Source organism: Cebidichthys violaceus, unplaced genomic scaffold, assembly GCF_023349555.1.
Source record: "Cebidichthys violaceus isolate CVI_PGR_0920_01 unplaced genomic scaffold, fCebVio1.0.p SCAF_11, whole genome shotgun sequence".
Lineage (NCBI taxonomy): Eukaryota > Metazoa > Chordata > Actinopteri > Perciformes > Stichaeidae > Cebidichthys > Cebidichthys violaceus.
In genome coordinates this window covers 7,799,050-7,871,138 of record NW_027176274.1, presented here as the reverse complement: position 1 = coordinate 7,871,138, position 72,089 = coordinate 7,799,050, and the positions used below count along the sequence as shown (strand labels likewise).

Here is a 72,089-nt window from a genome sequence, read left to right as displayed (position 1 = left end):
GGAAAAAATCAAATAAATAAAATGTGATAAAATTATTATTTAACATTTATTGTTTTACAAACTTGAATTTGAACAATTCTACTATGAACCTAATGAAGGGATTTTCACATTAAAGAGTCCTATATTATATTTAGTAGAGGTTAGTTTTTGTTTCCTTCACATGTATGAACTGGACTGTACACACATGGTGCTGGATTTAGTCCTAATCCACACCACATTGTGTTGGCTATTTTTGTAAACGGTGTTGAAAGGAATCTGTCCAGATGAAAATGCAAAAACACAATTGAAGCGCTGTCAAGGCCAGTGGCCAGGTTGGGACACACAAACGCACTCATGCATTCATAACATCTATCCAATATTTGTCAAGACATTTCACTCAAAACAACAACTGTGAACCTTGAAGTGGCACTAGAGGAAAACCAATAGGATTTGTTATCTGGGAACCACAATGTCTGACTGTTGCTGTTGCCCTGACCAGTCAGAACCAGTCAACTATTTACTTGAGCATCATCTCAAGACATTTTTTTTTTTTTACAAAAGCATTTTATTGGTGCTTGTTTAGTTTTTTTCTATACAGTGTACTTTCATTACATAAATTATGTATATGGTTACGTTGTATAAACACATGCTATCATCATGCACTGTAAATTTTAACAACATACAGATCGTAAAAACATAATTTCATTATGCAAAAGGATCCGATTTTCAACAAATGAGGGGGATTAAACTTCTTCACTCTTGAACTGCATCCAAGCAAGAAGTCATTTGTGAAATGGAAATCCTTTTCCTCATCCGTTATGTTGTATAATTTCCCTTTTCTCTATACGACTCCATCTGTGGCTGTGAAAGGGCTCCCAGTCTGTTCAATTGGAGCCATTGTGCTCATGTTTCCTGGTCACATCTGCCAAACAAGCCTTGTCAGCTGCCACTCGGACCTGTCCAATTAATTTCCAATTTGAGGGTAGAGGGATAGATGGAAGGAAACACAGATGGATTGACAGTCTGGATGGATCGGAAAATGAAACGTTAGGCATAATACTTGCATGAGAATGATCAGTAGCGCAGCATTTAAATCAGACACTATATTTTACCAACAGGATAGTAATTTAAGAGGCAAGTATTGGGTAGGGGAGAGAACCTCGTTTCAAGCTTAATCGCTCCAACTCGGTGGCAGTCATGTTATCACTCTTCCCTACAGCATGCAAAAAATAGATATGCAATGACTTGCACTCAACAAACAGTACAAGAGGACTGGCGACTGACTTAGTGAGGCAAATGTTGCTCACGCTAATCATAAATCTGGGAATGAGTCTTTGGTACATGCAAGGAGGTGGTCGTTGCATGCACCCAAACCTCATCCCCAGATTTATGGAGGCCAAAGCACTCAGTCTCTGTGACGCACATTTACTTTCACAGAGTCTCGGTCATCAATCACAATGCAACACCAAGGACGTCCTGTTTTTTCTGACATCTGCTATTTGACAAACTAAAATTGACTGACACAACAGACAGGATTCTTACTTAATACTGCGTTGTGTACTCTTTGGTTTATATACTTAGGAATATTCATACAATACCATTGCATCAGGATGAATTGAATTTGTTATTGTACATTAGTGAGAGAATCCATCATAGCTTTGCATTCATAATGCTCTTCTGCGTTAGAGCGCCAAACAATCTTCTTTTTTTCGTATGAAAAGCCAAGCAGACATCCAAGACACAAATTAAGGTTTTCAAGGATGAATTTCCATCTTTAGGAAACACTGTGCTCATTTGTTTTGATGCTATTACTACGCCAACATTCTTGCTATTACGTAAGTGAATTAAACTAATGCTTCTGTCTCTTCCCTGCTGGAAGGCATTAGCCTGATCTGAATCCATATCTTTTATTGTGTGTGTATATATCTCACTGTACTGTCTGTTATACCTATTTCTCTTTTTAGTTAGATTAGCCTCTTGAAACTCATTTTAAGATTAAATCTCTTAGCAATGTAAGTAAATTAACATTTACATGTTTCTAAATGGTCACAATTTTGCTATATTGTGCATGTCCTTAGATAGTACCTTAATACAAATCCAGTTATTGGGAAGCAGATTCTATGAATAGTAAGTATTCCTCAGTGCTGCAATTTAGAGACATGAACAAAAAACAAAATTCAATAAAGTAACAAAAGAATACACAGCTGGTATAGTCTAGTTGAAGCAGTTTGTTTTTTATCAGCCAAGTTGGATTGTGTTGTCTGCCAATGATTTTCTAGCCATAAAAGGTTTGGATGAATTTATAGACTAACAGTTTTTAATGGTGAGCTCCCACAGCTCCCACAGCTAATACTGGGTTATCTGTCTCCCAACACCGATGCTTCTGATGGGCCAGGACAGCTCACGGGTGACATTTAAACAAAGGATTTATTTTATTCAAATAGATTTAAAAATGCCATTCATAAAACATTACAGTAAGTCATTTATGAATGACAGAGGGATTTTGTTGTTGTTTGGATTCACTCGTGAGAATTGGAAGAAAGAAACTAATTCTTATTTACTTTGGGGTTTTAGATGAATGATTTAGTGCCTTGGCAGAGGAAACATCTTACATAAAGTCTTTTCTAAGAACTGCTTGTGAGTTTATGCATGTTCCACTGTCTATTGAAACCTTGTGTGTGCTTGGCTCTATTGTGGCGAGACATAAAAAGACGTTGGGACATGCAGGAGTTCATCAATAACCATTATGAATCATGTTGATGCAAGACATCCTTTGAAATCATCCGCTCACCTTTGCTGTCGGTGCTGAAACATAGAGGACTTGTTGTAGTGCTGTTCTTTCAATGTGCATGTGTTTATAAAAGAGACAGCGAAAGAAATCCCAAAAAGTGCTGTCTAGACAAACAGTACAAACACATACTCATCAAGTACTGTAAATCATAAGGCATTTGAAAGAAACTTGTTCGTTTTCACCTGAACCCTTAATGTAATGAAGTGAGGGTTGTCAGATTTAACTTGAAATTTTCACAACTGTTCAAAAGTTGGAATATTGTATTTGTATTTAACAGTTTAAATTCAAACGTCAGTGTTTAAAAACAGGTTGTGCAACTTGGAGATGTTGCTGAAATGTCTGTCCGGCACATTGTTCCCTTTGTTAATGCAGAATAGAGGAAAAGTAGCAAGCTGTGCTCGCGCTTTGAGAGGCACTGTAATTTGGAGAGCATTTGGGATTTGACACTATGGATGGGAAATTGTATATGCATAAAAGACTGTTTGCTGGCTCTCTAAAAGTGTAAGGCAGCAGAGCAGTCTTGAATGAATGCAAAATGTATTCTACAATGTTGTTCATGAATAGGTTGTGTGGATTTCTTTTGAATTAGAAATTTAAATTCTGACAAATTTCCCTGTTAACTTATCTACTTAATGTGGCAACCTAAGTAGGAGGTCAACCTCATATAAAATGATTAAATGATAATTATTTTTTTAGCACAGGCGGAGCCCTCTACTTGACCATGGGCAATACTCTCCTCCTGTAGTGAGCATGCATTCCACCACTGAAAATGTGTATGAGCGCAGTTGGCCAATCATGACATACCTTTTCAAATATGTGCAGACCCCACTGTACATAAGGCAGCAGACAGTGCTGTCTGTCATCCTCCACGTTGCCTTAGAGTGACGGGGCCCTCTGTTCTATAGAACTAAGGTTACAACGTCGTTACCTCCATTCTGACTGACACAGGCTCTGTCCTCTACTGGACTCTTATGGCTACAGCTAAATCTGCAGGTACCTCATATGCAGCAGTCCCAGCGGCACCATCAGATGGGCAGTCGGCATGAACATCTGTTAACTTATTAATTAATTGGCCGCACCACAGTTTGTCAATTGCCTGCAAGAGAGTGGCTTGCAGCCTGTACGCGTTGTGCATAACGTCCAGATACTGGACCTGTTGGTGTGGCAGGCGTCGCTCATTTTCCAGTTCCTCAACTTCTTTAGGTGCAAGATCAATACAGCCATGTGGAATAGCTAATTCTTTGGATCAATGATGATGAGGTAGTAGAGATTAATGAAGACCTCATGCCATTGTCGCATAGTAGCTGCAGCGCCGTGTCCACACATCTGCTGAAGATGCAGCAGCCTGTTATACTCGTAGGGTACCCCCTGAAAGCCAAAATGCAAGCATGTTACTGTGTTTCGGAGCCTTTTGGACAAGAGAATATGTGTCTTGTATGTCGATGGTGGTGAACTAATCTCGAGGCACTCGAAGAAGGTCGGTGTGAAGATTCATCCCTGTGTTAAGGTTCTTGAAGTGGCAACTTCATCCATGGCGATGAGCAGTCAGTGGGCAAATTGCTGTTCGCTGAAGAGAAAAGGGATCGCAGACAGCCCTGTGTGCTGCCTTATATACTGCGAGGCCTTCATGTATGCTATGCTTATTCACAATTTTCAGTGGGTGAATGCTTGCTCGTGATTGTTGTAGAGTACTACCCATATAATCCAGTAGAGGGGGCGGAGCCTGTGTGGATTAGAAAAGCTGTTATATGGTCTCCTCAAAGCTACCAGACTCCACGTTGTAAAACAAACTTCATTCTAACTCCACAGAAACAAAATTAAACTGATAAAAAACATCTTTTGATTAGTTTGGAGAAGAGACTAAATACGTGACAGATATAAAAAGGAAGTAACCACTGTAACATTTTCACCATTTACTAACCCTGTTTTCCCTGCGCATTTGCGGCGTCAAACGTGATACAAGAAAAAAAAAGCTGAAAGACTTACTCATTTACTGTATGATCTAATGGGAAAGGAGTCTATTTTTTCCATGTTTGAATAACCTGAATAGATGCATTAACTTTGTTGGAAAAAGGGTATAATTGTTGAGTGTGGGTTACATTTAACTATGCTAATCTTTTGAAATGGCTGTCCGCTATCTGTAGGGCAAGACTGAGTAAAAGGCAGCAGGATGTAATTTGGATGCATGGATTTTTCTATAAGTATCAGAAATTGCCCTCAGGCAACTCATGTAAAATGCACAAAGGCCACATAATTTTCCAGGTATGACAGACATGAATAAAACATAAATAAATATGATGATTAGGAGACAAGGATGCTTTGTTCCTCTTTGGTCAAGGAAGTTCATATAAAACAGGACCTGGGTGGACCAGAGAAAGTTTGATTAGTTAGATGGGAAGTTATTTGATCTCATTCACCCTGAAAACGCTTCTCTGGAAAGCTTCACAAATTTGCCCTAAACATCCCAGCAGACAGATTTTCAGAGGTTTGGGCTCATCTCCAGAGCCCTGCTTTAAATGCCATGCCACTGGTGAGTGTGGATCTAGGCAGCCGAGTCACTCTCAAGTCTACATCAGGCTGCCTCGTATGTTTAAAAAAAGCATACGTATTTACACTTCACTGTAAGGTGCCTTTCACAATTGATGCAGTCTCTGGAGGACATTGTTGTACACAAACCTGTTCTCCGCTCTGCTAGAGCAGAATGGTATTGAAAACTGTCAAACAAATTTGAGGTGGCTAAATTTCTCTTTATATACTTTCTGTTAAGCAATCACTCACCACTATATTGCTATGCTTGTCCATGTTGGATTTGGCTGATTGCTAGGATGAAAGCTGCACATTCCATATTCTTTCTCATATAAGAAAGTGACACACCAATCCTCTGATCTTGGCAGTTGAAATTCAGACCATGATGCCTTCCCTCAGACCACAAGGGAAATTAATAAATGATTAAAGTCTAGTGGAGTCGAGGGAAAGAATGGCAAAGAGGGATAATGGTGTATTGCTGGATGATGGTATATCATTGCACTCAGGGTTATGTCTCCATCTACTAGTATGTGCATAGAGGAAGCACTGCCTGGAAGATGTTTTGTTGACAGGTGTGCTAAGTGATGTAAGGACACTTTGTGAGGAACATGATAACATTGTAAAACTCCATGAGGTCATGTTAAAAAAAGGGCATCCTGTATCACAAAGCAAGCCGAACTTTTCAGACTATTTTTGGATTACCTGGCTTCAGTCAACTAAACTTTGATGATCATAGATAACCTGGCTGATGGAGCGGGTCATCCTTCAATCAAAGGATCGGCGGTTTGATGTTGATGTGTCCTTGGGCAAGACACTTAACCCCAAATTGCTCCCGTAGGTTGTGCCTGTGGTGTATGAATGGGTATGAATGATGAAATAGTCCTGATGGGCAGGCGGCACCTTGCATGGTAGCCCATGCCATCAGTGTATGAATGGGTGTGAATGAGTGAATGAGCATTAAAGCACTTTGAGTGGTCGGAAGACTAGAAAAGCGCTATACAAGTACAAGTCCATTCACCATTACTATTTATCCAAGACAATATAAGACAAATGGCTTGGACAATCGTAGTTTACTAATTGAGTTGGGAGTACGTTTACATAAAAGAGGAAGGGTCACAATACTGGTCAACTGAATGCAACATCAGTTGATCAAATGCATGTATATGAGATATACAATAATTCAACAGTTAATCTGTGTGTGGGGAATCGAGTCATTGTGGAAGAAAGTAATGGTCAGCATGGTATAAGACAGGTATTCAATTACATTTCAACAAGGTCCATTTAGAGATAATTTTCTCTTGCAAAGGTCCAGAACATCACAGTAATGTCTAACTTGCATTATGATTTAGCCCCATATATATTAAAGTAGTCAACAGTTGTATTAATGTCTGTATGTAGTCAACAACTGACTGTCAAATCAAATAAAGAAATATATTATGAAAAATATAAAATTTCATATATATTTAAATATTCATGTCAGATTTCAAATTAAACTGAATGAATAAATGTGCTCTTGTTTCAAGTAAAATAAGGGAAGGATTTCATAATAAATTACATAAAAGAAAGCTTTTGAAAAATGTGCATCTTAAAAAAAATTATCATGTCAAACATTGGTTTTGTAATCCAAATCTTTGAGCATGCTATCGCAAAATCTTGGATAGAGATAGAGGAAGCCCCATCAGGTTTTGTTTTTTCGGTCCAAATACTGAATGGACAGAAATGCCCATCAGTGAGGTTCCTAGGATATCCTAGGATATTAGTGATCTGGCTGAAATCTAGATGAAACAAATTTCTCCAAGAAGGGCTGTCAACGATTATTCTAAATTCAAATGAATGAATGAACTGTAACGTTCTGTCAAGCTGATCGAGGAATAATTCATGAACTAATGTAATGATGGCAGAGCACTTGGCCGCAGAGAGAGTGACATAATGTAATGTAAACAAACCACGTCCAACATTAGTTATGTTAAACAGTATTAAACAATCTTAAAGAGAGACAATTTAAAGTCGGTGTAATGATTTGTTTCAAGAAAGTTGTTTTCCAGGCTCAGCTGAAAATGATGACCTGGTCTTGGTGACTGAGGGAAAATGCGATGCGACACCACAGGCGAGCTGTGCCTCACTTCAAAACAGCAGCGAGTCCTCTGGGAGGGCAGGGTTTTGATGCGATGGCCGGCACACTTCACAGCTAGAAAAGCCTTTTATCAGTCACTCGAACTGCCTTTGAGAACGGGGCATTTTGTGTTGGCTCTTAAAGGCCTGAAACACACTGGAAGTTAGCATGAAGTGCTGTGCACAAGAAGAGAACGCTCACTGTGGAGCAGACACACTAAGGCCATTCACTGAAGGCGCCATCCATGAGAGCATTTCATTTTGACCTATTTTGAAACCTTTGTAATATGAGACTTGAAGTGTTCGCTACTATTTTGATATAGTGAAACATTGTGAGTATTGATTATTTTATACAATAACAAGGACATAAGAAAAGCAAGGGCAGCTTATTATTGTTCATCAGACATCATTCAATCTAACGTGACATTCAGAGTTAGAATTATTTTCTCTTCTGTAAACACTGCATTCGTTTAAGCACTCTGCCAAGCCCAATGCACCAGTGCAGTGAAGCAGTGGTGGGTGAAAGTGTTTTCCCCCATGCCAACTGGTGCCCAAATCTCTATCCTTTTGTGCCAAACAAACTGGTCAGCTTCAACAGCTATGCCACATCATACCCCACAGCAGGTCAACCACCTTCATTCTGAAGATCTCTCTCTGAATAATAAGAGTGAACAATACAATATCTTTTTCAGAAAACAATGAAAACTGGATTATGGAATTTTAAAGAAACACTCTGCTTATGGATTTAATAACTGACAGCAGGTACCAGTGACACTGCTATAGACATGCAAGTGGCCAATCCCAGTACGTAATTCATTTTAAAAACATGAATGTATTTAATGACACTAAGGGATCATCTTTCAAGTTATTTCGACATAAAATTGAGCCAGTTCCAGTGAAAACTAGTGCATTCAAGGTGTTGTGTTCATGTCTTTGTGTAGCTGAATGCACTTTCCATTTCTGCTGAACTAACATGCATTGTCATGGAATTACCAGAACTCTGAGAATTTAACTCAAGGTTATACCTGACAGACAACAAGTTGGTTTTAAATCATTTTTCAATAAGCTAATATGCCAGGGTATGGGGTCAACACTATAAAAGTTGTGAGCTCTGATTTTCTATCTTTTTGTAATCTATCTGTAATGAAATGTAGTCGGTGTGCTTATGTAGAGTTTATTGGTAGACATATTTAATTCACAGATTTGACATTTTAGCTATAAGGTTATAAATGAAACATAATGCAGAAAATGGTTATGGCTCACCCAGACACTGACCTTGTTAAATTTGAATTGGAGAGGATTCAGGCTCTCACTGACCTGGTGATCTCTTATTCATACAGGGGTGATTCAACCAGACCTAAGCCCATCCCTCTCAATTAAAGGCAGATGATGAACTTCTTTGCCTGAAAACATTGCATTGTCATATTGGAAAGTAGAGAATTCTGGCTTTGTTGAGTCCCCATGGATTATTACTGGATGTTTAACTATGTATGGGTTGATGTAGCTGGCATGATTACGCTGATTGTGCATCTGTCAGTATTTGTTCACAGCATACATGCAAGCAGACCTGTAGTATGTGCTGTCTGTTGAGCTTGCCTACTTGTTTTCTGGCTCATCAGGTCATACATCTCTCCAGTCAAACATTTGGACATTGCATCCGTGTTGATATAACTCCCTGTGCTGCACTGAAAACTTGTGTTGATATACTGTGCAGATGGGGAGCAAATCACAGCAAGAAACGGCATAAAGTTTCGTGGTAATGTGTCATGAGCTTCCAGAACAGCTTCAATACTCCTTGGCATAGAGCCCAGCTTCGCTTGTATAGTTCGGAGAACGTGCATCTCATGAAATGTCCCTGGAACTTGGAGTTTGTCAAACAGTGATTGGGATGCCTATAAAACAGGGATGATTTGATAGACGTACAGATTGCCTGCGTGAATTCATAAAATATTCATCAACTTTTTAAAGTGAATTTAAAATTTCAAAATATAGAGATTACTAATTCCATCTAACTGCAGGGGGAACGCAGCTCGTTGACTTATTGGAGAAACTAAAATGCCCCTTCTGCAGTATAGGCACAACATAGTTTTCAAAAGTGAGATATGATGACACTCTAAAGAGACCAGTAAAAAGTTATAGTGTGATAAAACATTCCTTGGCACTGTAAAACTAAAGAAAATATGATTACCCTTGAAACCTTGATGTGCTGTAGATCTTCCTGCCTCTGCCTTGCCTCCTATTCTACCACTGGGATTTAACAGTTGGATTAATCAAATGAATGACTGATAAAGCACGAGTTTGAAACATTTCTGCATTTTTAGACAAATTTCATTGTTCTAATTCTACTAGCATTTTTTTTTTACCTGGCAGCCACACAGCAAATGATTACAAATGCACACTCTTATGAGTCCTATTTGTCAGAGCTATGTGACAAGGTGTTTCATAGGTGATTCATAGCCCTGCCGTAATGGGAATTTCACTTTAAGTAGAAGATAGTAAATTAGATTAAACAGCTTTGAACGATATCAATTTAATTATCTCAGATGGATCAAATCAGTAACTGTGAACTAAACATGATTAATTTTATGACAACAATGTAAAAGCTACTTTGTGATTACAGATGCTAAGTTATGCTTGTTGAGCTAGGTATATGGGTAGGAAGTTCGCATCTGTTCAGGTCATGCTTAGCATCTGCCTGGGCAACTGGAAAATATTTCTCTGTCCAACACCCAACGGTGCAGCTTGCACAAACAACAGACGTGAGGCCTGACACAACTACCTCATTTTTGCCAGTTTATTTGGCTGCTAGAACACGTTAACACGTGCATGCTCTGGCCTTGTGGCGAGCTTCATTCAGTCATTAGATGCCGGTGCGAGAAATACAGTATTAGGTGTAGGACAGTTTGCCTTGAATCAATGAACAAGCTGAAATGGGAAGTTCCTCACACAACTTTAGTCATCCTCAAATATATCTCAATACAGTAATTGTTGACTTAATTCAAATGGTTTTAAAAAATCATACTGTGCTTCATCACTTTTTATCAGTTTCTTCTTTTATTTGCAACTTTCATATATTAAAAAAACGACTGCTCCACATGAGACAACACTTGAGTTATAAACAAAAGACTCAAAACTGTAAAAATATATTCTTTCAAAAGGGTTGCTGAGAACTATAATTTCAAGTGTTAAAGGTTTTAAGGTGCAAATAAATACCAGACAGACAAATCTGTATTTTAGAGAAGAGAAATAAAGATTAGACTTCTTCTGCAGGATTTGCTCATCTCTTCATTTAAAAAAGCTGACAAAACAGTGGCAAAATAAACTGAGTTTGTTATGTAATGTAGTGTTATGTCATTAGAGTTCTTCCTAATTTTGGGTTTGGATGTGTCCACCTGCTCTACATTAACAACTTCACTCGCTTCCTCCACTCTCAGCTGGATTCGCGAGATTATGCAATATCACAGCATCACGAGAGAATCGCTAACATGTTATACCATGGGAATTCAGGTTTGGCAAAACTGTGAAGCCCAAATTAGACGACACACACACTGGACTCTTTATTTTCTCTATCTTACATTACATTACATTACATTACAGTCATTTAGCAGACACTTTTATCCAAAGCGACTTACAATAAGTCAATCTTCATTTCTAATCAAACATGGTTTATGTAAACACACATTTATGATGGCCACAACCATTTTTTTTTCTGTATTGTACAAACACATTTTCTGTAATTCAAATTTCTACTGCAGGGTGGACATTGAGTCAGGACCTCAGGGTGCAAGAATGATTTCAAGAGTCAACTAATACTAAACAACCAGTAACAGTTAACAGCCATCTACAAGGAATCTTGCCTAAACTAAATAACAATGACACCCATTATTCTTTTGTGATAAAAGTGGAAAGTTTGTATGCATGTTGTTACCCCTCCACGTCAGTCTGTGTATTTTTTTTATTCTATATCCGGAAAACAGTTTTGTACCAAAGTCATACTGTTTATTTAAGACAACAATCTAAAGAACAATTCAAATACAGAATTTCGCACACTGACCCACCAGAAACTCTCCGTCACTGGCACAAAAGCAGCTGTCCCTCTAATAAAACATTCAGACACAGTCACTTGATTTCTCCTGGATGTCTGTGGGGAGTTCTGGAGAAATGACTTCGCTTCATGGCCTGACATCTCTAATCGACTGCTTGCTGGATGGATCAGCACGGTCTGAATGCTCTGAAAATTCCTCAGATATGGAAACCATTCTGCGCTGCTAATGATGGCGTTGATCACTGTCAGCTTAATGACACTCCATAAGTAGACTGTATACCCACCCGAATTGACTGTGTTTCTGGGGGCTCTCTGGCATATTGTTTAAAAGAGGAAAAGCCACTGAAATGTATACTGTCATTTTAACTGCGCATTAACCGCTATATTTCACAGCAATAGAAATGCCTGTGAAGACTTTGCAGTTGATTCAGGTCCACTAAGTAGAAACAAAAGTTGTGAATGTGACAATAATGACCAAGCATATTAATCCTGCCCTCATTAGGAAGATCAATTGATTCAACTCTCACTGGGCCAAGATGATAATTCTACATACTGCATCACTTTAGCCAGATTTAGTCTACTCCATTTTCAAAGACCAAAATTACCTCTGAGTCTGCCTTCTGATCATCAAATTACTATATCAGTGTTTTAGTTTATTCATAAATCTGCACCACAGGGGGGCAAAATGCCTCAAGGCATTGCCAGGAGTGCAGTGTGTTAGTGATTTAAAAAAAATAATTTGTAAAATATAAAAGTAACTTTAGTCAGCGTAAACAACACATTGTTGGTGTACTGTATCACAAATAATCTGTTCCTTGCTATTTGGAGCCGTTTCCCATGTTTACATGGTTTCATATGTTTAATTTGAAAGTGTAAATGGTGTCAATAAACAAACTAAAACTTGAACATCATCAAGTAAAAACATATAATTTGTCCATCCGTTTATGACCAAATGCCTGCATACCTAATGACAATCCCATCAACATCAGTTGTACTTTTGGTTCATGATAACAAGCAAACGTTAGCATTTTATTTTTTATTTTTTATTTATTTATTACACTATATTTATCCCGTTGAGGGGGAAATTTTTCTCAGCATTTGACCCATCCCTGTACCAGGGAGCAGTGGGCTGCCCATGACAGGCGCCCGGGGAGCAGCTAGGGGGACAGTGTCTTGCTCAAGGACATTTTCGATTCAGCTAACGTCCCAGCCAAGGATCGAACTACCGACCCTCCGGTTCCCAGACAACCCTCTTAGCTAGTCGCCCCCTAAATGCTAACAGGCTGAACTAAGATGGTGACCATGGTAAACATCCAGCATGTTAGCATTGCCACTGTGAATATGTAATTCAAAGCATCATTGTGTCTATGTGCAACCTCACAAAGCTACTAGCATGACTGCACACTTCGTTTGTTTGTTCTTCCTTTTCGGGAAATTCAAGCCGCATCTTTTGGACATCGCACTAATAACTTAATTCATTTTCTACATCTCAATTTTTATTTTGTCGCTACATTTTAAAAAAGGTTGTCGCATACCATCATATCAACACATATCCTTCATGCACACATAGCTACTACATCTGCTTTAACAAAATGACTCTCGGTTAAGTACAGCCCACGAACACAGACTGGCCAATCATAGCGTAGCTTTGGCCAGGGTAAGTCAACTAACCAGCTCTGCTTTGAAGACTGTCAATCGTTTTCAGATTCCCTTCATTTTCAGGCAGTGGATTTCAAGCGTGATCTGTAGGCTTTAGCTTAGTTATCTTTTTAACCTGTTTTTGAATCAGTGAATCGGTTTGACACCCTGGATATTTCCTTCAAATACATATTGTAGACCCTTCTGTCTGCTTCTCTTTGAAATCCTATTTTTTTGTTTTTACAAAAATGTTATATCGATACAGGGGGTGCAGTGAGAGACATTGTGGGCTCCACGGTAGCTCTGGCAGCTCGACGGAGAAGCAGCAGGAGGCGGGGCTTAGCGAAGGGTCAATTGTTTGACAGAACTCTGATGTGCTGTCCATAGTCTCTGAGCATGCTAACGTACCAGCAGAAAAACAAAATACCCTTTGGTTCAAAGGGTGCCATTCTGGAGCATGATATTTTCGTGACCAATCCATAATACATCTGGAGGAAATAGTTTGTGGGAAATCAATGTAACATAATTTGATCTGGATGTGTGATATTGCAAAGCCACTACTAGCCTGCAGCTACTTGTTATACCAGTATGTAAGCTGGTGAGTGAGTGAATAGCAGTGTGAAGGCAGGAGGGAAGGCATGAATGAGATGGATGACTGCTCATTAGGAAGGTTAGGATTCAGTGAATGTGTTTAGACGAATTAGATGGAACAATTGATTTGTTTGAGTCAGGGTGGGTTTGAGTGAGTGACTCAGAGTGCAAGGGAGACATTAAATGAGTGGGTGGGTGAGTGCATGAGTGAATGAGTGAGGGAGGGAGACTGGGCGACAAAAAGTGCATGAGAGACAGAAGTTGAAATCTGGCTGACTCATCAACGGACTTCAATGGGTCACTGAATGACTCGAGCCTATATGTAGATCCCCCTCTCTCTTTATAAAAACAACAACATTAAGCATTCACATTTCTGCCTCACAGCTCCAGGATGAACAGAGCGTCTTTCTGTCTCATTTAAAGTCTGCTCTGGCATGTGTCTAGCTTGAGGGAGTTCGACTAATTCTGTCTGAAAATTATTCTGAGGAAGCTGAAAGTATTACAGCTCCCAAATAGGGTATAGCAGGGATTTGTGGGTAACAGCAGTGTCCAGCTGTCCAGGCATGGCAGCCAATATCATTTTAATGCAAATGGATCCACATAAATGACTGGGACAATAAAAGGCTAGGTGACAGAATACTGAAAGATGGCAAAGCATCACCAGGAGAGATGGACCTTTACTATTCTTGGCCAAGGGGGGGATTTATAAAGAGCCATTAAATGGTATTTTGGGGTTGGAGGGAAAAAGCAAGGTTTTTGTATTGATTTAAAGTGGGAGAATGGCAGTGAATGTTAAGGGACATTTCTTTCTCTGTGATGTGCTCTATATCTCTTCAACTCTTTCCCTCTGTCTCTATTTTGCTCTCGGTTCTCTATCCTTTAATGCACTCTCATTTTACATTAGCTGCTGCCGCTACATACTTTTTCAGTTCCATATATATATATACATATATATATATATATATATATATATATATATATATATATATATATATATATATATATATATATATATATATGTATATATATATATATATGTATATATATGTATATATATATATATATATATACATATATATATATATACATATATATATGATATATAGAGTTAGCATGTCAAGGGAATGCACTTCCCACTAGAAATGATATTCCATAAAGAGCAGTTTAATTAAACTTCTCAAGTGAGCGTGAATGTGCTGGAAAAACCAATAGACCATGATCTTATACCTTATCTTCTTACACAATATTATCAAATATTAGTGTTTACTGTTAGTGCAGACATAGCAAGAATGTGCCCCTGGCAGCAGATTTTTAAATAGTATAAACCTTTAGTGTGATTCAACGCAATAACATGAAATCTACACATTGTCAAGTGTTGTACAACATGACAGTTAACGTCTACGTTGACAGCAAAAAAAGTATTCAGCTTACAGACATCACAAACTCCTGCTGTGACTATCTCAACTCTTTCTCATCCAGTTGTTTTATGATACTTCAAATATTAACACCCACCCCCCCACCACCCTTCCTCCACAGTCTCCGTAGAGACCAAAAAGGAAGGTGTCAGCTAAACATTCATCATGATCAAAGTGAAACCTATGTATCCCTACAATACCCTTTCTCTGACACACGGATTCTCTCTGTTCATCTGCACCCAATCCCACACATTGTCCTGTCTTACAGAGTGCAACCTTAGAGGAGAAGCATACAAGGCAAGGATGGATGTCAAATGCAATTAACCCTAAGAGCATCCAACACTTTACTTTCTCCTTTTATCTCTCTTCACAGGGAGATTTCAACAAGGCCTCCTCATACAAGCTGTCAGCCTCCTACACCCTTCTTCGTTCTCAGTTTAGGAGGGATTTGATCACTTCTTGATTTGGTTAAGGCAGAGACGTAGCCGCCGAATAGTAATGTGCCACGTTGTACGTTGCAGGCTTTGAAAAATGAAAGGTGGTGCTCTCAAGGATGGTGCATGATTCCAAGTAGACAGGTTTGAAGAGCTATACCAAAAGGTACAACAAAAAGGACATTTAAGATACCACTGATCCCAAACAATTGACCATTTCTAACTTTGGCTTGTTTTACACAAGTTGATATGTGTTACTTCTGTCTAAGATTTAAAGAAAAGATACAAATTAAGGCCCAGTTTATAAGATAAACGTGGCTGTCCATGTATTAACTGCATGAGTAATTAGTGAGAAATAGGGTAGGAGGGGACAGAGGAAGCAAAAGGCTTCAGAATTAAGAAAGCAGCTGGGGAAACTAAATTAAATTTGGCTACATCTGTCGTGTTAGGATGAGGCTAATGAGGAGCATCTGGTTGGCTAAAAAAGGTGGATAGTTGCAAATTACGTAGAGTTTTTGGAGCTTTTACATTTTAAAATAAGTAATTCTACTTTCCCTAATTTCCGAATAAACTTGCTGGAATTTGTAGGAACCTATGTTATTATAGCTTCATGCATGATGAGATTGCCGTTTGTTTCATGCATTGCTTTGCTAGCAAATTAAAGCTCTGAAGTTGTACATAGAAAAAGCAGTGGACCATGGTCGGAGCTCAGAGGAACAATACTGACAAATTTAAAGGGCTTGTGTTGTCTTATCACATCATGATTAATGTATTTCTTTTAAATCATGTAATTACTCTCTTCCCATTCAGCTTTTGTTCTGTACTCTGCTCCGTGACTTTATACTGTACGCACTCACTCCCCTTTGAGATATTACATTTTTTTCAATCAATAGACAGGGATTTCTCTGTCAGGACAATTCACAGACAAAGGTTGCACATTTTACTTCCAAGCGCTATTCGGAACTAATATTATAATGCTATATCTTATTCCTCTGACAGGTAGCCAAATGTGGTAAATCAACTTAAACAATACACATACACTCGAGAGGGTGAGTGATTGAAAGTTCTGATGGTGTGGATTGTCTTTTGGCCCTTCTTTTTCCCAGCATGCCATCTTAACACAGAAATGTTTTCAGATTCTGATTCTGATTCATCTGCTGGGTTGATTGTCTAGTATTATTACCAACTTATATTTGACTTGACTCACTTGGTGGTGATTTATATCAGCATGATTTATCTTTGCAGAGATTATTCTTCACTAATTTGCAGCATTTGCTGTTTAAATCAAAAGTTCACACCGGGACTCTCAATTCATCTGTGCCCTCCAAGTGGAAATTGGCAGACCGTAGAATTAGTGAGAGTCCTCTTGCCTCGCTGGCATATATTGAAAGAAGAAGTGCACGGCCTTCAGATTACCCAACTGTCATATAAAAAATGGGTTTGATGGAATTATATAGAGGCAATAACTTAAATAACTGAGTTAATAAACATCTTTTTTTATGTAGCCACTCAAATAACTTGGCATTCAATCCATCCAAAGACAGACAGCATAACACTAGCATGGATACAATTTGTAAGAAGCTGGCATGTTGGGAGCTACATTACATTTAGCGGACGCTTTTATCCAAAGCTACTCAAATTGTTCACTCAGTGGACAAACACCTTTGTCCACATTGATGTACAAAGAAATAAAATCCAAGACATAGCTAGCCAAGGCTAGGTCACATAGTCAGATTTATCAACCAATTACTTACTAGTCAATAATCTAGATTATGATGGAGATGTCTCATAACATTTTTGATGAGTTTGGTAGCCTAACCATAGCATTTAATTACAGTCTATATCATAACTGTATCATAAGCTCCTCTGGGAAGCTTTCTCGCTACTCTACATTATGAAGACAATTGAAACCTGCTAAATAACAGCGGACCAGATCTATTTTTTTAGGACACACAAGGACAAGGCAGAAAAACACTTCACATACAAGCATGGACCATGAAAAAGAAAATACCAACCTGAACATAAGTATGAGAGCATGCCATTTCCTTTAAGCTTTAGGCCAACCGTGATAAAGGTTAACAAAATACAAGTGACGACATGCATGCGATCACACAATACACCCGCCACATATTCAAACACGTGCAATGACCTTTCTCGAATCCCATCCCGGACTTGTCTCTAGCCTTAATGAGACCACTGTTAAACCAGCGTTCAGGAATCGCCTGGTTTTACTTAGCAGGTAGTGTAGTCCCAATTGCTTCAACATGACAACAGAACTTCTACTTCTACACCCAATCAACTGATTTTTTTGCAGAGTTGCTTAAGCACTAATTAGTAATTACTTTTTTTTTTAAAGATGAGTAATAATGACTAATTGATTGCATTGTTCAAGAGACCCAACATTGCTGGCTAATGCCTAAATTGTCCTGGCACACACAGGTGGATACAAACTCCCCCTCATCCGTCTGCCAGACATTGCACCTGATCTGTTCTCTATTAATGTCTGTTATAGAGAATACAAAACTATTAAGGACCCTTCAGGGATATCCTTGGTGGGAGAGGCAGAACCAGCTGTACAACAATCTACTGGAAGTAGCCACAGTTAATCCTCAATGACCTTTTCCCGCTGATCTGGATTATCAAGCTGAATTGTGATCATATGCATTTTGACAGCAGCCCATAAGCACAGGATATTTGGACTACCCTGTTGGAGCAGGGATCCACAGAAGGGCCGTAAATATAGACAATGCAGGCAGTGCAGTTGCACTGATGCCTGTGATCCTGTGAGGAGAAAATACGATATGAGTTAGTCCTGATAGTTTTCTCCCGCACCTCTCTATTTTCACAATACAATAGCCCAAGTAACTCATTCGACTGTAAAATCCAAGACATTGTTGGTAAATGTATATATGTTTAAAAGTGTGTGTCTGTGTGTGTGTGTGTGTGTGTTCTTTATAACTAATAACTAGAGTGCACCAGGGCCCTTCAAAAAATGCATTATCTTTGGCCTGTTGTAACCTCCTTATACCACTGTAATACTCTCTGCCCATAATCAAGCCATGTCATTGCACTGAAGTAATTTGATCAAGATTTATGATCACAAATTTAGAAAAGGCCATTAAAAGTTTCCAGTTCTTAAGTAGTGATTGGAAGTTCAAATCTTTGTTAGCTTATGTACTGAGTCTGGACATCTGAATGAATCAAACTTTCAAATTGTTCAGGCATAGTGCATCGTTCAGGCCACAAGAGGGCAGGTCACACTAACAGGTTGCGCTGATATTGAAGGAAAGTAAAGAAATGTATCCTTCGTTATTAATCCCAAAATATTTTGTTGTGATTTATGAAATAATGAAGGGTTTTTACTTAACTTAAAAAAACCCACTTTCCACTCTTTACTCTCCTCGTCTCCTACACCTGTACTGTCTTTGGTTACAAAGTGCTTTAATTCATTGAACTGGATCACAGGTGGCATGCAAAACCAGTGCAAACCTTCAGTATGTTGTGGGTATGTTGTTATGCTGTGAGTACAGTATGTTTGTTTTTTTCCCCCTTGTAATTGTAAATTGTAAAGCACAGTCACAGTCAAAAACATAAATCATTCTTATATGGGATTTGCATCATGACAATCTGTGTTTTCATAGTAATTGGACTTAATGCGGATAGTGCATAGCATGTTGTGTGGGGTTTATAGTTGGGTTAATATTTTCTGCTATCCTGTCCATGCAGCAGATTCATTTTGAGAATACAGGAAGGAAATGAGGACTTTAATCGTTGGTGAACTTTTCTTCTATGACAAGGCCATCGAATGTTTTGCCCCTGGGGCAAATTTGCAGCCCGCAATTCTCTTTTAGCTCTCCAGATGGCTGCAGTGTCATTATTTTGTCTGTCATGTTAATCCTCTAGGATTGTAACTCTAACAAGGTGGTTAAAAGCAAGGGATATCAACATGATATAACGTGGATTAAAAAAGCACTGCAGTAAATCCTAATGTGGTAGTGCTATGGTGTGTTGTTGGGGCTGTTGACAAAGTCATCCCATCACTCGCTCTGTATGTAGTAATTTGGGTAATAGCAAATGTAGAAGTACTAAACCAAAGATCACTTCTGTTTCAGACTTCAAAGTCACATGAATTAGGTTTATAATGTATTGATGTGAAACGTAAACATGAATTTATGTCCTTGTGTTGAGGATGTTTGACTTGATAATTGTCCAGTAAAAATAAATAGACACAAGAACAGATTGCACATGGCTGTGTGTCTAAGAAATGCAGGAGGATCTTCAAAAACCACTGCTTTCCTCTGCTTTTCCAACACGGAAATACAATAAGAGTTGTTCCAACACCAATATCAGTACATCAGAAATGCCTCCGATTCAGCCTAAAGAGCTGGATCAGGTTGTTGAAGATCCTCCTGAGTTTCTTCAGAAAAGCAAACGTACCGAGGTTCCATTGGGTAACGTCATGATGCATTCAGTATTGGGCGTGGAAAATGATTACGTTTTTGTGATGTTTTCAAATGTATGTTAAGTTTTTGATGAGAAATACATACAGTTGTTTGAAGGAGATGTTTTCATATTAATATAAGATGTTAAAGAGGGAATTATGACCTGTAAATGACTAACAATAGCTCTAAGCAGCTTATTATACAAAATTACAAAACGACTAATACCAAAACATGTTTTAATCAAAGCAAATATTTAACATTTAAAATACAATGATGTTTTTTCTAATCATTTGAATTGTTTGTTTTTATGCAACTAACCAATGATATAGTAATAACAAAGTGAAATGATAACATTTAGAATTTGTGACATTTTACAGTGACCTCGGGACTTAGCAGTGGTGAAGTATATCTTCTTAACACACTGTTATCAGATTGGTATCGTAATAGGTCGATATGCAAGTTAAGGTATCGGAATCGCTACCGGGAAGCAAAAAATTGTGTTGCAACATCCATACATACAATAAGACAGAATCTTATCCACCATGAAGACCATACTTCCAAAAGCAATCAGGGCAAAACAAACAGTCCAAAGCAACAAGAAATGCATAGATACACACATGGGTTATGACACAACTACTGAACTAGCACAACAAAGGAGAAGCTTTGACAAAAGTCCTAAATAGAAATGGCAGGCACTGTTTAACCTTCAGCGGTAGGACTTCCAAATTATATTCTATGGAGAGATGTATCTAAAATAATGATGCTTGTATTGATGCTTGTATTCACTGTGTCAAAAACATTCACTGTGTCAAAAGCAAAGACACTGATAATAACTCTCCGGAACGTTTTATCGTACTCTATAGAGTCACAGAAAGCAAACTGAGAAGGCCTCTTCATCTTTATGAGGTCCTGGATAGTGCTGGTTCATCATTTTGAGTAAGCTAATGTGGCTGGTGGAAAATGCCAATTCATCCACCTCCAGATGTCTCCTTTGACCCTCGTCTACAAGCTGCAGCAATAACCTGATCCAACAGTAAAAGAGACGCTGCAGCAAGGGGTGACACATTATTTGGCAAATTAAAGGACCTACAATGCATTTATCATGGACTGAAATTTTCCCTGAGTGAAATCAGATTTGCAGTGTGTTCATCCTTGCAAGCTGATTATGACGTTGTAATATCAACAAATGTTTTCTGAGCAGTGAATCTTTGTCTTTAAAATGCAGTGAATTGGTCTCCAGTTAGTGTTGAGGCGGCCCATATCTCATGCAAAAGCAATAAACAGCCTGAGGGCAGGAATTCAGTTGCATACCCTGGCAAAAAGTTTGAACTGAGTTACTCAGTTCAAGCTTTTGATTTTATATTTGCTTCAGTGATAGCATTTGACAACTCATGCTTTGAGGATTCATATGTGTTTTCCTTTATTTATTCATGTTATAAATAAAGTCACGCTGCATTACCACAGGCGGTTGGAACACTAGCTTTTTCAGTGGCAAAAGACTTGCTGCTGTTGTTTTTTTGCTGTGCATTATTGGATCTCTTAGGGGTAAACAACTCCAGCAGCTCTGAACTCTTCAACCTGTAGATGCCAATGTGAACTATACAGTAGTGCATGTGAAGATTTGCTAAGGTTTTTCTGGTGTCAGAGGAGCTCATACACCAAAAAGCTATCTGCTAAGATAAGGCTGCTCACTCTCCAGTGTTCCACAAATGCAGAACTGTAAAGAGGGATGGAGGTGTCAACACTTTTCATTTACATTTCCAATTATAAGTTCAACCAGGGATAGGTAGCCAGATGTTTAACACAGCACCAAACATCATTAACCTAATATCAGGCATTAGCCTGAGTCATACATTTTTTCTAGCAAAAAAAAAGAAGCATAGATCAATTGAGAGGGCTAAGCCCTGGGTTGATTGGTCCAAACTTGCAAAATCTTAGTTACTTTTTTTCATTGTTTGTTCTGTCCTCGTCAATTTCATTCTTTACAATGACTCTCTTCTTTTGATATCATATTGGTATAAGCAAACAACCTTCTGCATTCTTTTTTTTTCTATGAACACATACATGGATTCTGACTGAAAGGTTACTGACAGCAAAATGCAAAAGTCAAGCTAGGTTTACGCTTGCTGTAGTGGAGCGAGGTGCGCATGCACAAAGGCTCTGCGTGCACCTCTGAATTTTTGTAACTAGACGCTCGCCGAGGGTTTGTATACAGGCAATAAAGTACTCCATGAATATGATATATGAGTTTACATTTAATTACAATTCCTCCTCTGCATTGTGGAGGTTGGTTTATGGTGTTCTACCAATAACACTTGTTGTCTCCTTGCTTTTTGACAGTAGGCTACATCTTGTTTGTACGCCCTCTGGCGTTTTGGAGAATAATTTAACGAACAGTGTGTTAAGCAGCAACACATTCTGTGTGTGCTTGTAGCTAACGCATCATCTGTGGAGGCTCACGCCACGGTGCCAGGCACAGGTATAAACAAAGCGATGAGGTGATATTATCAAACAAAATTTTGGACGTATAAAATAAAAATGACACAGTAAATATCTCACCCAGAATGTGGAGGCAATGTTGTTGACAGAAGACAAACTTACTTCTCTGTAAAATTTGGAACCTCTCAGTGCTTGCTGTCAATTTGTTTTTCTCGGTGAAGTTCTCTGTACACTCTCCACACGTTGGATATTTCTCCCACCTGTTGTGAGGTCATTGACTCTGAGATGCTGGACCAATTTTGCCCCCTACTGATACATTTAAAAGATGCTCCTGTCGTGCACTTACTTTGTATTTTATCAGCCACAACCCCCTGCCTTTAAAGACAAAATCAATATTGCTTCTTCATCTTAAATTCCGATTTTTTTTTATTTTTTGGCTTGGCTTATAGCTAGAATGCTTGCTACCGTAGTCAATATATTAAGTGTCTTAGAGTGTTTAGGGTAATTTGGTGTGCCACCAGTTTTAATGACTTTGAGCTAAAGGGACAAACAAGGGCAGAGTCTTAAAGTTCAGCCAAAACCACAATCTATGAGCTATTTTCACTTTTAACCCTCTGAATTACAAGCAGTTTCGGGGCATTATTTGCTCCTGTCACATTTAACTTTCTCTGGTCTCGTTTTTCACAGAAAAAAAAGCAAGCAATTTCTTTGAGAATTTTCTTTTTAATTGGAAAATAATGAAATTTACATTATCCAACATTTTTCAGTGTTACCGACATTGGAAATATAATTAGGCTCCACGTGTTATATATATATATTGAACTATTAACATTTTTACAACCTCTACTGTCCTCTCTGCTCTGGAAATTTTAAAACATGTAAGAGAAAAGTGTTTTTGATGAAATATCACAATTTGAAGCTTCCATTTGGTTGCTGTTTCTGATGGAGACGTTCATCACACATGGTGTGTTAAAGAAATGTCAGAAAGAATGACGGTGGGTTTTGGGGTTTCGAGGGTGGTTACGGTAAAGTACAGCAGTTTATCTATATCGTATTGACCTTTTGCTGTTCACAAGTATTGCACATGAACTGCCATTGTCTCTTCTCCAGAGTGTGCTGGTATGTAACTGAGACAGGCGGCAACAGCTTATTAATGACAGTGGCCTGAATGGTGTTCATGATTTAGCCATGATGACACACGTCGCACCAGAACCAGGAAGAGCACGATAACAGCGATAAATCATGTGCTAACAACAACTACAGAGAAGATGGCTCTTCCATGACCTAGTCTTAACAATGATCCGTCTTTCTAGTAGCTTTGACAAGAGCCATGATTGAGGAGTAAAAAAAAGTATTCATGGGGCCCGCAGGCATAGGCTGCACCTGGGAGAACAAGGGAGGAGTGACTGAAGCAACGGATCCTTCACTGAGCTGTAAGAACAATGGTTCGGGTTAGACTTATGTAATGACTTGCTGATTGAGTCAATATTTTTTTTTATTATAATGGGGCCCACAGTGTCACCCACTAAATAAAGTATAGGAACTATCATAGTACAAGTGTCTCAGAGGCTTTTATTGGCCTGCAAGAATAAAATCCCGGAGAAAATACAAAGTATTTAATGTAGAAATATAAGCTGAAATGTATCAGTATTAGTCACACCCATAATAATGACTTTATCTGCAGATTCGAGGTAAACTACCTATACACGCCATTGGTCTAAATAATATATCCACAATTTGTCACTTTGAGAACTTTCTTTCAAAAGCTTTCTAAATAAAATGTCACCCAGATTTTGATAATTATGTAGCTCATTTACATATGAGCAAAGTAGTCCAAAATATTCTGTGTAATATCCAGAACTTGATCAATGCCAGCATGTAGAGAAACAAGCTTGGCAATAGTGACTGTTTTCTTTTTTAGTGATAATAGCCTCTGCAGTGGATGGTTTATATGTGGTGCAGAAATCCGTTGTTTTGGGGGTCTCATTGGCAATAACAAGGGCTTGACTCTACCATGCTTAACAAAAATGTGAGTGACTTGATATAGACTTATTGTTTAAACAAATGGAAGCATGCCAATACATACGACTGCAGCTGCAGGCATGTTTCTTGGCACATAGCTATACCACAGACCTTGACTGCAAGGACAACTAGGAGGAGATAGACAAGGAAACTGCAAATACAAATCTGCTTGCCAAGTTAGAATTTTTTTTTACCAAATGCAAATTGTGAAGGATTATGTTTAACCCCTGATGCCATGCATACTGTACAAAACATAGCATAGTGTGTGGAAACAAGGTTGTTGAAACCAAAGAGGGACGGTTTTACGACGAGTTTTCCACATGTATCATTCAAATTGTACAAAAAGCACTACCTGAATGAAAGACCACTTGAAGGACTTTTATTTTTACTTGTGGATTATGAAATGACACATAGGTCTGAAAGAGAAGAAGCTGTTAAAAACCAGACTTACAAAAAGTACTAGCTTATCATCTTGAGCCTTTCACAACCCAGTGTGCAGGCTAGAAATCTGAAGGTCCTGTAAAATGTGCACGCTGTGCTGAGGTGGTGGTAATAATAGGAATTTTCAAGAAAGTTTGTCCAGTGAACGATAATAGGTACTGTGGAAGATAATAGGGATTTTCTTCCTTACATGCTGATACAATAGTCCTTATTAGATCTTTTTTTTTGCTTTCAGGGGTCGGTGCCAGTGGTTTTTCTAATTGACCCTTCCACTCTGCCTAGCTCTGCCATCAATAACTTCTCCCCATCGGTCCCTCCATCATCCTCATCTACTCATCGGCCCCCTTTAGCTGTCAGGCTGAGATAAGAGTTGACTCTCACCCCTCTCTCCTCAAGATTGACAGGCTGACACACCATCTCTAAGGTCAGCCAGGCTAATTGGTTTTTGCAAGTCTTAGATGGACCATTAGGCCTGACAACTACTGAACTAAAAACATTGCTCTCTCGCTTTCTCTCTCTCTCTCTCTCTCTCTCTCTCTCTCTCTTCTCTCTCTCTCTCTCTCTCGCTCTCTCTCTCTCTCTCTCTCTCTCTCTCTCTCTCTCTCTCTCTCCCTCTCTCTCCCTCTCCCTCTCTCTCCCTCTCTCCCTCCCTCTCCCTCTCTCTCTCTCTCTCTCTCTCTCTCGCTCTCTCTCTCTCTCTCTCTCTCTCTCTCTCTCTCTCTCTCCCTCTCTCTCCCTCTCCCTCTCTCTCCCTCTCTCCCTCCCTCTCCCTCTCTCTCTCTCTCTCTCTCTCTCTCTCTCTTTCTCAGTATTGTTCTGTCATTTAAAAAATAAAAAAACTGGCTGAGTAAAACATACTATATAGCCTACCTAGACTTATATGGAGTTATATCCAGGTAACATCTATGTTGCCATACCAAAGCTATTGCTGTGCAGTGTTACCTTTCTTTGATTTACTGTGATAGAGTGCTGTGATGTCCGTAGTTTTAGCCATCATCCAAGTACTGACATCTGGGAGCAACATGGCTAAAAAAGATGTACAAACAACTCTCAGGTAAGTAAAATATTGAAGAAAAAATGAGGTGAATGGTTAAAGTTAATACCTAAATTGATCCATCAGAGTTTACATATTAACAGTAGTTTGGTATGAGCACTCTTCTTCTGGGTATTTATGGATTATTACTCAGATACTGAATATGCTCATTCTTGATCTGTCTGATCATCTGACCCCTTTTTTCTGCCCTGTTGAACATTTTTGTAATTATGTTGACATTTTCCTAGATCTCAGCGATTACTTTGGCGTGTACAATGTTATCAAAATCGACATACACAATAGCCTACAAACTACAAAAAGAAGTTGTAATAACCATTGAATTTTCAGTGCGTTTTAGGCTGAGGAGCAGGAGTTGCCATTAGTGAGACACTCTCGTACAAAATATAAAGGCCACTGCTCAGGCATTCCCTCTGGTAAACTCCGCTATCCCGGTGAGGGTTATTATCTTTGACAGGCTGCCACTGACCAATGGTGCCCTATCATCGGCTGTTTGAGTAGTGCCTGGTGGCCATGAAGACACACCTCTCTCTGTGTGGTGTAGGCTTAAGCGTGAACAAAACTTCAACCTAATCTGTTGCCTTACACAGCAGACAAATTGAGCAGGACAGATACTGTTGCTGCCTTCATGTTCAGCTTGTACAACAGTGAGCCAGCTAATTGATTAAACTGAAATGTCAACAATGTATCCTGGGTGTAACAGTTAGATTCTGCATATCCTCAGATCTTAGTCAATAATGTGGCATCCCCTATTTCTGAAGTTAAAAGTTGTACGGGGGTATGGCCACTGATGGAGTGCCTGTGTATGTCCAACTCATTCTGAGTAACACATCTATTTATTTATATAGCAAAATTCATACATGTCGGCAATTCAAAGTTATTTATAAGTGAGCAGATACAAAAATCATCAAAGAATACAATAAAACAACAAAAAAGGAAAAATGTTTTAGATTAGATAAAAGTATCAGTAAGCAAAAAGCATTTAAGACCAGTTGTTATTTATTCTAGATTTAAAGGTGGCTATGGTTTGTGCTCCTTTTATAATCAGGAAGTTGGTTCCAGAGCTGAGCAGCATAGCAGCTAAATGCTGCTTTACCATGTTTAGTTCCGGCATCAAGTATTACCAATAGATTTCTCTACAGTGATCTGAGAGGTCTTCCAGGTCCTGCTCCATTAATGATTTATAAACAGGCAGCAGTGCTTTCCAAGTCAATTCTGTGACCCACCAGAAGCCAGTGTAGCTACTTAATGTGGTTGGTTCTTTTAGTTTTCGTAAGATCTCTCGAGGCTGCAAGTTGCATGAAGGCCTGTGAAAAGATCATTTGAAGTTAAGAAAGAGGTTAGTTAATTAAAAATTACTTTTTCAATTTTATTATCTTTCTATATATTATTTTGACAACAAATGGTGGATTGGATATAGGCCAATAGTTGTTCATTATAAAAGCATCAACATTATTCTTTTTGAGTTGACTTTATAACAGCTGTTTTCAGGGATTTGGGAAATGTGCCAGAAAGCAGCAATATGTTTACAATTTTAAGTATGTCTGCTGCCAGAAGATGAAAAATAGATTTGAAAAAGTTGGTTGTAATTTAGTTGATATTTAAGCAGAACGTGGAATAGATTAAGACATTAGTTTGAGATTCCCCTTCCTTTGTGCCAGCCTCCCAATGATGAGTTGTTAGAAATATAGCCTATACAGGATATAGAGATATTGTCTAATTTCATAAACTTTACCACTGGAAAATATGCAGAAAAAAGAGAAAAAAGTTGCATATTTCAGTGTAATAAGTGTTAAGCACCATTTTCTTTGAGTCCTCCTACACTCTCTTTTCAGGACTTTAATAGTTGGATTTTCTTTCAATGGTACTTTCTGTTGGTTGGTGACTGTCTTTACTTTTATTGGAGCAATATCATCCATAATATTTAATGAATTTGAATAAAAATGATTCATCAAATCATCTACAGAGTCTGACAGTTGGCTTGAGGTCCTTGAAAGTGCTTTCTCAAAGAGAGCACCCATTTGTTCATTTTTTACTCTCCTTTTTACTGTTATGGATCTTTTCTGAGTATGTGGAAGCGCAGACACATCAAAGAACTCATAGTATTGTCAGACAAGGCCAAGTCCTTGACGGTTGTAGACATGTTGAGACCCTTAGTGATAAAGAGGTCCAGGATATGACCAAGAATATGGATTGGTCCCTGTACATGCTGTGATGGGCAAAAGGTATCAAGTAGTGCATTCAAGGAGGAGCGTTTACTTGATGCAACCATGTTTCAGTTAAATAAAAAAAAATCTAGTTTTTGTGTGCAAGACTAATCCAAGACTAATAATACTACACTCCATCACCCACCTGCGCTTCCCCCCTAGCCATCCACCTTAGCCCGTCAGAGAGCAACAGCCTGTAATTGGGTGTGGAGCCTGAGAGGCCATGTAGTGGACGGCTCAGCGGAGACTGCAAGAGTCAATTACCAGAGCTGACAGTGCCGTGGAGAGAAAGGTACACCAGACACACTGTAGTGATCTCTCTGAGCAGGATAAAGGAGACAGGGGGTGTGTGCTAATGTGAGACCAACATGCTACATTTATCACCTCACAGTAACAGAGACAGCTGTGGCATATTTCTTACTCATGCTCGGGGGTTAGACACAAGGCACAAAAAAAAAAGAAAAGCCAGTAAAATATGGCCATTTCTGTCAGTGAATCCAATTAGTCCTTACTGTTGACTAACACACTGATGTCAAATTGTTCATTCTGGCTTTGCAAATGTTTTTCGTTGTGTTTCACAGGAGACAACAGCTAAATATTTCATAGAGTTTAAAGCCATGTCTTAGTCCTTGTGCTCACTTGGCTTCACAATGAATTAGGGTGTTGATGATTTAACAGTGGAAATCTTTTAATCAAAGATGATCCCAGGAGCCCCTGGTTCCTTACGCTCCCATCAAGTCTGACAGAATTTGATTAATTCGTTCTTCATTCTCCATGTTCTCAAAGAGGAACGTGAATGTCAAACTTGGCATTTGCTGGTCACTCTGACATCTTCTTCTCCCTCTTGAATTTACTTCCTTTCAGGGTCTGTCTTGCAATCTATCTGCAAGCAATCATCTGAGTATCTTAAAATCATTTATTTTTTCACTTATTGTTATTCTCATGTGGTCAATATGCTTGAATATATTTGTGTACAGTATGTGCATCATACATTGATTTACTGTGAAGACAATATAGAACAATTCATGAGCCTTTATCAAACAATGCAGATCTTGCAATTCCAGCAAATGTTCAATGGAGATCCAAGCATTTATCTAGATCCTAAATATAAAAATGTCACTTTGTGCGTTGACATGTTATGTTGCATCATGCAACGCATGGCCCCCATCAGATACGCAGATTTGACACATCTTCAAATATGACAATAGATTAACAAATTGCACGCATTTTCTCGCTTAGCTGCAGCGCTAGAGGAAATGTATATCTTGGCATTCGTAACAATGTTTGATTAGAAGACTTGGGCAGGAAACAACACTGAGGTCCTCACAAACAATGACTAAGTGATCAGACCCCCTCAACATCTACAGTACCCTAATGATATTTCACAATATGCTGACACTGATACTGCACAGGTCATGCTTGTAAATAAAGCTATTTTTATTCTATAGCTAAAATGTCTTTCAGAACAGAACAAGTTGGATCAGATTAGCATGCTGCAGTGCAAGAATTATCTCACCAGGATTAAGATTAGTGTAATGTAATGAAAAGATTACCTAAGAACCTGGATTTTTGAAACCATTAATGAGATTATCCTGTTAAAAATCATTATTTCTTTACTAATCCGTCAGAGCCCAGCAGCCAGGTGCAGCACAGCACAGAATATCCATCTTGTAAAGCTGCACACAGCAAAATGTATCATCATTATATCGATATCCTTTGGTGTTAAGCCCTTAACAGACTGTGTGGCATTACATGTTACCATTTATATATTTAGCTGTTTCATTACCTGTTAAATGACAGTTTCAGTGGAATGATTTGCTTTGACAGTTGTTTATAGGATAATATAATATATAATATAATATACAAGTGTCAGAGGTCAATTGTTAAACAGCCTGGCTAGAATTGTGAATTTCCTTTTTATTTATTTAGTTGAAATTGTGTAGTGGTATTTTCTTTGCACACGGTTACCACTTTCCCCTTTTCATTAGAACTACAGCTGAGGGATAATATACATTTTGAAAAACAATATGAATATACTTCTGTTGCTCTCTCCGAAACACTACCCCCCACAACCCTACATACACACACACACACACACACACACACTCTCTCTCTCTCTCTCTCTCTCTCTCTCTCTCTCTCTCTATAGTGCCTGCAGACCTGTTGTACTGTTTCTGCAAGATTTTAAGATAGATTTGTTATTCTGCAAACCCATTGTGGGTATGCAGGGGGAGACAAGAGAACGTCAGAAGGTACTGTATGGGAAATGGTGGTCCACAGATTGTAAACACCCCCGCCTGGCAAAGTTTCCAGCATGGTTTGTGTGGTTATTGAATGCGTTAGTGTAAGTGTGATATCTCTAAACACAGACATGTACACGCTATCGACTTATCAAAACCTGAGCCTAACCACTCTTATTTGTGACGCCTACTCAGAGCAAAGTTGAGACTGTGTAGAACAAGACACATGACACCTCGGAGAAGATTATTTCAAGTTATTTCCCACTAGTTTTATAAAAGAATGGGTAGGATGAATGTAACAATTTTTGATTCATTAGCTCCTACGATATTACTTCAAGAAGGTTCAATTAGGACAGAACAGATAAACTCACATATATTTTCTTTAGAGAGTAGTTTTCAGAGTTTTATGCGAAACCGTAGATAATATGTATTACTTTTTTATTCACCTTACTAATTGCCGCTATGTGTATGATGTTTGAAACAACTTTCAACTGTCTGCATCATCTTCTGCCATATTGAGATCAGAAATCCTCTCTTTATACATAGCAATATGCAATATCTCCTCAGTGACTTCTGTTGATGCTTTTTAAAAGTCAGTTACTGATGATTGCGTATTAGTTGAGAGCCCAAATAAACGTATTTAGATATTTTGTTGAACTTGAATACACTATGCTGAACATATGACCTACTAAGTATCTGCATTTTAAAATTGTCACTTTGAGCTAACGTTAGCCTTTAGCTCAAAGCACCTGGGCATCTAAATATAGCCTCACAGATCCGTTAGCATGGCTATGGACTTTTAAGCTGCCCACGGATGATACCACATTTCCTCTTCGCTCACTGCGAGGTAAAGTGCATAGCGTAGTGCAGACACTTCCAGAGGCAAAACATAGAGCAGCTACATGTCATCCATAAATGCACAAGGATATGAATGAATAACATGCCTACTCACAAGCCTGCAGCCCCATCTGACTGCTGACATGTCGCCATGCATTACTTCTACTGTTGAGATTGTATGTTTTTAATGTTGTTTCATAGAATTTGGGGAATTCTGAAGCACAAATGATGAGTCTTTCTTCAATCAATCTCTTCCTCACCTGCTTGCATGTGTTGCGTTTGTCATATCCAGCCGTTAGTTGTGCTTTTACCGGTCAAGAGTACCGCTTTTCATAACCTCTGTGAAGACATTGGGAAATAATAATAGATTGAATAATAAGTTTGGAAACTGTCAAGGAATTATTTGTTAACCATGGTTCATAAACATAGTTGAGCTCCTAATTGGAGGTAAATCAAGTGCTGGCTTGTCAATTCCTCCAAGAAAATGTGTTGCGTGCCAGCCACCACTTTTAGATCAATTTCATGTTTCATGGTGTAAGGATCACAACTGAGCATGATGTATCCCCTTTACTGTATTCTAAAGGCCCAATCTTTGTTTATTTTAACCTCTTTTTATGCAATAAGCACGTAAATAAGCATTTTTGTTTTTCCCTACATGTAACTGATTATAAATAGTATTACTTTATTTTCTATCTAAAGAATCTGGCAGATGCACTGTCCATAATATTCCATACAACTTTTACGTTTCAGTAGTATGTTATCCCCTTGGTAATTCCCTCATTAAAGAATTCATTGATCTCATTTAGCCCCACTACAAACCACGGAGCACTCTGAGGTCGTTTTGCCACATATGAAGTGTGACCAATCAGATTCACAATGCTAGTGTAATGACATCGCTCATCCCTTGCCCTTGAGCGACTGCAGCTGACTTGTGCGTGCAAAATGAGATTTTCCTCAAACCTTTCGAAATACATTTCCCCTTCACTGTGACCCAAATCTGATAACATTGTTGAAGCAGAATTGTGACAAACACTGGAACAAAGTAAATATGTATTTTCATCGACATGTTGGATATCTGTTGTTTATCCGTCTATAATGGAGTAAAGGTCCGTTGTGCAATTCAAATACAATCTTTTAAAGCATTTTTTTGGTATAACACAAAATTGTAAATTTACAAGCTGTAGCACTTAATTGGTCACAAGCCAAAGTCTTCTCCCATTATTGTGACAGAGTTTGCAGCACTCTGTCTTAAACTACTGCAGAACTCTGACACAGTGGAAGGTTATAGTGCTGCTAGAGGGCCATTACAGCCCATGCTCTGTGAGGTGGAAAAGCAGTGATCAACAGAAATGAAATGACTATACTGTCATCTGAGAGTGCAGATCAATCCAGGACAAAGTACTACGCACTGCTAGAGCTGCCTGACAGAAAGGTGATGGGATACTCTGCAATGGCTGGACTCCAAGGCCCCGGCAACAAACAAAGAAACTACTTTGAAAGTTGCATTGACAAGGTGTGGTCATTAAAAAAAACCTTGGCCACAATGAAGTGTTTGCCTTGGTAATTCAGTTTGTTTAACATCTAAGCCTCTCGCTGGATCTGCTGAGCCCTTGTAGGGCACTGAAGTCATGATTATAAATCCCAGGTAAACATTGAGCTTCAAAATGCCATAACAAATCCCGGGAATTATTAGGGCGGTACTACGAGGCCATGTGTGATTGGAGTCTGATGTAGTACAGAGTCAGGTGATATGTCATGCCTTGAAAACCCCTTTGTCTAATCTGTAAAGCCTTTTTCCACAAGGTCAAGGATGACTGACTGAATGTCTGTGCATGAGTGAGTGCATGGAAGGACCCCTTGTACAAAACTGACGCCCACACACCAAACACAAGTTCACACATTTTGGTGCACACACATGCACAACACAAAACTGTATAAATAAAGGGGGCAAGAGTGGTGCGGGGTATGCTCTGCAGGCAGATGTGCTCTCTGAAGTCTCTGTATTGCCTTGATTGCTGTTCTGCAATTTCACAGCTCAGGGTGTACAGACACGGTGAGAATAAATTAAACAGTCTATTGACCTTACTTTGTCTGCATCCAACTTTAGAATGAATTGCACTCAATGAAAAATAAATCAGAGCGCACAAAATAAACGTCAAAAAAGGACCCGATTTGTATTGCAGGCTGTGGACAGGTGCAGTACAAAGTGTATAAATAATTTTAGAACTGTCCTTCTTCCCCCTCTTATTAGGTCACAGGCTCATGTTTTGTCTAATGGTTCAAAAATGGTGTGCATATATTACATTACATTTTTAATTCAACATATTTTTGCATAAAGTTGCATGAAAATAATAAAGGTTATTTATGCAGAGCAAAAGACAGTGTAGCAAGTTACTTGCTAAGTTTTGGGACATCCCCACCACCTTTCATACACTCTCAATGAGGGCCTATTTATCAACTCAATGTATGTGTTCTACCACATACACAAATGGACAGTATTAGAAATAGCTATCCTGCGTGTCTGTGAACAGTAAAATACTTTTATATATTTTATTCATATCAATCAAATTGACAATTGGGGTTGCTTCCATTGGCATCGTGCGTGCAGGGGGGAAATGAATGCATTCATAGAGAGATTGAAAAACCTGATCTGGGTATCGGATTCCAGTTGAAACAGATGCAATAAAAACATATATCACAATCAGCGTCTTGTATACAGTGTGTCGTGTGTAGCTAACAGATTTAGCTGAGTTGTTATTGTACTGCAGCGGTCTGTTGAGCACTCTACTGTATATCGACCTCCTATTTTCAGTTAATAGATTCAGTAAAAACCCTGCCGGGGCTTTGGGAGGTGTTTGTGTTATATGGGGTTGAGTGGCTGTCGGTGACTGGGAACAGTTAGTCAGTCACCCATGCAGGTGTTACTTGCAGAGAACCCAGTGATTGGCTGTGGCTAACAGCAACGTCTCCTTGCCCTGCATGCCCTGATCCTTATGTCCAAGCATTTATCATTATGGAGTATATATACGCACAACATACATTGAGTGTACATTGAGCGTTTGCCATCACTGCTAGCATGAGAAATGCACCAGCTGTTGTTTCTGCTGTTGCAAATATGCTGCATAGTTTGTTGTTTGCTTCTACAATGTAAATACACAGTTAACAGCGCATAGTGTTTATCTGTACTGTGACACTCTGCACAGAGATAGGTATCAAAAGAGTCGATGGCGGAGATAAAAACACCCTGTTGCCAAGATCCTGCTTTTGCTCAAACTAAAGTCTATTTCAAAAATGGAGGGAGCACTCAGAGGTAACATTAAAGGACAGCTTATGATATAGTAAAGGTGCTACAGTATCACATGGATTGCAGATGGTAGACAGCAAACTGGATACATTTTAGAGGACGAGAGCAGGACAGTAAAATTAGCTGAGGCTGGAAGATAAGAACGTCCAAAGTTAAAATAGCCTTTTTGCCGTCCTCTGCAACATAATGTACAACCATAAGTTATGTAGCTCCCTGGGGGCGATCAGAACAGTGAGGAGCTAATCATTTTGGTGCAACAACACCCGGTATTTTATGATCAGACACTGAAATCCTATCGAGATATTACAAGAAGCGGCATGCATTACTAGAATAATTGTATCAAATAATGACACAAAATATATTTTTATTTGTAGCCATGCTAGTGGCATGGCTCTAGGAATGGCAATGTCAGTCAGACACTTTGGTATAACATCTCAAGAACTATGGGTTGCTTTAGAAGAGGTATTTAAGATGCCAGAGAATGAATTCCAAAGACTTTGGTGATCTCCTGACTTTTCCTCTAGCGCCATTTTTCTTGTTTCTGCACTGTACTTTGGCTCTGAGTTATGCTCTGCTTCATGCTCTTAGATGCTTGTTTGGAAAAGGAAATGTACTTATGACTTCTGGTGACTAGTAGTTCTTTTGATTACCAATGTTGAATGCACTTATTGTAAGTCGCTTTGGATAAAAGCGTCTGCTAAATGACTGTAATGTAATGTAAATGTAATGTATTAAAGTATCCATTCCTGCACCACTGCAGCACAGACTGCCTCAGGTGAGTAGTGGGAGGTGGCCTCGTAAAGGAGGTATTAGTTAAGGCTAGCATGGCTGACATATAAAGTTTCATTTATGTATGAAATGACAAAAAGCTAGACAAGGAGCAAGTAGTGCTGACTGCTAAATAACCACCATTAATGTGTGCATTGTGCATTACGTTAACTGCAACATGGGTTGCTTACCTGTCAAAATGTTATGCCTACTCCGCATCAATACAATTTACATTTTTAATGTGCCTAAAGCTCTCTTCTCCTTTGAAATGCGGCACCAATATTCCTGCAAAACTATGTACACAGCAGGCAGTTCACGGGGCCTGGGTGGTTAGAGCAATCACAACAAAAACAGATCTGGACTGGCGTTGCCTGTTTAGAAAGTCTCAGCAGTCATTGAGTAAACAGAGGGTTGCCCGCCTTCATCAGCAACTATATCACTGTTTGGATTGGTAAATACCGGAATAACATATTGTGTGTAGGCGGCTTAAATAGCCACCTACACTCCGCCTGTACACAGATAAAAAACAAGCACAAACACGCCCCTTTCCACGATTACCACTCCCACGCCCACACAAGCATGTCCTTTTAAGATAAGATCAATGTTGATTCCTTTTTAATGATTTGATTTGTAGCACATACACACAAATATGCTGGGTGCTTTCCCATTTAAAACGATAATCTGTTTGGGATACGAGGCTTTGAACTAAGGTCAGTATTATGTTCCTTAAACAAGCTTCCGATGTTGGCACATTATCCTCTCCATCAGGGCCTTGACAGGACGCATAAAGTGAACATTAGCTGTTAGTGTTTAAATCCTGCTCCACTAGTACTGCAGATCTAACTCTTTAAATAGCTGCTTTCAGCAGTCTATATTCCACAATCAACAAAGAAGGCGTAATGTGCTTGCACTTCTGCTTCAATGCTTTATACTGTATTGCAAGTTCTTTAGTGTACATATGAGCTGTTAATACAGCAGTCCTGTACAATTAAATGGCCTTTTGTGTAGAATATTTGATGGACCACTAGTGCCCTCTGTCAGCCTCAACCAGGATATTACACATTCAATGTTTTCCTTCTGTAGGTTCATTTTACTTTTTTGTGTTTTATTCTTTATGGGAGTTGCATATTATTTTAAATTTGACTGCAGCATTGCTGAGTTTCATCATATGAGTGAAACTTTTCTTTTTTTTCTTTTTGTTCTGCTTTGACTGTTATTTTTCTCTGGCTGTACATTTGTTTAATATATGTCTTACCTTAAATCAATATTATAATGATATATGGTACTGTATGTTATTGACTAATGCAGTAAAATGACCAACAATTGTCCTGGTTTGATGATTAATGTTAAATTATTTGAATGTACAATACAAACAAAGCATTCCACAACCCTAATTAGTACATAGTGTTGAATGTATGCTGTGTGTGAAACTACATTGTCAATTAAAGTCATTATGTCTCTCAGTATACTGTTCTACTGTTAGCCTTTGGTTGGCATCACTGACACCACACTTAACCGAATCCCTCTGATCTGTTAATATATGTATGATTCTCTTTTTCAATCTAGAATTTGGACAAATTCAGCCCTTTTTCCAAATGTCATGCCATGTTGCAGGACTATGCCAATTACAATAACATAAATATTTCTAGTAGCAGACTTTGCAGTTATAAGTATGAGGATATGACAATTAACCATGAGTCATGCAGCAACCAAACCCGTGGGTGTAAAGGCAGTGGGCTCAATTTGAGGTGAAAGGATCCTGAGGCAGCTATTAAGTGTTTCTTTGTGTGTGTGAAACTGAAAATGTATTGTGGGAAAAGAACATTGCTTTAGACATTGTAATATATTTATCTACTCTAGACCACATTTTCCAGTCTGTTTATGTACCCTCATGCAATTTGCATCTTTGAACTCCTGAATGAAATAAAAAAAAGTCTACATGGAGCTAACTCCACGCTGCAAATAAAATGAGTTTAAAGCTACTAAATTCCAAATTCAGATCATTAATTTAGCAGCAAACAATTATTTGTTACACGATTTGTGAGAAAAGAGAGTAATGGTGTCCTTAGCAGAGAATAAAGTCACAGTCCCACTGTGTGTTGTAATCCCAGTGTGTGTGTGCAAATAACCATCTGCACAGCAACCTTGCAGAAGAATAGCGCTTACCACACAGATAGCTGCTAGCCGCCAGCGCAGCTGTTGCCATGTTGAGAGCCGTGTGGAGCCCATCCCTCAATCATAGATATGCTCTGAATTTGGAAACATTTTAACATTGATCTCATGTTGTGTGGATGGAATGAAAGGCAGAGGATTCCATTGGAATGCATTAGTGCCAGGACTCTGTTATTGTGCATTCTGGAATGACTTACACTCACAGCTAAATGGAATAGAGCCATGTCATTAGCTTAGCCTTTGCTTTCTCTGCTGTCACATTCGTTTATGCACTATTCTTAAATACTAGGAAGTCCAATGGGGTTTCAAGGGGGTGTTTTCATCTTGATCACACTAAAGGACCATTCTGTTCTGTCACTTGTGAATGTCATCCGAAAAGTTCACCTGTTTTACTACATGATGGCAGATATTTCTGAATTTAGATTTTCAAGTTAGTCTATTAAAGGTTCCTATAAAATGAAAGGAATGATCTCAATAGATATGTTGCATGGATGTTGACTATTTATTATTTACAAACTCATTTTGAACTCAAAGAAAAGTTAGAGAAAATTAAAAATATGTAAAAGCTGTTCAGTGTTACTATCCGATGTGTGTGTCTGTTGATATTAGAAAGAAAGAGAGGGAGCTCTTTCAAATGTTTTAACAGTCTCATGTTGTTTATGGAAGTATTTTTTGAATGTTTAATATGTTAGTATCACTCCTCAGATCAATATCATGACATATTAGGTTTACTTAATGTGTTCATAGTTGTGTAACCTAGTCCACTTTATGCTGTACATTACATTACAGTCATTTAGCAGACGTTTTTCTCCAAAGTTGAACTTACTGAACTTACAATTCAGTATCTATCTATACACCGTAGGCACAGCTACGGGAACAATTTTAAGTGTCTTGCTCAAGGACACATTGACGTGAGACTAGTGGAGCAGGAGCCGGGGATCAAACTACCAACTCTCTGATTGAAAGGCGGCCCTGCTCTCCACTTAGCCACGGTTAGCCCTGTGCTGTACTTCTACCAAATAGGTTTAAAGCATTCAGGACAAAAACACTGGGGGGATCACTCAGCCATGATGGCAGATGAGCAATGCCATTTGGTTGAGGTTACAATGGAGCTAATCTGGTGTCAGGAGTTTCTTACATTATTGCAAACTTTCCATCATAATCATAAGAGATGATAGACTACATCAGAAAATGATATACTGTAAATATTATGACATAAGATGAGATACCATCTTAAGATCACATTACATCTAATCTAAATCACCTAAAAGGTAAGCAGACTATTAGAAGACATCAGCAGCACTTTTCTTCAACTTTGCAAAATAAACCTGCATACTTGGCTTTACCCATAGTCAACTGATGCTGTCCCTTTTGTTACCATAGGAGGGAGCTGCAGTAGAACACAGGTAATCTGTAGCAACGTTAGAGATGTGCAGCACTACTGTGGTTGACAACATATAACATTGGAAAAATAAACAAGAAAACATGAAGATGAACATGGAGATTGAAACAATAATGGGAGGATTTTTACTGTTCAGGTGAAAGAAGAAATCCTGTAGAAATGCAATGCTGACTGAATTCATTTACTCCTGTCTTTGCCAGCAGGCCTACTGTAAACTACTGCTACAATCTTCTTTCTGCAGGTTTACTGCTACCACTATTGTCAAATACTGGCTCTGCTAAGGACAGGTGACAGCTACTCAATCCACTAAAAGAAATTGTTAATATTTGAGTAGAGATCATCACAAAAGGACTGAGTTTGAATGACTTTGACCGTTGTTGACATCCTTGATGCTCTATAGACGGATAATTTAATCAGCAAGGTCACAACAGGAAAACTGCAAGATAAAATTGCAGTAGGAGGACATTATAGTCTTTAATTTATTAATTTCTAATTCTATTCATTTAATATGTATTACCTTTTTTCCCCGCGTTAGCACATTTTGCACGCAGGGCTCTTGGGAGGCTTCATGTGAACTGAATAATAGACACTCAAACACTGCTGCCAAATTTCACAATGCTTTGCATTTGGAACCTTAAGTCAGGAGGAAAGTGCATATGATGATTATTTGGAATAGAATGATTTTTTCCCCAAACAACAAAGAAGAAAATATTATTATTGTGGTTTTGTCTGTTAACGGGCAATGAATATACATGACCATTTCAACAAAGCATCCAAACACACATGGAAGTGTGATGTCAAATATGCCCACCAGAGAGTGAAAGGCCATGCGATGTTCGAAATATAATTCTTACTTATAGACCAGTAGGTTTTGTACTGTTTACAACCTTTTTGGCTTGTGACCTTTTACAAAAAAGCACTGCGTAAATGGGGCCCCTCTTGTCATGTTTAGTTGTTAGCGATTTCACCTGAAATACTCCCCTCTACTCTTCTCAGATGGTTTCATTTAAATAACAGCTTGAGGTTCAAAGAGGTGAATCAAAACTAAACACAAAAGCAAAGAGCAGAATCAAGTAAAAAAAAAAGAGAAGAGAGAGAGATAATACAAATTTGTTAAGCTGAACTTTGTTTTTTCTTTTTTTGTAACCCGTTAATCAGCTCACAGCCGCACTGAATTATCTTGTGAGCTTTAGCAGGGGGCCAACCCCAACTAAAATACCTAAAACTAGCTCCACTTCGATCAGATGCAACATTAGAATACTACTTCACTGATGTATCAATATATAGTAAACAATATAATAATGTAATTTATACAATATCAATCACAGTGGCCATTTTACTGAACATGTACTTCTACTTTTACTGAACCGGGATTACTAGTTGTAAAAGTGTATTTGTACAACATTGTATTACTACTGTTAGTGAATATGATTTAGGAGGATCTATTGTCAGAAATGGAATAAAATATATATTTTTTCACGTATAATTAACTGAAAAAGAATCCTGTTTTCATTACCTTAGAATTCAAACTTAAACGGATCCTATAACAACTGAAACAACAGGAATTGCCCCTGAATCAATTGAACAAAAAAGGGGTATGCAGCATTTACTTTGTGTTGCAAATAAATCCTGTTTTGTTCATCTTTCATCAATAGTTCAATTCACCAATGAACTCCCCACTGAAGTCAGGACTGTCGTGCCACTTTGGATTTATTAATTTATTTATATGGGTGTATGCACTTTGGCGTGTGTGTCACCTGTCCTGTCTTTAAGTAGTTTGATGTTCCTAGAACCAGTGCTCATTGAACATACAGTAGTAGCCACAGTGGTTGGCATGAAACTATGTCCCTCACCTACATACTCACACACATCCATATTAAACAGCTGATGTCAATGACTCCCGGGATTTACTTCTTGAATTATAAGTAATTCATATACATTTGCTTGACCGTGGGCCTGGTTGTGACATAATTTACTGATTGCTTTGCCTGGCATCAGTGATCATATGCAGACCACAAATGACTCCACACAGAAATTCACAGCAGGATTTATTTATTTAAATTTATTTATTCAAATAGCCAGCATGTGGTCAAAAACACATACCGACTAAATCCCTTAAATGCTGATTTAAGTCAGCATGATTTGCGTGACTCCTTTGAAGAGCTTGTCAGATAATATCATAGTTTTATTTTTTATTTTTTTATGTCGCCTGCCTCAAAAACGAGGTGCACTAGAAAGTGCAGACTGGGTCTAATTGAAGAAAATCGCTGTTACAGTTGCTTGATACTACTGTTGTCCTTCTACTAATGTTACAATTAGGCTTTGCATTAGCCTTTTATAACCACCTCAATCGCTACTGCAACTTCTTTTCCTACATTTATTACATACCATACTGCTGATGAGCATCATGGTCATTATTGTCATCATCCAACAGTTACATACATCAGTAGGGCAGATATTATCTGCCAATATTAGCTTTTGCCTCCAATTCATATATTGCTCTCTTGGTTACAATTTGTTATAATAAATTAAAAGCTACTTCTCAAAAATACTTATGTTTTTCATTCATGTTAAACATACAATTTTTACATTCAATTATTGACTTTGATATTGGCTTCAAAAATCTCCTTTGGCCGGCCTTCATATATGCCCAGGGACTACAGAAAATACCCCATACATGAAACGTCTTTTTGCTTGTTTTATATAAAGTTGATGTTATTTGTGCATTGTCCCTGTTCATAAAAATGTTAGAAGTTGGCATGTGCAATTAATACATTATAATCAATTTATTAAAAATCTGTATTTTATCGCAAATTTGAAGAATGGCTGCATGATGTGTAAAAAGAAATGCAGGCAAATGTCCTTGAGTACACTGTAATCCCTATATAAATACTTTACGAGTATGACAGTTATGATTTCGTCGCCGCAGGAATAAAACCTGACTGCAGCCTCAGGAACAAGAGGCCCCTCTTTGTAACCTAATCGATTGTCGAGCAGAGAGGCAGACTGGGTCCACACTCTGTGATCGGTTTCTCTGTGTCAGACTTCCCAGAATAGCAACTCGGGCGGGTTGTCTGCCGCTCTGCTCTGCTCCGGAGGAGATGGAGGAGGAAGTCGGTGGATTTAACAACTGTTGCTTTTGCTGCTGCCGCGGAACCAAACTACCTTTCAGTCCGCGCTGCACGGCGCACGTCGGGCTAGAATGAAGTCTTATTCCAGACCGAGACATTCAGTCGGGATCAATGTGCAAATTCATGGGATTATATAAACTCCTACGTGTTTAAGGTAAATAAAAACTGAGCGAGAGAAACATACGCGCGTGAATCGGTTTCCTGTAGGCTATTAACTATCCATTCTGTTGCTGCTTTAATGTAGCCTAGCTATTTAATATCATTCGACTAAATGGGCTATAGACGCTTCAGAGCTGCTGGAGGCGCATGTCTGCGGCAGAGGCAGACAAGGAGCGTCTGTCGGATGAATGGAAAGCTAGACGGGCTCTGCTGTAGACTGCGGTGATCGGATAACCTGTTGAATTGAAGCTGTCAGTCAGCCGTGCGGCCGACACAGCCAGAAATCCCTTAACACTAGAAGAAGAACAAAACAGCGCGTTATCACAATAGCAACAAAACTGACTTCACAGTTTTGCAGCTGATAGTTATTTCCAGTGATGGAATGTTTTCATGCCGGGTAAATGCACTCTGTCCTCGCGGCTCAACCCGTTCTGCTCGTCCACAAAATACAGTTGTCCCCTATTAGCTGCTGACACACATGTCTAATGCGGCTGTGTGAAGTCATGCTGTAGACATACTAGGAAGTAGTGTGACATATAAATCGAGAAAGATGGGAAAAATACTTTTCATTTCTGAATTGTCTGTCACATTGTTGGTCGTAATGTCCCTTCAAATTTAAGAACATGCAGCAGTTCATTTGACACTACATCGCACGTTTAAACGCGCGAGGCTCTGCCGGATCCGACCTTGAGTCACATCTCCACACTGCCTGCCTACGGATTTCCAGTTTCGTGGTTGTTGAAAATAGCTTGGCTGCTCCCTGCCGCTATGGCTAATTCCTTAGGAACCGGTGGATCCAGTTTGATCCATCCCTCTCCTTTATTTCCCTTCACCAACTTGTTGAGTCTTCGCCCCTCGGTGTTCCTACTAAAGTGCGACGTGTACGGCTCAGCTCGTAGTTGCAGTGCGACTTCTGAAGAAATGTCGTTAGTTTGAATCATGCGGGTGTAGGGCTCGATGAGACGGTGTCGTTGTCAACTTTTCAAGTGGAAAACTCTACGGGACGCGCGCAGAAGTGGATTTGACGCAGCAGCAGTCGCCTGTAGGAAACTGTGCGCTCCTCCTTAACTTTTCTCTGCTTTTTTTCTGAATCTGCTCAGATTAATTTTCAGATACTCCTTTCATTGGAGTGTAATTGTTCTTGAAACATGCTGGCTTGAAAGAATTTTTTTTTCTCTGTCATACGAGAGATCACTGGACGAAATTATTCTGATTATTTTGACTTCTTTTGTTTCATTAAAGGGAGGTGGAGACAATTTACCACCCCTCCCTTGTCCTTTACTGAAATTACCAACTCATTTTGCACAGGGGAGACACTTGAAGGTAATTATATGAATCCACCTTTTTTAATATATATATATATATATATATATATATATATATATATATATATATATATATATATATATATATATATATATATATAAATAATGCATGCTACTTTCTGGTTTGCTTTCGGGTATACACTAGTACTTGAAGCTTAAGAAATACCAAGAATGTAAAACAAAAAGGTTTTTCCAACTTTCTGTGGCTGTAAAGTGGCCAAAGTTTCCTCCATGTATACACAGATGGAGGCCAAATGAAGAGCTCAGATCATTAAGGAAACTGTTGCTGGCTACGAGTCAGATTACCATCATCAATGTTCTACAGTAAACTGCAATTAACAAATAGTCACATCCAATACAGCTGACTAAGGATGTTGGGCATTCTGCATTGGGCCTATAGGCCAAAAGAAAATCTGCAATGACACCTTTGAGTTTTTTTTTTTCTTTTAATGAAAGGGTTAACTGTATGTTCTTCAAGGAAGCTGGCAGTTGTGCTGTGGCACCATACACCTTCCTTGTGTGATCTGACTCCGTATTTAAATAGTTATTGGTAAACTTTACTACAATTCTCCCTGATGCAATGCTATTACAAATAATTATAATCTCATCACACTTACTTTGTATGTGTTGACTTTAACAAATCTTCCACACAACAATAACAATGGGTCCAGGGACACAGATGGACCTAAACTTTATTTTGCAATTCATAAAAATTAGAATGAACTCACAACTTTTTTTACAACTCCCTCAAAGAAGCCTGTTAACACCATGTATTATCGACATGCCCAGGAATATTTAGTTTAAAAAACATTCATTTTTTAAAGTGTATCTCTCCACAGCCTCGTGTTTCTGTTTAAGATAATGCTATTTATTGTGTTGCTTGGTCGGTCTAATATTTGCAAGAATATTTGAAGCGATACAGCTCACAGATTACTGGGTCACTGTAGTGAATGATTACATTTATATGTATTCCTCTCCTGTTTTGAATAAGAAGACAACAGCTTAAATAATCAGTCGCATCATTTCTGAGTTTGGTCTCTTATGCGATATATCATTTTGTAAAATGCAGAAAATGGGGCGACCATGCCAGCTTTAATTAAACATGTTTTTTTTCAATAAAGAAAATGAAACAGAAATGTTGCTGTTTCCACATTTAAAATAGTTCATATGGGGTAGCTTTCTAAATATACATGACTACTTCTCTAATACAAAAACTGCGCAGACCAGAGTCTCTGTTGTAATGCAACGCTGTGCACTGGAATCCATGCAAATGAAGTTGCTAAACAGCTTTGAATTTGGCTATTATTATGCTTTTAAACTAATTAATAGTCTACAGGTTTGTATGAATACTTGTTCAAGGTTAACTCTGATCATTGTTGCATGCAATTACAATTACACAAATTTCTGACTGCACAGTTTTTAAGATACACATATTTAGTTTTCACAAATTAAGAATAAAGATAACAAATATACACATTATGCAAAAAAAACCTCTATGTTACAGAAATGTAAATGTCGCTGTAATTTTTCTTTTTATTCCCTGCAGCACTCCCTGCAGCACTTGAAATGGAGGCTCCCGATGGCTACTGTGCTAGTAAGTCCTCCTATTGCTTACATTCTGCCTTCAATGTACTCTGACATGTATTAACATACACTCTACTTACTACTTAGTTTATGCAGTATATCGGAATGTGTTTTGTTGCACCGATGATGGTGACAGTAAAGACGGCGACTATGTTTGTGTTTTTTTGTGTTTTTGTGACTTTGACATTATTCACTTATTTTAACTTCATGACATCTCTTCCAGCTTTTTGAGACAATGCTGTTACAAAATAAGACAATATTTTGCAATCGCAAGACCATAAACATTACAAGGGATTTTCCCCTAGTGCAGGCTTTTTCCTGTTCAGCCCTTAATGGTAGAGAAAACGATGCATTACCAACATCCTGTTGAATGCAGCAGATACTGGATACGTACTTTGTGGTGCTCCATTTACCCTTTTCTGGTTTCCTTTGGGCAGGTCTCTTGAATATATCTCTCTATCTCTTCTCTGCCCCCTTGTATTTTTGCTTTTGTGTTAAAAAAACAAAACAAAAAACAGGTACCATGTTGTTTATGACATCAGTGGGGATTTAGGTCTCCATTAGGGGTTTATGCTTATAGGAAGACTTGGCAGGTTAGGGGTAGGGGTGGTGGTGGAAACGGAGGCTCTTCCTCTATCTGTCCGTCTGGGGGTCGCTTCTCAAATGATACGTTCGGAACAAATAATAGTATGTTCCGTTAGTATAAAACTGCGGAAAACACACATTTTTGTGGAATGCAGCAGTTTGCATCCCCATCACTCTCATGTATTTGACTGTGTTCAGCACATTAGCAAGGCACTATGCTGAGTGCTGTTGGGACACACGTCATCATAATCTTGCACCACTATTCTCTCCAACACACTATACTGTACCCTGCTACACTAAATCCTACCATCCCCTCTTACATGCAAACTTATTCGACTCACCATCATAGAACACACACATATACTCTCTTATGAGCTGAGCGGCCACACATACAGCCACACCACACGTTCGCTATGTACATCACTAGCTAGCTCACTGTCTGTGCAGTTTTGTGGGAGATTGGATGCTATTCACATATATACACTATCGTCTATAAGTAAGCAAGGTTAACAAAATCTGTGACTCAGAATAGTAGTATGATACATAAAGTCTGAGAATGATAAAATTGTATGTTATGAATAAATTAAGGTACAATTTATGAAAAACCAGAGCAGCCTTGCTATTGCTCTGACAAAACATGGTGTCCTTCAATGCACAGTGGCTAGAGTTGTTACTCAAAGTGTCCTTGGTCGAGATAGTGAACCGAAGTGTCCTTGGGCAAAACAGTGAACCCCAAATTGCCATCGGTGTGTGAGTGTGCTGAAGGTGCATTAGTTTAAATTGCAGACTCTGCCATTAGCGTATGAATGTGTGTGATTGTATGTTAACTTGTAGTGAATAGCGTTTTGAGTTGTCGGCAGACTAAAAAGGTGCTGTATAAATGCAAGTCCAAGTTATGTATGTAGATGTCCACTTGGTCACAGCTTACTTTCACACTGTAAACTAGCTTGATGTCTGACTGACAATACTTGAATAATACTTTTGACATATTTAATTAGTTAGTTTGACAAACTGACATAACAAATCATACTTCACTCCCCTGGATCCTGAAGGTCCAATATGCTTAAAGGGTTATTGTGCTATTCCAATTTCCAATTCCAATTTAAGGTGAAACATTTCCGGACCTGTGTTATTAATAAAGCCAGTGGTAACGGACAGAAATGGTGAAACTGTATGAGTTGTCTTCTTACCAGACTACTGTCATATTGAACCATATCACATTTTAACAAATCATAATTTCAGTCCAGTAAAACAAATCACATTTACCGGAGGTAACGCGCAATAATTTGAGGGAAACTATCCAGTATCATCTTACAGTAACAACAACAAAATGCTTCTCCTATATACTTTCAAATTGCCTGAAGTACAGTACTCATTTTCTAATCTGTTTTATGTAACAAATTCCTCATACAGTAAGTGAATAGTTTACATTAATCTTTCAAACCATCTTTGACTAAACATAAATAGTTTACTTGTAGGTGAAGAGCTAGACAGCAGCCAATAAGTTTCTACTTTAGTTTGACCGAAGACATTAACATTGTCATTGACTAACATTAATTTGTTTCATCTTGTAAAATTTGCTTGCGACTGTTGTTGTTTCAGCCAGTGAAGTCAACGGTTACAGTTACTAAGACATTGTTAACAATGTAAGTAACATTTAAACAGTATAGTGTGAATGAGACAGTATTGTGAATACAAGGGGTGTTCTAGGTTGTGCAGCATATGTGTGAGATTATGATGATGATGATGTGTGTGTGTGTGTGTGTGTGTGAGAGTAAGTATGATTTAGGACCTAAATGCAAATCAGAAAAATCTAATTATTACATTTTTTCGTCAGCTTGTGTGTGTGTGTTTGTGTGTGCATGTCTGAGTGTTATGTATGTTTGTCCTAAGGAGGGTTCGGGGTTTGACAGGAAAAACCAGCTCTGATAAACTGTGTAGCCAGCAGGTCAGAATGGAGGGCCACATCACTCAAAAACAATCTCTTAGTTAGTTTCAGTTCCTTACACAGTTAAACATTATGATCCATTTTCTGTGTATTTTATTTATTTCTGCCATCACAAGCAGGCTGATGGAGCTTGATCTATGTGTATTGCCATTGCATACGTTTCCTGAACCTATATACCATTTATAAGTGCTTGTGCTTTCTTTTGAATAACTTGTAAGAACAGAAATTGCATTGACCCTTGTTAGATTCCATTGAGGATGTCTGTACTTTAGAGGCTATGCTTTTATTTAGCATCACTGATGAAGTCAGCAATTATTACACTAACAAGTTTCATGTGTACGCATTTGTTCCATCTATTTGCCACTATAGTAAAATGATCCCAATTTAGTATTACTCAAAAATACCTTTCCCCCCAGTCTCGACTGTTTGGTATCCTCATTTTACTGTTCATACAGGATTGACTCAGCAAACGCCAACTCGTTTGTACACCAACGCCAACGTTCAATCCATGCAAGCTTATGTGTGTGGTTTAGAATGTTTGCAACCTTGTTCAAGTCATAACGTACAAGCCATTTCTTCCAAACTTTAAAGGTTTGAGGTCCCCATTTGAACAGGCATGAAAATGCATTTACTTCACTAGCTGTGTATTTGACCATCGTAAGCAACGGACAGACTTAATATAGGTGTGACTTCTTCCTTTGATTGCCAGTGATTGCCCTAAAGACCAGGACACTTGACCTTCGATGAAGAAAGTCTTTATTTGACGTTATTCTTTGTTAATTGAAAAATCCACCATATTGACAGCATTGCGCATAAAACATCATTAATTTGATACCTTTTTGAATACATTGTTTGCTAAGCAATTTACCTTGACAAATGTATTATTTGCAGAGGTGCAATGTGTAAGATCAGGTCACATTTTTTGTTTAAAACTTTAAAGAATGAACTAACATTATCAATAGAATGTGAAGAGCCTTTTGTGTTGATGTTATGTCAAAGACGTCTCTGTATTGTGTTGCAAAGGCATCTACTAAAATGAATGTCCTAAACCCAGCCCATTCTCTCTTGTTATAGCACTTGTACCTTGGGAAGCGATAGTGAGTCACTGTAGTGACAGCATTACACCTTTAGTGTTGTAGAGGTGAAAGGCTGCCCCCTTTTTGTTTGTAGCATGTGGTCAGATATCACACATTGGACCTTTAAAATCTTTAATGGAGGATTTGAACCCAGGCAGCCCAATGCTATGAGCTTAGGCTTGTGACAACCTAGCCACAGTGCTGCCAGGTAGGTGTCAGCATCTGCTACAGTAATGGAAAATCCTTCATGACAAATCTGGGCCACTCCTGTCTCCAGGACAGCATTGCCAAGGGAGAACCAGCGTCGGTCATCTGAGATTTCCTCCAACCCCAACCTGTGCAACCCGAGCCCAGGCCCAGGGATTGTGTCATGGACAACGTCTCCCAGTATGCCCCACACAGTGGGGCAGCCACTACAATGTAACAATACCATAGAGGAGGTTGACAAACTAAGAGGAGCTGACACAGCAATTGGAGATGTGACACATATTTCTTTTTCATGTATAAGGGGTCGTTGCAGACATGTTCAGCACTGACAAATTCTAACAAGGCCATGGTTGTAGCGGTTTCAGATGCAAAACTTTCCTTTGATTTGAGCTAAAACTTCCCTCAACTATGACTATTGCTACATCAATTAAAATAGCATGAGGCAGTCTGATGTCATTAGATTGGATACTTTCCACTTTTTCACAGTTGTCAGTATATTTGAGGAAAAAACGTTGTGCTGGTGGTAAATGAAGGCTCACTTTGGTTCCTACAGGATCTGACACTTGGGTCAGCAGGGGTGTTTGCCTGTTGCCACTGTATTGTTCTAGTGACCCCGACGGGCCCGGGGTGTAAGGGGATAAGGGATTGGTTTGCTCTCCCTCAAACCACACAGGACACAGGACACAGGGCTATCCATAGCCTGGGTTCTGTACAGACTGCTGAGAGGATGCAATCTGATCCACATTTGCTGGACATTAGGATCCCATAGGTACAGATGGACAGTTTAGTTAGTTGCCTTGTGCATTCTATATGGGGACCTCCATAGTTGCCATTCAGGTTTGGCTTTGAAGGACATCTGAGAGTAGGATGAAATTAATAATTTTTATCCTGAGGATTTACCATACAAAAGGCTACTGTATACCATAATAACAATTTGTTTAGGAAGACATTTGATGTACTTTGAAAACTTTATTTGTATTAAAGTGAATGGACCAAGATTTCTCATCACAATCTGTAAGAATCTCATCCTCTAAAGAATTATTTTCAAAATACTGAATTTTTACTCTTAGATTCTCGCTTGACCACCTTTTATTTTTATTTCCATCCTCGTCTTTACCTTTGTAACTCTAATCATTACATAGTTTAGTTGCATATATAATATTAAAAACCTCAAAGCTTAATTTTCATGTAACTGCCTTATATTGTATGTATTGTACAACTACAGTATTGTACAGGACAATGTAGATTGCTGTGTTTCTGTTTGTCTCCCAGGTAACGGCCAATGCTCTCCTGGTAAGGAGAACTCAAGAATGTTGGCGGATGCGTCATCACCTAATGGACGGACAGTACCTCAGGTTCCTAATTCCCCCAGTGGTGAGTGCTCAATCAATAGATACACATTTCTGCTGTCTGCCAAGAACCACAGTATGCACACACACTAGTTCTCGTTTAAACAAATATACCAAGGCTGCCAAACAATTACTATTCTTAATCAATGAATGAATTAATGAATTATCATGTAATTAATTAGTTAATTAATTATCATGTAATTAATTAATTACATGATAGGCTGATTAATTAATAAAGTTTATATCAATATTGGGTGCTACGCTTCCACGTGAATGAGGGGCAAACTGCAAAGCATACAATCACATAAATGCCATCCAAATACCATACTCCAAAAAAAATAATTAAGAATAAAGTGCTGTCTCAAATAAATAATACTAGAAATGTGGGCGCTGCAACCTATTTCCTTGACCCTCCCCTAACCCCTGAGACTTTGTCACAATGTAGTCATCCTTCATAGTTTTAGTCTAATTTTGTACAATTTTAGTCACCTAAAAGTCCTTACATTTCAGTAAATTTTCAGTCATTCTTCTTTTTCTCAATTTTGTCAGCTATTTTTTTTTTCCCATATAATCTTAGTCCTGTGTCAAATGTTCTTTTCCATCAGATTTTATTGGAAATTTCAGTAATCTAGTCCAATCAAAACAATTGTCAAATTTATTTCACTTAAGATATAAACTTATCATCTGATGAAAAATACAGGTTGAATGATTAAGAATGCAGCTTTGCATAGGCATCTTAAGCAATAGTACTATTCCATAATCACTGGGAACTTTGATCATTCTTTAAAGATGACTAAGGTGACAAAAATAAAAATAAGGTTTGGTATTTTTATTTTTTTATCATAACCAATAGTGCAGTCCCATCATCGTTTTGTCTTAGTCATGGAAGAAAAGGTCTGTGACAAGCATATTTCATCATAGTTGCAGTGAACTAAATTAGTACTGTTGGCCAGACCCCTTATAAATATATTGTGCAAAAGGCAGACTTCCAAGGATTGTGACAAAAGGTGCATGCACATATACAAAAAAGCACAAACAACTCTCACTTATTGTCCAGTAAGAATACTATTTTATATTGTGTATATTGTAATATTGAAAACCATGATCTTAGCTGCAATTACCTTAAAAGCAAAGGTCTTTCTGTAGCTGGCAAGCGAGCTCAGAATTAACTGTTTCGTGATTGTATCCTCCTTTGGTGAATGCCCAGCTTGATAAACTACCCTGTTCCATCTGTGTGTTATTCAGCTTATGACTAAATGATTGTATTTTTCATTGTTCCTATTTGTTGAATCTTTCAGACCTGAAGAGTTTTGTCAGCTTTTTCTTCTCTGTGAGTTCTATTGGTAGTGGCACCTATTTGTGGACAAATTCTCCACTAAGCTGGTCCAAGATCCTTGAGGGTTGGCACTAGTGGAAAATGATAGTGAAGATTTCTCAGACTTTCTTTGAGGATGCGTAGCTCTAGACATCCTGCATAGCAGTAATCTACTTTCCATCGTCCTCAAGCAAGCCCATGGCTAGAGCTGTCTCTTTGAAAAGCTTATAGTTTGTGGCCTCGTACATCTTGAGGTCCTCAAAGCTTTGTGGGCTTCTGACATGGAGCAATTTTAAAAAGAATCTCTCGATGCACTAAAAACACGTTGCACATCATTTCTATCATCCCAGGAATCTATTCCTTCCTCTTCTCTTCCTCTGGCTATCTCAGTCTTTAGCATGTGATCATTCCAAGTAAAGTGTTATGGAATCTCCACGTAAAGTAATTGTCTTGCCTCAGGGTCTCTGCCGTTGAGTTTGAAGAAGCCACACGATGTAGTGTTTTTGGCTACAGCCGGGACCTTCTGTGGAGAGCCTTCTCTGAAAGCAAAATTCTGCTGGCCTTCTGTGTGGATAGCAAGATTGATCGCTGCAGGCAACCTGTCCTGGACCTTGTATTTCGTTGCTCTCCAATGAGTGTCAATCAACCTGTCATTGATGAAGATGAATATCTCATCCCTGTTCTCAATGGTTACAGTGCCGATGTCAACTTACTTATGGGCATACCTGTAGAGGTACAATGGCATGGAAGGAGCCAAAAAATTCAACATTGATATGACACTTATGTAGGACACAGGGGTTGTAAGGAATGACCCATCTGCTGTCAAAGATGAAGCCATTCTTCTCAATGGTGTTACCATGGTTTGGTCATCTGTAATTTGGGTAGCCATAACCATTGTCTGGCAGGTGAGTCTCCTGTCCGAAGGTTTTAGGGAAGTTCTTGGAACAGATGCCATTGACCATACAGGGACAGTTAGGGTTGGCTGGGTAGGCATGAGCTGCGACACCAGCTGCGACACCAGCCTATACAGCTGTAGATCCTTCCTTGGGCCAGGTATGTCTGCCCTAATGGTCTGATCAATGTTGTCAACAGTCAAGGTCTCATGTAGGAGCAGCAGGATGTGGGCATGATTTAATCCTCTCATATGTCCCTCAATAGTATGTCCTCTAGCCTTCATCTCCCCAAAGACACCCAGCTTCATGTCACTGAGGAGTTCATCCAGACCTCTTTTGAAGACTATATTGAGAATGTCTGCTCTTTCACTGTGGTGACAAATAAATCGCATGTTCTGTATCTGGTTGCTTTTGCAAGGGCATCCAGATGATGTGTGTAGAGGGCTGCCAATATGTGAAAATGAAAGAATGATCTGTTGACCAATCCTGCTCCCCTCACTCTCTCCAGGCTTGCTTTGCAGCCTGGAAATTAATCAGACCTGAATACTGATGGACTCTGTAATGGTCTTGCTGTTCTTTACTCCTGTAGTGCTTCCTCCTTACTGCTTCTATCTTGCTATAATGATCAGAGACAAACTTGTGGGTAAGTCTACCTGCCTTCAGTAGAGTGTTGAAGGAGTTGGTTCTCTGTTGTAGATAGAACCTGAAAAACTCTTGAAGAACTACTTTCGCCCTGGCTTGGTGTCCGGGAAACGTCTGGATGGGATTGCCAGTGTTGAAGCTAGCATCCCTACCAACATTGAGGTAAATTGTACATTGTAACAGAATTTCTGAATTCACGATTTAAAACATCACTAATCACATCAACAACAAACTATGCAATTGTATTATATTTGTAGAATATTTGTCTTTAACAACATAATGACCTTAGTGTTGATAAAAACAATTATTTTCAAAAGCCCCCGTTTTATAGAACATTCATGTTATGGAATTCCATTTCATTCAGTATTAAATAAATACATAAATATGCCTATAGAATGAATAAATATGCCTATAAAATGAATAAATATGCCTATAAAATGAATAAATAAGACAATAAATACAGTACATACATCACTGTTAATATAACTGTAAATGTAAATATACAAATGTGTCAATATAGTTCAAGAATCAAATTAATATATTTTTATGTTTTTAAAACGACATTTTACAAAGGACTGTATTTATATATTTCAGGGGACTTTTATTTCCTAATGTCAAATTTATTTCACAGCTCTTTTTCATCGCCATCTGTTATATTCAAATGGATGTTTCATGGTTATCTCACAGATCCAGACCACAACATTAGAATTGGTTACTCAGCCTCACTCCCAGGATGCTGGGGGACTGCTTAGCCGGAAAGTTTGCTGAACCGGTGGGGAATCAGGGCGGTCCGGGATCAGATTCCTGGTGCTGGGGTTATGACTGGCTGAATTAGAGTTGTTACTGTTCAGTCAACAAATGAGATAAGAATTTTCTAGCTAGCGGCACCCTGCAGTGCCTCCCTGCTGCTAATAGACTTCTTTGCCAGGAGGGGGGGGTCGGACGGCAGCTCTGGAGATGGAGCCATTGTTGCAATCCATATACGGCAAGTCCTAAGCCCAGAGCTGGGGGTAGAGTGGGCAAACCCATGTACTAAGGCTGAGTCCTTAACTCTTCGCTGCAAATTGTCCTAAGCTATATCAAAGGAAGACAGAAAATAATCTTTAAAAAACAATAAGTGGAGGATGTATTGCCATTAATAAGGCATTGTTTTTGCTTTAGTTCCCCTTAGTTTAGTTTCGTTCCCCTGCAAAACGCATAGTTACTTCTGTTTTTTGTATTAGTTGTTGAAATTCTCATTACATCCAGATAGCAGTCCATAAATCAAATGCTCTGACCAGAAAAAAAGTCCTTCCTGCTAGACTACAAACAGTACCTCCTGCCGGAACTCATTAAGCTATTATTACAGTTTAAAGCAGTCTATAAACTCTTTTGTTATGTGCTTAATGTCTTTTAATCTAGCACAAATGGGTTTAAAATGCTAGTATTAACATTTATAGAGTCTTGTTATCATTTAATGATTTTAATAAGCATCTTATAAGGGCCTTATACCTATTAACTTACGCCTACCAGCGTTATCAGTCTATCTGAGGTGTATGAAATTAAACTGTATTTGTGACTTCTTGTGGAGCTGTCCAGGCCCTTCTGAAGTTTCTCTCCTTTCTTGACCATCTGATATTTTCTATTGCTGACTTACAGTACAGTGTTGACCTAAAAATTTAGATATATGTCCCTGGGGGCCACATGTTGGTTGCGGTCAGTTAGTGTTAATTGCTATTTTTTAAAACTCCATTTGAATGAGGAGGTGACGACTACAGTGGACACCATGCATTGAAAGAGGCAATACACTTAAAACAGGATTTTTTTTTTTATACATGATACATTGCAGCTCCAATTATCATTCTCTGCCGATTGTCCTCATGGTGCTCGGCTGAAAAGTCAGATAGATGTTTGAAATGAGATACACAAAGCAGTTTCTTATCCATGTTTTGAATTTATATTAGATGGCTGTGACGGTAGATGGAAGGTTTGCTAGGAAAGCATGAATAATAAGAAGTTAAGGAGCACGAAACTAGTAGTAAAATAGTGGAAGTGATTGGACACACAAACCCACAAACACAGAAATCCACAAACACACAAACTGCCCTCGAAATATAGTAGTGGGACGAGAAGTTAGAAGAAAAATAGGTAATCGGATGAAGATGGATTCTTGTTACAGTAGCAGTACTTTCCACATAGATGTGCACTCACAACTTTTGTCCAAAAGTGACATATTGCAACTTGTTGTACAATATCACACGTGTTGTGCTGTATAGCACTTACCCAGAAATGTTGCCGGGTTCCTTTCAGTGTATTGATGTGATGCCTCAGATTAGCTCAAGCAATGTCACTGTGAAGTAGCAAAGTAAGAAAAGGGGAAACTACGTGAGACAAAGCAACGGTGGGAGAAAAAAGGAAGCTTGTTTCCCACAAGTTTAAAGATACAGGGAGGCAAGCTGGGCCATGGTTTCACAGGGAGATACTCTTCACTGATAAGAACATTTGTCATTCTGGAAGTTGCCTAACATGATTTGCCATTTGAGGTTTGGTTACAAAAGAAGGGCTTACAATATTTCATCTGCTGAAAATAAGCATGGAGCGCTGTCAAATTTCAGTGTCAAACAGTTAAACCTGCAAGCTTAAACACGAGTTGTACAGCAATTGTCCTGGATGTGTGCACTTTCTGGTGATAAAAGGTAGAGGAGTAGAATTACATCCTTTGGGCCAGAGGACAGTTTGGGTAGTAAAAGTGACATAATTCATTCTTCTTAATGATGTGTTGCTTTCAGTCAACCTCTCAATCAATTGTGATCTTTTCCCCTGATTTTCTATGGATTATGGAAAACTCAGATAATTCACAGACTCTGTACTGTAGAGAGGGGTAGAAAAATGCCAAAACCTCATCTTAGTTATTTTTATTGCCGCTTTTGTCGTAGCAACCCTCAAGTGTATCCTCATCTGACCACTCTATGCATTTCACTCTGCCACCCTGGAGAGACAGATGTAAAGATACAAGGAGCTGAATAGCAAGGACGTTCAGGTCTGCTCCGTGTTGCCAGGATACAGCTGTCGATGGCAAGGCTCGATAGCAATGTGGGTATTGGAATAAGTGTTTCTTTTGTACAAACTTGGGCATTGGAAACACACATTATCAGTTTAAAGAATGCACTTGCTTTGTGGAGATTTCTCTCAATAGCCCATAAAAAAAGAAATGTTGCCTAAATATCTAAATTTCTTTTACTAGCCTCTGAGAGAGTGGATAGAGTTCCAAAGCCTGAAGGGACAGTTGATGGAAACAGTCAGATGGGAGGATTTAGTAAAACGTCATATGCTCACACTGTGATTATTGCCCCAGTAAATCCCAAAACAGGATCATCAGGATGAGTAAGTTTTGCTTGGATGATGTTCAAACGTTTGTTTCCGCAATATGCCTAAAGCCCCTTTCACATCCATTCTAACCCATTAACAAGGCAAAGATTTGATTTTTGGAATATGTCTCATTACCTAGTATGATTATTGGAAATCTTTTGTCAAAGCTGTAGTGTGAACAAAGTCAATTCTACAAAAGAGGATCAATTCAAGTTAAGCTTTACTATATGGCCCAGAATCAAAAGTTGGTTTTAGGGGGCTTTATAAAAAAGTATAATTCAAACAACAAAAGCAGCATAATCCTTGTTTGAAGCATGCACATGGTTTTGATATTGTTGTGTATGGCCATGTTCAAAGACTAAACAAGCCAAGCACAAGCAACTGTAAATATGACAAACATTCTTGGATTCTTTTGTAGACTTATTAATTTGATTCTATATATAGCATTTAGTGTGTAAATGTCTGGCAATGGGGCAAGATCCAAGTCAGAGGAACTGTTTTCTTTCCTTCAGAAGGGAAGTTTTGCTTGCTAGGTGGATGAAACTAGGTGTAGCTGTGAGTGTTTGTGTTCTATCTTCTGGATAATAAGTATTACTAATTGATGGTGATAAGTAGAGACTGCAGGTGGTGAATAGTTTCCCTCCACAGCCACCCACACACAATTATACAATCTTTTGCCCTTGTCCTTCAGTCAGTCTCCCATTGCTATTCATGTGTTCTAAGCTACAGGGCCTCTGACACTCCCTTTTCTCCCCAGGGACAGCCAAGAACCAGACCAGCCTGTTTCTCTTTCTCTCTCACTCTTTTTCTCTCTTCTCAATGTGTCAGTCCATCCTAATGCTGTCTATGAGTTGAGTTGCTAAGTTGGATGCCCACTCCATACTCATTTAAATATATGTTATTTCACACAGCTATCCGTCTTAAGTCATTATTTATGTCCATTGGAGATCATTATACTTCTAGCCAAACAAGTCCATCCTGTGACCAGCACAGTTCACTTCAGACCTTTACAGTTTAAATCATTTCAACAGAGGATACTCTCCCTAATCTCAACCCTAGCCACACGCTCTACCCTCGGGATGTAGACAGCCTCTCTTATAATCTAACCTAGGTCAATCCATCCATTCCAAATAAAAACAGAACCTTGTTGGTGTAATCTGCTCATGCTTGACCAAGTCATGCAACCAAGGGCCAACCAAGACTACATAGGTGATAAATGGTTCATGGTTGCTTTAGAGCATTTTTGTGGTAGAGGTTCTTTTATGACACTCCCATGAAACCTGCACTATCTACTTTTGACATCTCAGGATTGCCATTGTTCTATCTTACAGAACTGGAAATTAAACAGGAGGAAGAAACAGCGGAGGAGGCTGACAACAGAAGCCCAGCAGAAATAGGCCAAACAGGAGAGGAAGGAGTAGCATTGGAAGAATCCATGACTGACAGCCCAAGCAATGTACAAGATGGATCTGAGACAAACCTGACAGCTGATTTAGGAAGTCGACAAACACACGGTAACAATCATTACATTTACAAATGCCATTTGAAGAAGCTACCTGATACATCTTTAGGTATTGACAATCCACACAGGATATGTCTTTTTTTAATAATTAAAATATGGGCGGTGTTTGTTCCCCACCTTTAGGGTGAGTCACCCATCATTTGTTTTCCTCGACAGTGGGTGTAGAGTGCTTTCTGCTTGGTTGGTTTTTTTTCTTTTTTGTTTTGTTTGTTGAAGGACAATAGCTTAGACTTGGAACTATTATCAGGAAAAATATCCTTGGAATCCCCCGCAACCTGTTCCAACTGACGCCATGGCTGATCTGGTTGTCACAGCATTAGGATCACATTTCTCTTTTCCAACTCACTGCAGATCAAAAGATTGGCCAACAGAACAGCAAACAGTAGTTGTGATTCAATGGCAAATCAGAAGTGTGTACTGAAATGTATCATTCCACCTGATATAAAGTCCACAATACTATTCAAGAGAGATTAATAAGCACACATCTACATTTATTACTCTAGAAAAGATTGCATTTACTGTGGAAAATGTAAGTAAATGCAGTACCAGCTCCTTTTTATTTTATATACTTAGATATCTGCAGCATACCCACTTCACCTGATATGCATGTCTTTGGAATGAAGAAAACATGGGGAGAAGATGCAAGTTCAATTAAATCTCAATTATATTAGTTTTAATCATTTAAAATTATCATTTAATTAATTTTAGTTAGAGTAATAATAGTTTAAGCTCATTTAAAACAGTCCAACAGAAGTTAATTTTTTGTTTTTATTTAGTTCAACATAGGACTGTTTACGTTAGTTCAGTTAATTTCTCATTACTTTGTGGTTCCAGCACAAAGTCAACTTTCAGTCACAAAAACAAAAAAGGTAAATTAGTTCAGTTAGATACAAAAAATAGCTTGCAGGGTTGTTGATACTTTCTAAAACCATTATCCACAATGTGTGGTATTGACTTCCTGTGCTTGCCTCTATCAGGTGACAGGCCGTTCCAGTGCAACCAGTGTGGCGTCTCATTCACCCAGAAGGGAAACCTGCTAAGACACATCAAGCTGCATACAGGTGAAAAACCCTTCAAATGCCCCTTCTGCAGCTACGCCTGCCGGCGGCGCGATGCCCTCAGCGGGCATTTGCGCACTCATGCTGGTAAGACTTCTTCTCGCCCTCTTCGTTTTCCTTTTTACTCATCCACTTCTATTTTAAGAAATAAATGATTTTGTTTTGAATATTATGCTTGTGTTAACTGTACCTAATTACCCTAGTCTTCCTCAGCTGATACGCTTTGTGTGACTGAGAGTCTAATATAAGAACTAACAGAGCTATAGTAGCCATACCTGCTGGTTGGTGACTTAGTGTCTCGTATCTGCTGCAATGATTTTGATTTATTACGAGCATGTTATAGACAGTGTGAGTGCTTTGTGGTTAGGTATCAAGGACGTGCTGTTCCTTAGTTGCTTGACTTGCTAGGGAGGAAACTATCTGTCTGTTGAGAAACACATGGGGAGGGCTGGCAGTCGCTCTCAACTGTAACCCACTTTCCAATCAGAGAGGATATGCTCTCCCCTCTTTTGCACCTTTGAAATCAAGGTCAGATAATACTGTCATTGCTGCCTGTGATGCCCCCATGGGGGTTACTCATACAGAGTTCTCTTTTAAGATAGAGGCAACGTGTGTTTGGGTGCGCGTCTATGTGTATGCGTCCATTTTTTTGGTGTTTGCATGCCTGTAATCTTTGTCCCAGTTGTTACTCAGAAGCTTCTTTTATCCATTTCCTAATATCTATAGCTCCACACCTGTCTTCTGCCCTCAACTATGACCCTTTTCCTACTTTCACTTCCTTTATTGTTCAGCTGAATTTGTTTGTCACATCCCCCAACCCCTTATTCCTTTCACTCATTTAGTACTAAGTTACGCTTGCCTTCTTCAGGTCATTCAGGTCAATGTAAGGAATTTGATGTTGCCAAGTTGTGCTGTCATGACGTTCTCTAACGTACAGTGACAAAAGAGGGAATACAGCATTGAAAGAGACCCTTAAGGAAAAATGTAAGACAAGAGTGAGAGTCAGAAGAGAGAAAGAGGGGTAGGACAAAAGTGTGTCAGATTCGGCTGCCATCCCTAAGGCCAGGTTAAATGTTGGAGAATGACATTATCCATTGAGGCATAGTGCATTGGTAGAGTCATTATTCAGCAAACACTTGAGAGGCAAAGAATGTATCATTTCGTTGTACAGGAGATTTAAATTTGAGCTCCCGTTTATCAGCCAAAAGCAATCTGTCAAGTGAGTCTGAGTGCACAGTGTGGACCATTTGCATGAATAAGATAAGTGTCTGAAAGGTGGATTCTTCAGGTCCATCCAACATCTGCGCAAGGTTGTGTGTGGGTGGTTATATAAATATGAAAAAGTAATGAAGTCTATGTTGTGTGTGTGAGTGAGAAAGTGTGTAGATTTGAGCTACTAAGAACATGGAAGTGATACTTGATTGAATACTGCCTACTCCTTCACTAGCCAGAATGAATATTACTGCAATGACCCTGCAGGTACACCAACCCACGCTTTAATAATATGGAAACTTTTTGTCATTAGCCACCATTTTTTGTATCTGTTCATACTCAGAAAAAAAGAAATTACAATAAACAATGAGTTTTGCCGATACAGTGTCATTCATAGACCACTGAGTCCTGAATGACTGATACAGCAGAAAACCTATTATCATTCCACATGATTCACGAAAGAGAAAAGTGCCTGCTGATGCAAGATTGGCCATGACTGGCCATGTCATTCTGTAACCAGTGGGTTTTAATTCCCTCACACAAATCATCAAGAAGTAGTTCTTGGAAGACAATGTAACATTTACAGCTGAGGAATATTAATTTCTGAGTAACTTGTCTTCTTGTAAAACATATAATGTGCAAAAAAAACCTCCAAGCCCTTGCTGTGAGAGAAAGAGTACTCATGTTCACGTGTGAACTATCACCTATGTCTAAATGTGTGTGTGTGTGTGTGTGTGTGTGTGTGTGTGTGTGTGTGTGTGTGTGTGTGCGTGTGTGTGTGAGAGTGTGGGTTACAGTCTCTGTGCCTCAGACTGAAACATGTTTGGTTTCTTTGTTCTCACACTGACAAGAGCACTGGATCTTTTTCGAGTAAATAGCTGTCACCATTATCTCAGTGAATGTCTTACTACATCGCATGGCTAACGGTGGTGGGTCACATCGGTATGCTTATGTGGCCTCCAGTTCGCTCAGTCCCTTTCTGAGTCATTATGTTAGTTTTGAGAATAGATACAGTATACAGAACTATATCATCAGCAGTGTCTGCATGTAGGGTTTTCACTTTAGTAGAGCTATTTGCAATGAGAGTTTTACACATTTTTAATACAACTTTTACTGTATTATCCAAACAGCTCATGTTCAATTATACAAAGATGAGGACACTGGTGACCTTATCATCTATTAGCACATATCTAGGCTGTCTTGTCAACTCATAACTATATGCCCTTATAATTGTTTATATATGTTATACATATATCCATTTATTAAGCGATACAGCAAGATGGATGGATGAAAGGATAGATGGGCTGATGGCCTGAGATGGATTGGATATGTCTTTGTCTTTCCACTTGTCAAGGTTGGAAGGAAGAATTAAAATTGAAATAGCACAATGAATCACACTACACCTCCATCGCAGTTTAACATTGGAGTTAGTTTCCTACCACCACCATGGGATGCATGATCAACTCCACTATTCACTCAGCAGTGGGAGTTTAGTTGTGTTTCTGAGACAAAGCATCTTCAAACGCAAACTTCATGGTGCAACTATCTTGTTTTCACCCACATTTTGCCTTTGTGTCTGGTGACAGTTGTGTGGAATCCTCACACTAGTAGTGGAACCTCCATGATCTCAGAGGCTTGCATTTGGTTTGCTCGTATTACTGACACAGTATTTACTACTACGCACTGCCCAAACACTGCGGCAGATTGCATTATCTCATTGGACGCTACCCACTCTCTCTCTGTCTGTAGCAGTGAATGAAATTAATATGCTTCGTCTTGAATGTCCTTACTTTTAGTTGGCAAACCACACAAGTGTAACTTCTGTGGGCGGAGCTACAAACAGCGCACTTCTTTGGAGGAACATAAAGAGCGCTGCCATAGTTACCTGCAGGGTATCGGCTTGGATCCGAGCTCCAACACTGGCCCTTACACAGGTAAATTGTTTTACTAAAGCTGTAACCATGAAAATGTGTACAACATAACTTGTTATACACAAGTTTACTTATGATTTTTTTTATTTGTTGGAATCAAACCAATTGGTCCAGTATGGAAAAAAAATCTTTGTAAAAGTGGATTGAAATTTGAAAAGGCTGATATGAAGCACACATTAGTACAATTCTTTACAGAAAGTTTTCTGGCTATTTATTTATTATCAACTAAATGTTTCTTTTTCTTTCAACTTTTAACTATATGTTCATACATTCATTTATACAGATTTCATAATGTATTAATAATTACATAACTGCATTTATATTGAATTCATTCAATCATTAATCCTTTTAAGACAATTGAGTGACAGAAATAACATTTCCTGAGGAAGGTTTATGGGGAAAGGGTTAACGGAGGTTAAGATTACATTTCAGGCTGTGATTGAAAACAATTTAAAAGCAAAATTAAGATTTTCTTTTTGTTTTCACCTCCCAAGAAAAGTGATTTTGCGATTTACCAATGCTATTTTTCTGTTTAACTTAACACCTAAATATATTCTTGCCTTTTCTAACCCCCTTCCCTTCTCAAACCTTTAAGGTGAGGTCCCCAAAGACCCAAGGCCCATGGCGGAGCCCAACACCATGGCTACCTTTGATCGGCCACCTGTCATTGAAAGACTGCTCAGCAACGTGGGCAAGAGAAAGAGCACCACGCCTCAGAAATTTGTGGGTGGGTATTGAAATAAAGCCAGTCAGTCAATGGCTTTCTCTACTTTAGTCTGTGTGGAGTGTCCATGAGGACCAGCCTGATGTTTTATTTAATGTTATTACATTTCAACTCTATGAATTGACGTGGACGTACTGATGAACTACCATGCAAATCATGTGAAATAAATGTATATGTCCAAGCATACACTGAGTAATTTGGACTTATCACTTTGCAGGAGCTCTAGAATGCATTAGTTAAATTGTTATCATGAAATACACTTAACCAAAGATTTCACTTTTATGCTGATAGAATTGAAATTTGTTATAGGTATTCCTTTTTTTTGCATGTACTTAGTTTTAGTTAGTTATTAATTTCCTGTACACTTGTGCATCATACAATGTTATATAATACAATAGCCCTGCCCTATGAGCTCAGATTTTTTTCTCAGAATTTGGTTTTTATTTGCCGCACTATTAAAAAAAGAGATCATGCAAGCTAGAGCAAGCGGTTGACTGAGAGGCAAGGAAATGTTTTTCACTCTGTGGTTAGGTACACCTGTAACTTTGTCATTGCTCTTATCGAGAGAAAACAGCTCACCGCATCCCTGTTCAGGAGGGGTTAAACAGTGCACTAGTCGATGGATGGGGTTTTCCACCTCATAAGACACAGAATATCAAGTTCAAAATATGAAAAACAAATCCTGAAATATCAGCAAGATACAACTTTGACTGACTGGAAAGGAAATTTAGTGAAGTCAAGCCATGCTCATATGTTTTGTGCACATTATGTTTCTCTCTTGTTTGTAGCTAATAGTAAGAGTGTGGCCCTCCTCTTAAGCTAATGCATTTATATTTATTATATTTTGTGTCTTGCATTATGAAATTGGCATAATCTTGCTAAATCTTTTCATTTCCACGTATTCATAGTGCCACTATTTCATGCAGGTGAAAAGATGGTACGCTACAGCTACCCTGAACTAGGCTATGAGATGGGCCTTAAGTATGAGAAGCAGGCTGAACTGATGTCGGCCCACATGATGGACCAGGCCATCAGCAATGCCATCACATACCTGGGATCGGACACTCTTCGGCCCATGCTCCATCATCCAGGTCCCCCTCTCTCTATGCCTGAAGTGGTACCTATGGTCAACCCCCTCTTCCACCATGCCCTGCCATTGGGCCAACGAACAGATCATCCAGGAAACTGTGACATGCTGAAACCTCAGCATCCTCAGCCCCTTCAGCCCCATGACTTCCCCAGCCATCCCACCACAAATGGCCCAACTGCCTTATCCAGGCTGGGCAAGCTGCACCACGCAGGGCAAGAAGAATCTCCTAACAACAGTGGAGTTGACTCTGCTGACTCAGCTCGCAGTAGCCCTCATGAGAGGCAGGGACACCATGGGAGCAACCCCAATCCCGGCCTCAGGTCTCGAGCCAGTCCAGCGGTGGGCTATTCAGGTGAGCGGGTGACAGAAGCATTACCCAGAAGTGTTGCAGGAATGGGGACTGGGATAATGCGAGTGGCCACAGAGAAGCCTGTGAGCCAGGATGGGGTTCGGGTGTTTGGACGAGAGGGCCAGGAGTTACGGGCCTACCAGTGCGAGCACTGCCGGGTGCTCTTCCTGGACCATGTCATGTACACCATCCACATGGGTTGCCACGGATACAGAGATCCATTGGAGTGCAACATCTGTGGTCACCGCAGCAAAGACAGCTATGAGTTCTCCTCTCACATAGTCCGTGGTGAACACGCCATCCAGTAAAACGATGGGTGGGAATTTAGGCAAAGACAAAGGAAGGAAAGGAGCAATAGCCTGATATCCGTCCTTACCCTCAGGCATCTGAGACTGCACAGTTGAAGGGCACTGTAGACAAGTGTAGCACAATCATAGCATATACTTCTTTTAAGCTAATTATGTGACTCTGTACAGTTGAACAATCATATGAAGGTATGGGCCAAAGACATATTTTCTACATATTTAATTGAGATTAATAAAGAAGAAGGAAGGTGAGTTGTTTTGTTTTCTCGCAAAATGTTTATGAATTGTTTAACAGAGCAGCTGTCAAACTACTTAAACTAGTTTTTCATTTTAGTCTTATTTGGAAAGGTCTCCTGTTGTGCTTGTCCTGTCATTGTGGTTTTGTTACAGAAAAATGTTTCCACTCTTATGAAGTAAAGAATGCATACAAAGGCAGTACAACCAAATAGAATGTCATATTTTACACAAGCCAGAGGTAAATACTTCAAATATTTTCTAAGTTAATTAAATAATAATAATACAATTCATGATGTATGTCATGGAAATAATAACAGTATGGTCTTATTCATATCACACAGGATCCATGCAGTTTTATTTTTCTTTCTTGTTTATGATATTGCCATGGCCAATAATGCTTGTTTTTCCTATGAACAATGAAGGTACACATATTGTCATGGTCAACTGGTGCTGTATGTTCTAGCTGCAAGCAACTTGATGTCCATTTGGACTTGATTGCTAGCGGTGTGGTTGTCTCTGATTGTAGGCTATCTACCGTATCTGCAGCTGTAGACATTTGACCAGTCTTGCCATCATCTTCAGAATTAGGTTATGGTTTAGTATTGCCGCGTGTATTTGCATAGTTTCAATGGATTTTACTACGATAATTACTACCAAATGTCTAGAAATTAAGCTTACTTTAGACTTGGACCCCCAATAATGGATACAACAACAAATGCATTTAATTGAGAAATGTCCCTTTTAGTACTGTAAATATATGTTACAGGAACTTGTAGGCTATGAATCCATGAAGAGAAGTGTTAATACGAGTGTATTAAATGTGTCAATAAACACAAATACAAAACAGATGTACAGATGCATATCACACATTGTACATGGTGATAGGCTATCATAAATGCATTTACCAATCCATTAACACATGTAAATAAATGGTACATATATAGAATGCATTTAGAACAATTCATGTTCCTTATTAATACCTAATTTGTGAAGCTGGTGAAGTTTAAAACAAAATCAGACGACACCCAAAACCTAATGCTAAAAGGCTACATAGCCTGCTGATAACAGAAAACTACCTCTTAACAACCACTTTGTAAGATTCAGCCAATGTGATAGTCTTCATTAATACACTTTGACTGCAGTTCTATAGAATAAAATGGCTGTTTTTTTGTCTTTGCTACACTTGAGTAGTGGACCAGCTATGCTAAACACCAATGCTAGTGAAGCTAGCTAGCTAAGTAGCCTATAAACCTTTCACAAAATCCTATCAATGTTTTAGACTATCAGTTGCTTAGTGTTTACTTACACCACTCGTTGTTCAATTATCAGGGGCTGGTAAAGCACTTCCATACCACTACTAGCCCAGACTAGAAAGAAGACCACCAACTTCCTGTGGCTGACTTGTATGTTTTGTAATTTTAAAACAAGTCAAAAATCCAAACTATTTGGAAAAAACTATATAATACTAGTTTATTCTATAAATCTTATCAAAAGGACTAATTTTACTATATTTTCAAAATGTACACGTATGTAATCAAATCCGCATGCAGATTTGACAATTTGTAAATAAAAAGGGAAACAAATTAAAAACATTTTACTATTATATGCACAAGAAGCATTTTCAACCCAAGTTTAAATATAATGCATTAGGAGTTCATTCTAATAAAATGAAATGATAAAAATATACTCTTAAGATTGTCATATACATTTGTAAATATATATTTCTATCTCATGAAACTGCATTTGTTGCTCGTATTTGGACTTGTTACTCTCCACAGTAATCAGCCTCTGTTCAGTTTGCACTTAAAAGGAAAAACTATTGCTTATGAAGCAAAATTACAATGAAAAGAAAACAAGGAAGTAAACAATGCTTAGCCTAATGGTATTTATCAGCCCCGTGGTCGTAAAAAAGGTAAATGTTTTTCTCTCATCTGCTAAACTGATGCATATTTCGCACAAATAGCTGGCCATTTACATGTTTCCCTGGCTGTTCCTATACAAAATTATTCAATCCTGGTGACTCATGTGTTACGTTTCTTGCAGTTTGAGCACACAGTTAGATTCCTTAACTAGTATTATAGTTAGTTTGAAACTGACAGACTTACACATTGACAGAGGGTGATAGCTGTTTTCAATTTGATGACTTAAAATTATGCTTTATGGCAATGGATACCAAAGAGATAAAGGAGGCTAAAGCTACTTTACTGCTTTAGGCTTCCCTATTTGATCTAATATACTTTGTGCTTTAGGCTGGATGGCTTTGTGTATGTATATATAATTGTGCTTTTTTTTTTGGGTAGGGTCATATAGGGTCTGAGTTATTGGTGCTGTTTTCTAGCACAATGAATACATGCTTATGTGTCTGGTTGAATGCCAGCTTTCATCCTATCTGTATGTCATGACAAAGATAGGGAAATGTTGCAAACTCTGCACAGCTGTTTTTGATGTGCTTCGTCTTTTGAACCTTAACATTTTGCGCAGAGAAACTTGATTTGCAGCTGAATGCCTAAAATGTACTGCATCCAGGGAACTGAGGGAATAGAGGAACTTCTTTATGTGTATGGTGGGCATTTGTCCTGCTGATTTCTTGCTTAAATGTTGCAACACTCATGTATAACCTCATGAAGCGTGAAAATGAGTGTGGTTACCATATAGTTTTACTCTGAAGGCATCTCCCAAAACTGTAGCGCTCCACTGTAAGCCTGCTATGAAATAAAAAGCACAACATGTAAATGGCGAATAAGAGATTAACAACTCTCCAGCACCAAATCTCTTAGTCCATCATCTACAGTGTGTTGAAGGATAACGCATCTCAATCAAAAAGGCTAGCTGCAGCGCTTGCATAGTTACAGTACTGTCTCTCCCTGTGAAAGGTCACAGATAAGACGGTGCTTTGTACAGTTGGCCCTGCACTTTATGTCCATTTCCTGACTAAAAAACAACATTATTTTTTTTTCAAGTGTAGATAGAGTAGGAAACAATCATTGGCAGATGAACATTGATGAACAGAACATTGGCATGTTGGTCTTTTCTCTTAAAATACAATTCTTGAGATGCACATGGAAAATTCTTTCTATGCTGTCTGATGAACATTTTAATTTTGTAACAATAACCGCATGACGTCTGGCATTACTAATTTCACTCTAGTCAGCATTTTAAACAGTTGATTATTCTGTAAGGTTAAACTCAGTGATTTACTTTTCTATGTTTAATATCTACTTGTTATCAAAAGGCAGCTTTTTTCTCTGTTTACGTGCCGCTTCTCTTATGCACAACTGGTGTCCAGCTGGAACAAAATCCTATACTGTCTGTAAAGTATTGACCCTGGAAATTGTTTATACCTCACAGCTCTGATAATGACTCTATACTTTCCTCAACTATAGCATTCCTGTATTGTCTGAAGCCTTATCTGTCCTCCTAAATCAACATGTCCTTTTTAATAATCCTATGATCAAATGTAAATTAATGATTATTAATGTTAATGTTACCTGATTTACTTCCTTAATCCCCTTCAGAAGAATACAAACAGACAGACCAGAACTAAGTTAACTTGAATAGGGCATAATATAAATGAAAAGTTATTTTCTCAGTTCTGATATCTTCTCCAGGTTACATTTGGTAAGACATTGGGGCACAGAAGTATTTATTTCTTGTTCTCGTAGTAATGTTGTAACAAGGACAGCCTTACAAAATATGTAAATGAAGCAGCCATATGAACTTAAAAAGTAAGAAAAAGGGTCTTCTGTCAGCCCTCCTTGTGAGTGAGGAGTTTACTTGAAAATCAGAATCATTGCTCTTGTTTCCGATTGCGGGGTTGTTTTTTGTAAATTTTGAAAATGTGTGTGCAAAATGTCTATTTTTCTGCTGAAATGTTAATGCAAATAGTTTTGTGATCTTGTGTGTGTGTTTTTTAAGTTTAAAAATGTTTACAAAAATGTAAAAGACAGGGTTCAGGTGAATTGTATTTTATAAGAAATAATATATGGAAGGAGTATATTTTGGCACTGAATACTGAAATTATCCAGAAACATGTGCCGATTGATCGTCCCTGATATGGATAACAAGTTTCTGATGTGAGGGCTCTCAGGTATTTGCATAGGTTGTGTATTTTTATGTCCTAAAATATGTGATTTATTTATCAAAAAGATGCACAGTAATTGAAATTGTTGGTCAACCCTCATGACTTAAATCAGAAGTTAAATGATTCAACATCAATGACATAACATGAAGACAAATTGCTGTGAAGAATACAATGTATATTTTTAAGGCATGGGTTTCTCTCTATTAAAGACATGGTTTTACTGCTTTGCCGATTGTCAGAAATATTTGCTTTCTTCAAAACATGCAGACTGTATCCTTACATGCAATTAAACAATTTTATTGTGAGATAAAAACATGCAGTGCCACTTTTTAGATTTTAATTCTTCTTGTGACTTTGACCATAATCACCAAGGAAATAGTAAGCCCCAGTAGAATCTAAATGATGTTATCCCAGTGGCTTTGCACTGTTAAGTCAACATTCACAGACAAGGATCAAAGTAGTGAACTGAAGACATCATCAGGTGTCACTTAATGAATTATTGATTCTATAGACTCACCGAAAATTTGTTTAAAATCCAATCCCACAGTGATTTATTTGAATGAAACGCTCCAAGCTGCATGGCTCATAGCATCATGGATAGTTTACTGGAACAAGTCTCTCTGCTGTTCACCTCAATGACAGACTTACACTGACCAACTGCTCTATACTATTTCATAGAAATAACATACAGAATGTGAGATCTTGTTTGGGCAAATTGTCCATGTAAAGCTTAACCGGCTATTTGTCTGGTCATCAATCATGGAAATGGTAAATGGACTGTGCTCTACATGTCAACATTCACCCATGCACATACATTCATACACTGATGGACAGGGGCTCCCATACAAGGTGCCACTGGCTCATCAGGATCTAATCTAAATGCTGTGTCATTTATTGCCTTTAAATGTAAATACATAAAACAAAATGTCAGCAATTGGTAGCTTCCATTCTAGTGTAAAGCAAATCAAAGGGAGCTGGTTACCAAATACATTGTTCTGTCGATAAAATCTTCTTTCATGATGTAGAGAACCATTTCTAGACCATACTGTACAGCCTCAGTGCCTTGCCTTAGTTTGCAATGTAATGAGTGTTGTTTGTTCCTCTCCAGTCTTTGTCTATGAGCAGGTGGGCGCTGGAGCCTGTTGAAGCCTCTAAATGTCAGAGCAGTCTTCTTCACCCCCTTACTTCTTTAATCTGTCTATTGCACACACACACACCGACACACATTCACACAGCAAACACACAAAATCAAAGCTGCCTGAAGGCGGTAGCAAAACTGAGAAGTCTGAACAGACAGAAGCCTGAACAGACCCCAAACTGTATCCTTTCATCTTCAGATCTATTTACCTTGCTGTCAGTTGATTGTTTGTTCCCATCTAGATCATATCTCTGTTTGACTCATATTTTCAACACAGGGGTGATACACCTGCCCTCACTGTGGTGCTCTTCTGACAGAAAGCCTTTTACTCACACATTGCACTTATTATGGAAAAAACTAATATTTTGACGACTAAATAAGGAGAAAAAAAGATAATTGCATTCATTTTGAACCATTTTTAACGTTCTTTAATAAAAGATGTTAGTCTTAAAGCTTTTGTTTTGGGAGAATGCAAAGGGGTTTTGTAAGGTTAATTGAGCGCTGCGTGCCAGTGTTATCTTCACTGAGGAGAAAAAAATCCAATTGTTAATCAATTTTTGTCTTGGTATGGAGGCTTGACATTACTCTTTGGGGGACAGTCAACCATCAGAGTAATGCATGTTCTTCCTCCTGCTTCGGGCTAAATCACCATTTCATTTAAAATCCCTCATGTCCACTGCAGCTTCTGGTTCAGCTAAATGATTTGCTGTACTGTAATTAAATACCCACCATGCTAAAGAATGGCTGAGCACAGTCTTTGCTTAAGATTACCAAAGAAAGTATTGTTCTAAGTAATGAAGCACCTTGCTCTTAACATGTGAACATTTTTTTGAAATAAGTTCGCAGCTGGCTGTCAGCCAAATTATTAGTAATTCACAGCTTAAGTGTGAAGTGTGAAATAAAAGGTGATCTATTATTTCATACAATATTAATTTCCTGATTATTATCATAAGTGCCTTGGGATCTGGAAAATGAACCGTTGACTCATTGTCATGTTTTTGACCCCGTCAGTGAGGATAATGGCACATGAACCTGCCGGAACCACGCAACGGTGTAGAATGTGCCCATAACGGGACGCACACAGTCAGTATGAAAGGTTCAAAGTAGTTAGTAGTTTGAAGAAGTCTTGACATTCTCCTCATTCTACACTTCTTATTTAACATGAGAGTCTAAGTCCAGCAGTAGTTGGTTTTTTTTGGATGGTGGATGCACAAATTATGATAGCACATACTAGAATGACAGCATATTGCTAAGTATTAGTTAGATGTAACCTCTGCGGTCAAAGAATTCAGCCCGAGAGCTGCTATTTGTTTTTTGTTCTCAGGATGGGGGCCTGACACAGCTTTGTGGCTGTGGTTGCGAGACTTCCTCTGTCGGCTTCCACTGCCCATGCCACTTCTTCTGCAAATCCTGTCAGACAATAAGCGCTGCCTGTGGGGTGTCAAAAGTATTGGAAACTGCTCCATCCACACCTATGAGCACAGACACACTTTACACACTAGTATGAACACCAACACACACCTCATAGTGGATACTCAGTAGATCCTGGAGTCTGACAAACATTCAGCCAGTACACCATGTTGATGAAAATAAGATGTGACTATATTAAAATATGTTTTGCAATGTAATTTCTGTGTTGGCAGAAAAAGCATTATTTTCTCTGCTTACAGTGATAAATGTACACATATGGTGCAGATGACAGAAATGATGTACAGTATTTAAATCAAAAAGAATAACCCCATAGATTGTCACTGTATTTTTTAAGGAGGTCAGAATCAATGTTGCTTTTGTCTAAGCTACAAGTGGTGCAGCCTGTCCTCTGAGTTTCAGGTTACAGATCAGGCAGCAGTTCCAGATCTTTTTCAGCCAAGTGTGAATCCACAGCAATGTTGTGCAATCGCCTGGTGACAAGTCCTATTCCTGTTTTTCCTGCCAGGTAGTGGTGGATGTTTGGACAGGCCCTTAAAACCTCACACACACACCAGCAAAGACATGAATACACACACACACACACACACACACAC

The 72,089-nt window shown here is 38.6% G+C and overlaps 1 protein-coding gene across 3 annotated transcripts; it reads left to right on the top strand.

Moving 5' to 3' along the window:
• Positions 1 to 41,979: 41,979 nt before the first annotated feature.
• On the top strand, positions 41,980 to 69,154 carry ikzf2 (IKAROS family zinc finger 2). 3 transcript variants are annotated; one of them, XM_068702734.1, is made up of 8 exons: positions 41,980 to 42,141; positions 45,018 to 45,065; positions 50,144 to 50,245; positions 57,750 to 57,932; positions 58,918 to 59,085; positions 62,007 to 62,144; positions 62,737 to 62,868; positions 63,774 to 69,154. In XM_068702734.1, exons 2-8 carry the CDS (start codon positions 45,038 to 45,040, stop codon positions 64,610 to 64,612), a joined length of 1,590 nt encoding a protein of 529 aa, XP_068558835.1. In that variant the 5' UTR covers positions 41,980 to 42,141; positions 45,018 to 45,037; the 3' UTR covers positions 64,613 to 69,154. The 3 variants fall into 3 exon arrangements, with proteins under 3 accessions (XP_068558835.1, XP_068558827.1, XP_068558843.1); XM_068702726.1 differs by lacking the exon at positions 41,980 to 42,141 and adding an exon at positions 43,010 to 43,469; XM_068702742.1 differs by lacking the exon at positions 41,980 to 42,141 and adding an exon at positions 43,011 to 43,469 and having other exon boundaries at positions 63,792 to 69,154.
• Positions 69,155 to 72,089: the final 2,935 nt, after the last annotated feature.

Bases quoted from the DNA above. Each gene is read 5' to 3' on its own strand.
- ikzf2 (XM_068702734.1), top strand. From the start codon at position 45,038: ATGGAGGCTCCCGATGGCTACTGTGCTA. The intron at 57,933-58,917 runs GTAACAATCATT...TGCCTCTATCAG, and splicing joins AGGAAGTCGACAAACACACG to GTGACAGGCCGTTCCAGTGC. The intron at 62,869-63,773 runs GTGGGTATTGAA...ACGTATTCATAG, and splicing joins CACGCCTCAGAAATTTGTGG to TGCCACTATTTCATGCAGGT.